Raw genomic sequence first — 69,198 nt, 5'->3', positions numbered from 1 at the left:
TCAGACCGGCCGCCTTGGGAGTTAGGTCCGGGCGATTTCCGGTTCGATCAATCCGTCTTACTCACCCCTCCCTTTTAGGGAAAGAGTAATCTAAGACCATCCATATCAAAACTCAGGTTACCAATAAGTATGGACCCAACAATTACTCAGAGAGGGTTATTGATACTCCGACCTAAGCCCGATGTGTGCAGCGGACCAATACAGTGATCTCGCGAAGGGGACAAGAGATTACGGTGCGAACCGCCGCAGACGATCCGCACCCGAGGCAAGGATGGTACTATTCCACCACTTTTGAGAGAGAGAGACGTCAATGAAATTGAATGGTCCTCCCCAAAATTTGCACCATGATTGAAGGGTGTAGGGGCTGTAAACCTTTGGCTAGGCAGAGCGGGACCCATCCATGTGTGCACATGACATGCTCCGCTCTGCCGTTTCACCAGAGTTCGCGTGCGCGCACGAGCACGGCCACCAAATTGCGCCTTTGCAATCCCCCCTCCGGGTCCCACCACGTCGTGTGTTCCTTCCCTATTTCCACGCGCCCAGCTCATCGCGTGCGCCTTCGCAACCCCCCACTATTAAGAATGGGATAGGTTTTGTCGCAATCTTAGGAACGTGATCGTCGACACGAGTAGAAATTTTTGGGCTTTGTGGTTGAGAAAGCAACTTGGTTTTCATAATTATCTTTGTTGAGATTGACTCTAAAATCATAACCCATCCTGTTAATCCATAGCTTATAGTTGATAATGATGGCCATGTTTTACTTAAAGATATCGGAAGAACGGTGTGCTTTCACTTTGAGTTTAAAGTATAGCATAACTTTTGAGTAGGAAATCGCTTTGCTGACTGGCTTGCTAATTTTGGAATCAATAAGTTCTTTCACTAACTTCTACGGAGCTACTTCATGTTTTATTAGGTGATAAAATAAGAAAAATAATATTTATGACGTCAAATTTTTGTATTAAGCTTTTAGCCTTTTTCATTTTTGAAAAAAGAAAAAAAGACGTGATAAATCGTTTTTTCGCCCTTTATTTCTCAGGGGATCTTTCTAGGAGGGTATCACCTTAGATCCATGCCAAGGTTTAAGGCAAAAAGGAAATAGGATCTATCTTCTTTATCCCCATCCCCTTTTATCTTTGTCGCGCTTATCTTTAGGGAAAAAAAACCGACATGGACCATCCGATATTTCTTTTTTAAGGCTAAGTTTAGCATCGGTGTCGCCAAAGACCATCAGGGCCATTCATTGCGGTGGCAAGGTCAAGACGGCATGACTCAAAGAGGACGGAGGGTAACGGAGACACGGGCTCGATGAGGACGCGACGGACGGGAAAGACTCGATGACACGACGGCATGGTATGAGGGCGTTGGGCGATGAAGCGATGACGCACGGCAACATTGATGGCAGCACTCAAAAGGGTGGTGGTGAAGGCATGTCGTGATTGCAAGGTAGTGGAGATAAGCGTAAGCGGCTCTGGGTTCCTTTCACCTGAAATTTATCAGTTGGAATCGGTTCTCTATTTTTTGTAATTTTAAACCTATCATGCATACCGTAAAACCTGAAACTTACCTCGTCATAAGTTTCGGGGTCAACTTTCATGGTCTACCTAGAGATCCAGGTTTTACATGTATTATTAATTAAACTATCACAATGAATTATCACCTCCAATGAATATCATCTCCTGCTACAATCCAATGAGCATAACTTATATTTAGATACACGAAGACTATGAAACATTAATAAAGTAAAAATCTCAATCATGAATATTGTCGAAAATGGAAGCTCGAAGTAATTGCTCTAGATTACACATTCATCATCAAAAGCCATGGAACACCACATGACCACACGTATAAATAAAACATGAGGAATACAAAAACTTGTTCGAAGTTCCACCTCCTAGATCCCGAAACTTTCCCGTCGGAATCGGTTCTCCAAATTTTAAAATCTAGAACCTACCATGAATATCCAGAACCTATCATGTTTTTACCGGCTTGATTTTTCTATTCTCGATTCTATCTTGAAACCATGCTCGCTCCTAAGGAGAGAGAGAGATTGGAGGGAAAATTAGGCTGGGTGTTTTTAGCAAAAATGATTGTGTATGGTTGGCTGCACGGGCGCACGACGGGAAGCACCAATAAACGAGCGGTGCCTAGCGAGCGACAATTAATTGCTGCTCGAGTAGAGTACTAAGCTGACTCTTGCCCTTTTTATCAGACCGATATGTCTGCTGTTTTAGGAAGATGAATTCAATACTCCAATTCACTCACCCCCCAACAAGGGAAGTTAATGATGTCCCGATGTCCTTAGCTAGGAACTGCGCGTGGCTCATCTTGTAAAACAGAGGTACGAGAACGAGAGAGAGGGTAGCAAAAGGTCCGGGGGGAGACAAGGACATTTAGACATCATTTTCTTTTTCCCTTTCATATTAGGTTGTTCACATGAATTTCGTAGAGAGGCTTTCCGGTATCAGACAGACAACGAGGGGGAGCCCGATTCTAAGGATGGGCGCAAATCACGGGCGCTGACCCTTCCGGCTCCCGTTTCCCCCCTTCCCTCGTGTCCGTGCGTGCAAGCTTTTCTTTTTCATGCGACTCCCCTCCAATGAACGTGTCTTTCGACACCCAATATTCATCCTTTCCTTAGATTATTATTACCTCAAACCGTTTATGCATAAACTGGTTTATGCATAACCCCTTTGGGACAAAAAATCTTTTGGACACTGACTTGTACGTCTCACCCTCGTTTCCCACACTTGTAATGGCTTGATGCTGAGTGATTTTTCCTTGCATGCTTTGCAACTACATCTGTTCTTAAACAGTCGCGGTTGCAGCCCAACACCTCTACGACCCGCCATTAAAGAGAGTCCTGTGATTAGCAGTTGCCCGTCCGCAATGACCGTCCACAAATACGCTTTGTATCTCATTAAAGCAAACGGGGTTTTCGAAGTTGATCGGAGGTTGCATGTGGTTTTGGTAGACGAAATCGCCGTACTTTTGTCCCGTGCGCTTCGTCATCGAGGGGAAAAAAAAAAGGGCATCATGTAAAGTGGTGTTTAAGTGCAAGAGAGATCGAGGGTGAGCTGCAAGGGCTTTCTTTCGTTCTTGTTTGTTTCTCAAGAAAAATTGGTGAAGCAAGATGACGATTAAGATTTTTCACCACTATCTTCTATTCTAATTTAACTCGGTCATGAAGAGAGCAATCTGGGGTGTGAGAGTATGCCGGCCTCTATACATTTGTTTCTCGCGTGGTTTCGGTTGAATATTAATCACATCACAACGCTAGACCGTAACCGGCGGAAAAAACCTATCACAAACTCAACTAGGTTTTACCGGTGTTTTCATACTCAAATATGTGTTTTAATTAACCAAGGTTGCATTTTCGATAAGCTGTAATTTGGCTTAGGACATCATAAATCTTATCAAACCGAGAGTGCAAGATTGAATGCGATATTTAACTAACGAGGAGGCGAACGGTGCTTAAGGTTATTTCAACACTCTATGAATCTTTAAGATTGAGATTTTAAAGTACTTGTACGACAATATCTCGGGTGGACTTTGGAACAGGATTGTCCAGTCGTAATCTCATGTACGATAGATGCATGGGCATTGTCTTCCCCGTGAGTACATATGAAGGTACAAATTTACTTTGGGTTGCTGCAAGTCACTACTTTTCTTGTGTGGCGTCGTTTTTCTTTATTTATTTTTGAAGTTTTCTCTTCCATATTTTGGTATTTGCAATACCATAATTAGAGTAAGTTGGAATGTTTCTATTATTTACGACGATGTCCGCATGATTAGCGAGTTAGCACCATTAGTCTCTTAAAGCTATTAACCATGCACTTGCCATTTATGTATATCATACTTCGGATTGGCTTTCAACTGAAAAATTCATCTAAAACGTTCACAGAAATTCACGTCTTCTATCAAGATAAGATAGCAATCTTATGATACACGCGATGTACGAAATCTTAGTTCAATAAGATCGACGTACACGACTGGCTGCGACACCCCAAATCCCTCATGTATTGATCACAATTTGAGATTCAAATCTTCCTCATCAACAACCGTTTATATCCCTTTGCTGAGATGATCCAAATCTTCACAAAAAAAAAAATTCCCTTTTTGCATACACTTTGACGAATTTCTTGTTTTTCCTCTTACTCTTTTTTGTTCACACCTGTCCGCATTTGCTCTTTGCTGGCGAGTGATGTAAAAAGAAACACCTACCTAGTAAAGAGCGGGCGATAGATCCATGTACTGTAGCTCGTGCCTCCTGTCATTTGAAAATTCAAAGGGCTCGTTGGCGCACTCAATCCGTCCCCGGCCCCATACAACGCACAGATTAAAAGGGGAAAGAGAACAAACTAATCAGAGTTGTATGGTGATTTGGAAACAAATTATTGTAATCCAGCATATGGGGACACCCATTCAAAGCAGTTGACAATCTGGCCCCACTAGTCCACATGAAAGCCAAAATGCCACAAATCATGCAACTCGACAAAGGAGAGAGAAGTAGAGAGAGAGAGCTTGGAAGGTGGAAACTTTTGCCCCATGACCTTATTAATCCCACAATCACTAGGGGAAAATCAATCCGGATTTTGTTAACATAACGGTCTTTGGGTGACTGTGAGAATAACAAGACGTTGTGGGTCATAAATTCTTGAAGGAGTTGACCTAAGAACAATTTTTAATTAATTGTTATTTTTTTTTAGGTCAAAATAAGTTGTTAATATAGTAGTCATCCAAAGACTGTTACATAATCAATTCTCAATCCAAAACTTGTCTCGATAGTAAATAATTGTACGACCATCATAACTTGAATGGCTAACTCAATTAGGATCTTAGGTTTTTCTATATCCGTGGAGTAGAGAGGTGTTGACACATCTCTCAACACAACAGATGGTCGAGGTAACATATTCGCATGTAAACTTTAGTGCAATTTCAATCTTCTGGGTTCTTTCTGCTTGGACAATGAACCACAATAATCTCAAGGTGATTTACACTAGAATATAAAAGCGTTTTAACCGCATTTACATTGAGGGTTCCTTACCAAAAGTGTCCTACAAAAGGGGTACAATAGAGAAATCAAGACAAATGAAAGAAACAATGGAGGGGGGTTGGGGAAAAAGTCCAAATACCCCTCTTTGCGCCAGCAGAAGAAATCTAATTATTGAACGAGATCTGTACTTTGTGCGTGGCTCAAAGGCCGTGCTTTGAAAACCCCCATGTGGTGACCATGTGAGGGAAATTCTTCTCGCCATGTCCAACCCCGATGCCCTAGAATTCCTCTCAATCTGTAGGACCCGTTTGTCCTCTTATCATTACCATGTTTTCCGGATCCTGCCAATTCCCCTCCTCTCAATCAAAACCCGATTGAAATGCCCCATTAGTCCCTAAAAGAGATTGAACAAGACTCACACTCGCAGCTAAAGATTCCACCATGTCCCCCTTTTCCTCTCCATGTTATGTCATCGAAACATCGACCCATGTGTCCATATTGAACCTTTTTATTTCCTTTATTCTTTCTGGGTGTAATTTCTTTTTGGGACTTGATTTTTCCCAACGAGACATGTTTTTCTCCTTTCTTTTCCAATGTTGGGTTTTTGCTCTATTTAAAGGTGGTGCTCTATGCACATGGGGGAGTGAAGATGCAGTGGATGTGGCAGATGGAGATGGAGGTAAAAGAGGGAGTAAGAACAATACCCAGAACAAAATGTAAAGTTCGCTTGTGTATACTGTTTGGGAAAACATAATATATAGGCGATTCAACATTGTTGTCTAATGAATATTATTCAAAAAACTGGCGCAACCTTCACATGGGGTGCAATGGATGTGGCAGATGGATATGGAGGTTAAAAGGCAACCGGAATAATACCAAAAAGAAACATTTGACTTTTGAACTTCTCCACCGTTTTAGGGGAAATTAATATATTGAATAGGGAACGATGTACTTTGTATGATAATGCAGGTGGAGCGATATCATATAATATACGTCGATATGTATTCCGGAATCACCGAATGCTTGACGTGCACTGAGAGAAGTTTCACTTGAATTCCTATTGTTTCATGCGGGGAAAGGAAAGAGATTAGTGCTATCTTTGTTTAACCGGCTTGAAACATTCATAGATGTTGTAAGAATAATATAGGACTATATAACTTAGCAGCTATCAATTACTTATAGCCCACAGGCACAGGTACATGAGAGCACACTACTATGCATATAAGTATCCCTAAAATAATTGGTTTTCGCAAGAATTTCTTTTTTCCTTTCTTTCTTTTCACCCCTAAAGCCGGCGTAATTAGTGGGGGCGTCGAGGGATTCAGAGATCATCTGCTCGAATCATACCAACTGAGTGCAAACTGTTCTAAGTCGAAGCCACCTGCATAAGCCAAAGGCTTAGACTTAACCGGTTCATGGGACTTGCAAAGTGTTTCATGAGCCATAGGGGGGCCAACTCTCCACGCCTGCCCCCAATGAATTATCAATATAACGAGAAGTTTTCTTTCCTCCTACAAAATCTAGTGACTTTTTCTTTTTATCTTGTGCTAGAGTTTGTCTATCAATATTAACTCCAGCAGAAAAGCGCTGCAACATGAGATTGCCAAATCAGGGTGTATGATCACTATCTTGTTGGAAGGATGTGCAAGGCAGATTTTTGGTTCTGTTGGTTACTTGTCATTTCCAAACACATGCATGTTAGAAAAAGAAGATGCTTAGTTTTCAATGGCACACACACATTATGTCAACTCATGACAAGTCAAAGATGGTGAAAATCTTGGTCCAAGCCATTAGTTATGCGAAACCCCACAAGTTTCTGTGCTGAAACAAATAAAAAATAAAAAAGATGTAGGCACTCTCTATTATGCACCTATATTGCCCACTTCCCAACTTCCAAAATAGGGCCAGAAAGCACATTTAGTGAGTTTTGTTTGTATTAGTAATAAGTCACGAATGTTAGGTTTGCATGACAGCAAGGGGACCTTTTTTTCTTCACTACACATAAAATAAAAACCGAGAAGAACTATGTGTATGTCCATGAGGCTGCTGTTCTTTCTTTTTCCTTTTTTTTTTTTGGCTTTCTTTCTTTTGTATAGGGAAGGTTTTAGGTGGCGGGCCATGGTCGCCATGTGCATGCATGTGCTATGTCTTTCTCTGAAAGGCCCACCACTTCTCTCCTTTGAGCAAATAAATGGGGGTTTCTTCACATTCTTCAACTTCTCATTCCCTCTCCTCTCTTTTCAAAAACTCGCCCAAACTCTTCTCAATTTTGTTTTTTTCCTGGGTTTCCGCAACTTCTCTGGATATCTATCTTTCTTGGATCAGGGATCTGTGGCTTGATCCTTGTGGTGGATCATCTCCAGTCATCTTTACTTCTCATGGTCACTTCTCACAACAAGGGAAAAGGTATGTTCCCGTCTGCATACGTCCTACGAGCACGGAGCACTTCTTTTGGCCGTGATTTATCCGAAAGAAATGTTGATGAGGGTTTCAACCTTCTGTGCGTTCACAGTAATCATTTTGAGCTTTTCATAAGGTTGCGCTGATGTTGTTTCACGAACCATTTTGGAAAAAAGCCAAGAAAACGAAGCATACATGTAGCTGGCTCAACAGTTCGCAAATTAGCTGGACAAATTCCTCATGAGATGCATAGAATGTGAACAATAAGCATTTCCCAATCGAATCCAAGAACCTTCCCTTTATGTTGAAGCTAATTTCTTCATTCATCTCTATGTATTGAGAGCCTTACACAATTGTTCCTTGTACATTTTTCTTCAGAATGCACAGTGCTAGCCCAATAAAGCAGAAGTTCCTCAAGAAATGGATAATGGGTCTCCAGCTATGCAATTCCTCAAAGAAGAATATGACGATCACGGAGAGAAGAAAGGCCATCAAGCTCTCAGCAGACCTCGCTTTGGCTTCGGTTCGGAGTTGCACGACACGTTGGAGTCGTGCCCTAATCGCAAGTGCCTCGCAAAATGATGACAACAAAGCCCTCCTTCAACATATCATTGGCTCTGACGCTGCGAAGCTCAAGAAAGCTTCCCTTGATGCTGTAGCAAATTCACCAACTTCCCTTGCCAAGAAGATTGCCAGCAAGAAGATATTGAAAAGGAGCTGGGGCATTAGGAGAGTTAGAAAACTGAGCAATGGTGTTCCAAAAGATCGACCAAATTCTATTGCCAAGAGGTTGGTGAAGAAGAGAACGCAGTTGCTCAAGAACCTTGTACCAGGAGGAGAATCAATGGACGCCATCTCTTTGATCGAAGAAACCCTAGATTATATGGTGTGGCTCCGAGCTCAAGTTGACGTTATGCGTTCTCTTGCCCGAGCGAGTGAGCTCCTAGATGGTAAATGAAAATCATCGTCTATGATGATATAAGTTGATATATAGATTTTGTTTGATCTCCACTTTGCAAGATTAAGTGGGTTGAGGCGAAATGCGATTAAGCTATATATGGTTCAATGCCTGTATATGCAACTCAATGTGACTATAGTTTGAGTCTCTTCCAAAGCTTATTTCTCAACTTCAGTATCCTCGATTCAAATGAGTTCCATATCCATGAAGGAGCGGCTTGAATAATATTGCTTTAGAAGAGGAATTGCACCTCGAGCATAATGACCATTCCAACATGAAAAAAGAAAGATGCTTATACTAACCAAATTAAGTCTTCCTCACATGTTTTTCAGCTCAAAAGATCTTCCTAACGTACCGTTCTCAAGCCCTGATGATTCAAGTTCGAGATGTTCTGTGGTAGTCTGATATAATTTTCAACAAGTTCACAATACATGATCAATAAAGAATTAAAACCCTCATGATGCAGAGGGAGAGATGGACAATGAAGGAGAGATTGAGTGTACTAGACATCTTGAGAGGACAATATGTTGTTTTCGTGCCGCATGTGTTCGGTGCGCATGAGAGAGAGAGAGAGAGAGAGAGGCGCTGCGTTGTATGCCATTCAATGTAGCCATAAATGAGGGATGACTTGTAGACGTATGAAATGCTTTTGTCGAGCTGATTTTGGCCAAGAGCAGCAGAGATGCGTCTTGAATCATGGAGAGAGACGAGTTAGGGAGCAAAGTTGGTACTCGCAGGGCGGGGGAAATTGCTTAACAAAGGAAGGTGTTGGGGGGCCAAATTGCGCGCCCGTGCGCACACCCGTTTGCTTTAAGTCTGTTTCTCTGAGAAGGACAATTGCAAGAGACTGGAGAGAGATGCTTCGGGCCAAAAATCGATTCCAAGCTCATTTAATTGACCATGTGTGCTTGTTGCAACCTATGCTCCTTGATTGGGGTCTCTTCATTGTGCTTTGATCTCGCTCTCATGCTCACTGACAATGAACGATCACACTTGAATTGAATTCTCCCTAACCAAGTCCGTGGCGGACCTGGTCAACTAGAACCGAGGGATTTTGGGCTACCAAAATCCGGTTTGGCAAAAGTGCAATAGATTTACGATTGAATTGGCAAAACTTGGAATCTTATTTAGCAATCCGTGCTTTGTCTACAAATAACCTTTCAAATCTTCCCAAGTTTGTGGTTGCTACGAAGTATAGTTTTAGTAAATGATTAACGATGTTCTTGTAGCTATTCGAGTTTGAAGTTCTGGTATTTCCTTACTTGAACATGTTCTTCTTCTGGAAAACGGTGGAACGGATTTGTCTCGTACTTTTGTTGATTTGAGTACTTACTCGGACTAGTAAACTCGCACGAATTCGATTTTGTTGGAAGAAGACACATTATTTATGTCATTGAGCAAGATGTATTAGCCATTAGGGGTACCTCTCTCCGTCTGTTGGCTGAGATCAAGTGTAGATTATGAATTAGGGTATACGGTGTCAATAATTGGGCTGGACAGCCTTTTCCATTTGGTCCTTCAAAGTTTGGGTTTTATGCAATCGAAAGCCCAAGGAATGGGAGTACTTATGGCCCATTCTCATTCGATATCCCCATGTACAGATACTTTTGACTCAATCTTTCGTTCATCCTACCATTTTTAGCTAACATAACAAGCTAGCCAAATCCTTGTTGGTCATATTCCTCAGAAGAGTGAGACATGAGTCTTTGATTTACATAAAAATGCAGCAATCCAACGAAACTTTGATCTTAAATCATACATCTTTTTTTTCTTTTGCTAATCAAGAAGGAACACGCTCGTAAGACATGGAATTCATGACACGACCAATGTGCTTATACAAGCATCTGTGATTGCACATGCAAACATTCTTTTTCTTGCCTATAACTTCCATTTTAAATGTCAGATCAACTTTGTTAAAGGCATGGGTTGCCATGTATAAACTAAGGAACGATGATACAAAGCATGCTTGCTTTCACATGACTGGAATAAACGCAACTTTTATCAAATCTCGAATGGTTCAGCATGAACTCCATCATGAAAAGAATATTAGCCCCCTTTTGAAAGATGAGCAACTTCATGGAAGCCCCTCAAAACAGCTCTAACCACTGCATTATATAAACCAAGAGCTGTAATTCATCTTCATCATCGACCCAAGTTGTTGATTCACAAGCTTTTGAGGGGACTGCTAAAGAATGTTCAGCTTCAATGATACATGTCTTCTGCTTTTTCATCAATGCTTTTCCATCAATCATCTATGTCTCCCACCTTTTAGCTTTCCACGGCCCAAGTGCATGCTTCCTCATAATGCCTCTCATACTTTACCTCCCTGCATTTTTTTTCCCCTTTTCTATTACATTGTTTGGTTAGGGTTCTTTCCTGGGGTGGCCCTTGAACAGCTCTTGCTTAAAGTTCATTCATTTTTTTTTTATCTTCATATCTGAGACATTCCCAAAGCCTTAGCGTGAAGATGTGGTTTTCATTCAAAGATGCAAAAGACAAGGGGCCTCCCCAATTCTCTGTAGGCAATACCTGCTCTGCCAGTTCCCAACCTTACACTTATCCAACTGCTACATCTAAGATCTGTCCGCTTCATTGGGAGAAACTTTTTGATTTGCATGGAGGAATGGGAAACAACCTGTCATTTACTGTTGAATGTCCCTATTTGTCTTCCACAGATATATACTTGAAAGTTGGGGCAACATTCAGATCTCTAACTAGTTGTATATGGAGGGAGAAAAAGGTACAAGTTGCATATGTTGGTGATAAGCACTTTCAAGTTGAGTTGTGCCTTAGCCATGGAAAAGAGTCCGGCCGTGGCTTGATCATTAATGATATAAAATACATTAATGACACGTAATCATTTCTCCCGTAGAAAATACACGTGTTTGGATCATTAATAATTTTTATCCTTAAGATCTATTTTGACATGTTAAGGTCTATTTGATATGACAGAATTAGGTGCTAAAACAGAAGAAATAACGATAACACTATTAAGTGCTAAAAATTTGAAAATTCAACACTTAACTAAGATTGAACTTCTTTAATAATTCTAATTATTATTGATTTAAAAGACTCAAATTAAGTAAAGAAAAGGCACTTAATCTAGAATATGAGGAAGGCTACTTAATCAGTTAATTAGGAAAAGTGATAAATGGTTACTAGAATCTTGCCAATTATTTTGTTAAAACCTACCAATAAGATCACTGTTCCATGTTTGATAAGACATCAGTCATATTTGTTAGGGAAATCTCGTATGATGTTTGAAATGACAAAATAATCAAATTGTTACTAATGTGTTTATTGGAAAATTTGTCAAAAAAATCCTCAACCTTTCACACTTTTGCCAACTCGGTCATAAACCTTTTAAGTTTGTCGATTTAGTCCTAAACCCTTTCACTTTGTGCCGATTCAGTCCTATTCGCTGGAAATCGCTAACATAGACGCCGGTCGTCCTACGTGGCACCACCGCCGATAATTTTTAATAATTTTTTAAAATTCTTATTTTAAAAAAAATCTATTTTTTTATATATTTTTTTGGTTTACTAGCTTTAAGGCTGGCGACTCCATCCGGTTTAGGGCAGGCGGGGGTCACCGGCCCCTAGGAAAGTATCGGCAGGTGACGCCGGTCCTAATTCGGCTGGGGTCGTTGGCTTTGAAGCCAACAAAGGAAAAAACGAAAATAAAACAAAAAAAATTAGATTTTTTCAAATACAAATATTTTTAAACTATCCACGTCAACACCGGCGGTGTCACATAGGATGACTGGCATCCACTTCAGCGATTTTTGGCAAATAGGACTAAATCGACACAAAGTGAAAAGGTTTAGAACTAAATCGGCAAACTTAAAAGGTTTAGGACTGAATTGGTAAAAGTGTGAAAGGCATAAGACTTTTTTGACAATTTTTCTTGTGTTTACTTGTTGAGAAAAATCAGTTGAAAGATATACAAGCCATTATGAAGATGGTGTTTTAATAGAACATCTCAAGGTTATGAGATTGCGTTTGGCAATCCCGATTTTAGGATAGGTTAACAAAATATCATATCCAATGTTTGGCGTTTTTTGGACCTGATAAACTCGGATATAACTGGATACAATGCCGGATAAGAAATCTAGCATAAAGTGTGGGATAAACTTGGGTCAGATAACTTTTTTTTTTTAAATAACGTAACAATTTTCTTCATACTCTATGCTAAAGCTGGATATCATTAAATTCAGAAATCTGATTCTGGTCATGTATTCGAATTCACGCAACAACATCTGATTAAATACACACGCACACACATAATATATCGCAGCAGTTAGTGATTTGGATTAAATTTCTTTCTTAGAATAGATGAGCTGCCTTCCACAATTAAAAACTCTATTTATGGAAATCTAGATTCGGATTGTATGAGCAACCAAAACCATGGAGATTTTGATTTTATCCCCTCAACGGTTACTCAATTTTCTTTATACAATCTTGTCCAACGGGGTTGATTGAAGATCCTCTAAAGACTATCCAACGAGTAGATTGAAAGTGAACGAGTATAAAAGAAGACCAAGGTGCCGAAGTGCATAAGACAATATCAAGAGTCAAAAATTCCAAAGTTCAAAGAGAGCTTCAATTCTTACACAATTTTGTTCGTGAGCTCCAACGTTGTACTCCTTGAGAGGTTTTGTAAAAAGTGATTGTGTGAGATAATGTGATCTATTGAGAAGCTTCACTCATTGTAATCTCTTATTGATTCAAGTGAAATTGAGATAGTAAGTTGTCTACGTGGAGAGTGAACAAAGCCTGCAATAAGCCGAACCACTATAACATTTATATGCAATTCTCTCTCTACCTTAACCCCTTATTATCTTTGTTGATATATTGCATACAAGTGAATTCGATTATAGCATCGTCTTTCTTCAGACTCTGATTTCAAGTGATATTAAACTTGCATGTTTCAATTCCACCTTAATTTGTCAAGACTGGTCTAAGTCAACTATTTAATCCCCTCTAGGTGATAATGCTAGCAACAACAATATTTAGCCACCAATTTCCATGTTTGTCATACAAATTTTTATTTGTATTTTGAACATTTAAAATTCAGTGCTTAAATAAACGTCAAGACTACTTCTAGAAGATTTGTCTCACCTGGGACATCTGTTAATGAGATTCAAAAATATAACTCAAACTTTAAGTTTCATCCTTAGATAAGAGAGGGGATGTCAAGTATAATAATGGGCTCTATCTTGCCAATCTTTATATGTTTCTTTAAGAAAGAAACACAAAACTTGATCCTGAAACTAAAACGATTCTTCTCATTTCCTTTCTTTTTTTTAAAATTTCTGTAAAATGCTTACAAAATCAATCGCGATCTTCTATAATCAAGGCCTAGGGTTTATAATGATATGCACCACCACCACCACTCTCCAAATGGGCCACAGTGTGATGTCAGAGTTATGCCCCATAATACGAAATTCAGAGATTAATAAAATCCTGATTCAAGGACCATCTATTTAAGCGTACCCCCATGTTCAGAGTTTGCTCATATCTGCTAATCTCGGAGTATTTTATTCTAACTTGTTGCAAAGCAATCACATTCACATGGAGTCCAACTTCGGCTCCGCACCGACTCAAGCTCATCCTGAGACCATGGACTTCCTCTCTCGTGCATGGTGCAATTTCGCGGTCCAAGCTTTTCAGCCTCCATCGCACGATCCTCTTCACCAGTCGATCGTCCTCCTCGATCCCCCGATCGAGAAACTCGAGAAAGAAACGACTTCTCCCAACAATTTCCTGGTGAGTTAAGTAGAGCGGCTTAACTTGTCGGGGAAATCGCGTAACGTGCAAGTTCTATTTTGGTGAGAGGAAATATGATGTTAAGATGTACATATTTGCAGAAGATGGACCATGGTGTGACCATGGATGATGCAGGTTTCGAGTCTTTACCTCCATGGAAATCGAATGACGTCAAGGTATTCATGTATAACATTTGCTTAGTCATAAATCTCTTATTAATGGTACTAATGATAAGCCCTTGTGCCTTACTCTATTCCCCAGTCATGGATATCGATGCAACAGGCCATGCACCCAGAAATAAACTATAACAGCTGTTTCAGGAAAAAATGGGTAAGTGAAACATTTCCAGATGTATAGCAACCTAAAGTTTTGCGCTTGAATTTTCAAATGAATGATGCATTATTCTTTTTGTGATAATATAACTTTTCATATTGGATTTCATGCTCCTCTCGCGCAGGCTCCCTGGAAGATGATATCATTCAAGATCATCTCAATCAAGAAGTGGCTGAAAGAGATGAAACTGAGGAGGAAGGAAGAAGAGAGGCTGCAGAGAACCGAGGTCCACGCGGCGATGTCGGTGGCAGGCGTAGCGGCCGCCCTAGCCGCCGTCACCGCTGAGAGCTCGAGAGGCGGCGAGCCTCTGTCCTCGAACTCGGAGAAGGGAGCGGCGGTGGCGTCCGCAGCGGCCCTTGTGGCGGCACAGTGCGCGCTAGTGGCGGAGGCGATGGGAGCGAAGAGGGAGCAGCTCAGCAATGTGATGAAATCAGCTATGAGCAGCACCAGTGCTGGTGACATCTTGACACTCACTGCCGTAGCTACTTCATGTAAGGCACCCTTTCTTTCAATTTACTTTCTCTTTAATGAAGCTCGCTTTGGCTTATTTAATGGTACGGCAATTTTTGGGTTCAACTCTTAGTTTATTTTGTACGTCCGATCGATAGACACGAACAAACTAACCTACCTACGCAAGTTTCGACACAATCACAAGCATAAATTATATCTCCTAAATCATTCTGAAAAATATCGATCAGAAATTGGTTTGCATGAGAGATAAAGCAATATTTATAACTAATAAAAAAACCCGAAAAACAAGGTTAGCCGCAGCCAGGCGGTGCCCGCTTTGTTGGCCATATCAGGTTTCTCCCCAGACCCAAGTCGTTCCATGATCATGTTTAGAGTCCCTCGCGGTTCCGCCTCCATGCATGTTGAGATGCGTCGGAACGACGAGAAGTCATCGACAAGGGATGCACCCTTGATCTTCACATAAGTTGGAAGCTTACCACGTCCCGCGTTACATTCTATCAATCTTAGAAGCAGTAAGAAAAGAATAAGATTAATTTCATCAGCCAACATCGTTCCTCTCTTCCTATGAGCTGAGCAAATTTCACATGATTACTACGTAATCTTCTCAATTAACTCGATCTGTCATGTGCTTGCTGCTTGATGAATGTTCTCTTCAGCGTTAAGAGGAGCTGCTACCCTCAAGGCAAGGTCCGGCTGCAGGAACAGATTAAACGGGACTTCACCAGTTCTCCCAATCGACCAGGACCAGAACGACCTTGACTTTGACTTTGACTTCGACAGATGTCGTTCCATCTTGGCCAAAGGTGCTGAGCTCAGCATCGAAAACCCAGACGGTTCGTGAACTTTGGGATCCTAATTCATGACAACCACCACTAATCGTGCCATAATCCTCGTCTTATTTGCTAATTGATGCCGTATTATGTTTCTCTAAACCTTATGCTTGTCCACTTCATGAATCGATTCGGACAGGGAGGTACGTGGCGAGAACAGTTTCTTTGTTCCTGAACAACGAAGCCAAGGTGTGTGTCTATTCCTTTTGGGCGATTGTAATTTATGATACGTCGGAGATCAGTTTGTGAATTTTAATGGCCGCCTAGGAACGATGTAATGCTAGAAAGTGTACGATGTAGTGCACGCTTATGTATTTTGAATGGGAGAATCATCCAATCAATCCTAAATATATGTATGACTTTTAATTCAGTCCTAAATTTTAGAATTTGGCCAATATAGTCCTATGCGGAACTCTTTCTATTTTGATCCATGGATGATGGAACTTTTTAAATTGTATATCAAGCAACATGGATGTGCGAGTTATCGCATGAATCGACCCATGGCTCGTTCTTACTTTTCAGGTGATTCTCCAACTCAGGAAGCTCAATCTGTTGAAAAGCAAACAGGAAAGTACGTTCTCTATTCTCCATCTTGGTCTCTAACTCGTCCACCAAATTTCCCTTTTCTGCAATTTTTACATGACGATGGTTCGAATTATAGGCATCGTATTGGACTTGCATGCCGAGTTATACAAGGATGGAGAGGCTGAGGAGACCGAGACATGCTACCTCATCGTATTGACGACGAGCCGCGGGACGATCAAGCTGGACATGGTGGACGATCATCGACGGTACAAGTTATGGACGACCACCATCAATCATTTACTAATGTTGTCCGCTTCATTTACCAACTATGAGCTTCAGTTTTATAGGAAATAAACCCTAATGTTTTGTATCGATGCATGGCGACGTCGTTTTTATGTACATTAATACGACTTTTGTCGAGCAAGTAATTTGTTTATGCCATGGTCACGGCTTAAAAGAACCATTAAGATGGGTGTGGTAGGACCGTGTCCCGAAGTCTTGGACGTTCACCTACTAAGCTTCTCAAAAGGTTCCCAATTGAAGTCCTTAATTTCAAGATAAAGACTATATTGTGGTGTTGCCAAACAAAAGCCAACCTTAAACAACTATGTCAGCATGCAACTGAAGTTCGATTCCGTAGTATCAGGAATTTGAAATGACCGAGCGTGTAAACCTTTGCCTCTGATATCAATTTGAAAGGGAAAATTAGTAAAAAAATCCTAAATCTATTACAATTGTGCCAGTTCAGTCCTAAACCTTTTGCATTTGTATCAATTCAATGCATCCAATTGACGCTAATGAGACAATTTTAATTAATATTTTATTATTTTTTCAAATTTTTTATTTACTTTTATTATTATTTATCTTATTTTTTCCTTTTGGCCAAGCTAGGGCCGTCGTGGCTTGTCATTGCTAGACAAGGCCGAGCTTGCCCAGCCATGGTGAGGTTTGGCCAACCTCGTCGCTTGAGGAAAGAGAAGAAAAGTAAAATAAATAAATAAGAAATAAAATACAAAAATATTATTAAAAATTATCACATCAATGCCGACAAATCAAAATTGGCCGGATGAACTGAATTGGCACAAAAATAAAAAGTTTAGGACTCAATTGGCCAAAAAAAAAATTAGAACTGAATCAACACAATTATAATAAATTTACGACTTTTTTTGTAAAATTTTCCTCAATTTAAAATCGAGTGCACAACCATTCACTCCAAAAGTTGAAATTTTTAGCGTAGAAACATACTGTACAGCTTAGTCAAGCAATGAGGATGTCAGAGGAAGAGCAGACGGTCTAAGGCATTCAAGGGAGAAAAAGGATTTTTTTCTTTTTCTTGTATTGGTAAATTTCCGAAAGAAGTGTTTTTTATGCATTTTGGACAGCCGAAACGGTAACGGATGAGTCTATAACTTGCTTAAAATACCAACAAAAACCAATTTGCAGATTGAGAGGGCTTGAGGACCAATTAGTTTCAGGGGACTGTTCCTTCCATACTTCTTCCTGAAAGAGATCTTCAGTTATACCACTAACATCAAAAGGAGTCCGCAACTCGCAAGGGCAACCGATAGACTAATCCCAATTCCACAGTTTTCAATACTTGAAAAGGCAAACAAATGCTAAAAGTAAAGAATTTGCCAAAGTTCATAACCTAGGAATTGCTAGCGCATTCTAATCGGTGTTTACATGCTAAATAAGCAGTTGAAAATCTTGAGCAAAGTCAAAATGGGACGTGAAAAACAAAAAACAGACTTGCAGAGAACTTGAATGACAAATGCCTGATCACGTATCTGATTGAGCTGTCAAAGCGTGGACAACCACTGATGCTTGGAGGTCGCGGTCCACCTTGAAGTGAGCATGGAAGAATCTCTTGACCTGCAATCATTGATAGCTCGTGTTATCAGGACGAAGCATGAACCAAAAGAACTTGCACGTGGACTAAGTCAGTGGATGCTGAAGTTGAAGTTAGTACTTACCTCTTTGAAAGAATGCATCAGCAAAAATTCCCTCAACGCTCTTTCTTCTGATTCGAACAACACTATGTGACTCGGTAGCAACCATTCATTTGCAAGCTCTTCAGCAAACCCCACAGGATCCATCATAAAACGGTCCGACTCATCTGGAACACCCCTCTCTTCACTGTCAAGCAAAATCAAACGCCAATCCATGACTTAGACCTTAACCAGATAGATCGGTTTTATACAGGCAACAATCAAAGATTACCTTGGGGAGCAGTCCAAGAAACGCATGGGCAGGTCGCGATGAAGGGTTGAATAGTAAGGTGTGGCATGGCAGGGCATAAGGAAAAGGACACTTTTCACTCTATCTTTTGCAGCTTCTCTTGAAAGAAAATTCATCACATCCTCAGATCCTCTCTGTCCAGCAAGTCAAAGAACTCAGAAGTTCAACAAATAAGTTCCAACATACAGTATTGATGAATTACCAAAAAACGCTAGTTAACAGAGCCAATCCAGCATTCCCATGTATTCAAGGTAAAAGGATAAAGAAAAAGTCAAATGAAAGCAGAAGCATCCCAGTTCTTTAATCAAAGGCAGAAAAAAAATATGGAGTACCTGATGAACTAAGCTCATGTATAAGGCCATAGGGACGTTAGTTGCAAGCAAGAAACAGATGGCCCATCGCATTCTTGAGGGGTATTTACTATGATGTTTCAAAGCTTCTGCTGTATGGCGTCTCGATATTGCAGCTAGAGAAAATCCCGAAAACATCAAGGCTATGGGAAGCACAGGTAGAACAAATCTGGGTCCACATTTCTGGTTACAAAGGAGAATAAGCAGGAAATAAAGAAGGAATTGAAAATAGCAAATAAGCAAATACAAAGGGATCGCCTGTACCTGAATTCTTTGTGACCAAGTACACTATAAAGTACTAAAACCCAGGCAATAAGCCCAGAAAGCCTCCAATTTCTGGACATGATGACACCGGCCAAGGAGAATGGCAAAAATGTAAGCAGCATCACTGTGAATCCCTGAGTAAAGTACCAGTGCCACTTGTGTGTTCCATAGTAGTCGCCGCCGGAAGAAAGAAAATTGAACATGAAAAAGTTCAGAGGTACTAAAACCCATGAGCCATACACTAGCCGATCAAGTAAAGTTGCCAGTCCAAGCACCAGCACCCTATACAGTATGTTAGAAAAGCATAAATCAATCACGCAAAATGCATCCACAGTTGCATGCCATCAAATAGCCGCATGAACCAAAAAGGATAGATGCATGATTACCCACCCAACAGGAAGAACCTCCAAAAAAATGAATCTCATTCTATCGCGGGCCAAAGAAAGCTCTAGAAGGCCAACATAGATCCATATAATGGCACTTGTTGGTCGAATTACACAGGCAAATGCTGCCACTACCAAGCCCCATATCCTTGTCGACGAGGCATCGCTTCTGGATGAAACTCTCAAACACGGCCAGTAATATAGCCCCGCGATTGTAAGGACAGTTTCCAAACTATTTGATAATGTCCGCGTAATGCAGAAGAACATAAACCAGTTTGTCAACTCAGAAAATAACTGACAGAAAGTTAAGGTCAATATTGTTGAACTTCAAGCTGAAAAATCCAAAAAACAACAATTTGGTACAAAGTAGTAGCGCAAGGATACTGCCCATCTAGCGACACAATTGCCAAAAAGAAGGCGAGAAAGTTTATATAAGTAGAGATCACCAACTGCAGAAAATGTTGACTGGAGCAGCCTTGGAGCCCTCGTCTGCGAAGCAAAAGAAGCAGCTTCGCATATATTAGATTACAGTAACAATTTTGATCAGCTTTGTAATTCATCAAACTTATAATGTCAAAAGTTCTAGTTTCCAGTATTTACCATGAACCAAGGTTTATCGAGACCAAGTAGTGCGAGAACTTTGTAAAGAACAGCAAATACTATCGGATGCAGATAACTTCGTATACCCTTTCTCCATTCCCATGTTAGGTGTCCATAGCTGGCAATTTATATATCAAACGTTCGACGTCCATCCTCAGTAACAATTTTCTAGCAACAAAATGTATATATAAAAGATGCAGCTATGGAATTAATGGAGGCTACCTTACCCAAATGCAATATGGTGTGCAACTTCCAGAGCTTGCCAGTGCTCATCTGGGTTAAAATATGTCTGTACAAGTAATGAATTCAAAACTCGCACAGCCAGGCAAAGCAAAAACACTCTCTTGTCTGATAAGAAGAGACATGATTCTTCTAATTTTTCTTCAGACCGGTCTTTCAAATCCTGCGATGTTTTTCCACCACCAGCAGTAGCAGAAACAAGATGTCTCTGCCGCATGGTCGCTGCAAATGCATAGATAGTGATCATATGGCACAAAGGTTAGCAAGGGAATGATGATCAGAGTTCAATCAGACATAGTGATGAACGAAAAAAATAAACAAAATGAAAGCGCATCCACCATTCGCGATCAAAGAAAAGATATCCATGCTTTGGCCAAAACTACCATTATATCTCTCTTGGATGGGAAATGGATCGCCTTCCACAACAGTTTCACATCAATAGCCCATAAAAGAAAATTATATATGCACATTATTGGCATCTGCAAATTTATATCCTCTGACCCTCACCATGCTAAAAACTACTTGGTTTCTATTCAGATGAAATTTGGAGAACAATCCCACACATTAGCACAACACAGCTCGTCTTATATAGATATGACAGAAACACCTTCAAGATCATCCACAGTTTGTTCTCTAACTACAACCAGCACCCATTCCAGCATAACTTTTGCTTCCCGTCTCGCTTAACCCAGCTGAGATATGACCCAGTTCAAATTGCAGATTGTTTCAAAAGGTGAACTTTAACCCGCAATGTGGATCCCCCAGATCACGAAATGGGCGCGCCCAAGCGGGCGTCTTTAGAGGAAGGGAAGAGGGCAAATAGGGGAAGAGAAATTACCTGCGACGGAGACCTCAAATTGAGCTAGTGGCAGCTTCACGAGGCGGAACAGAGAGAGAGGATGACAGCGAGGGGTGTAAGGTGTCTTTAATCGGAGTCACACGAGCAGAATCGCCGACAAGCTAAGCATTTAGCACCCGATCGCAGCTACTACTCGGAGGAATCTGCAATCCCCAAATCTTCATTCGCACAACAGATGCTCGAAGCTCCAATTAAGCCAACAAAAGCCTCGAGCACCGGCTCTGATTTCGCATGCGGTTCGCCAGCGCGTCAGCGAGCCCGAGAGGGAGAGAGAGAGAAGGGCTAGGACAGGACGGGCTTGTTTGTCTTGGTGATCTACTACACAATCTTCCACAAGTTTTAATATTCAAATTTAAATCTTTTCCATCCTATAACATTCTCCCTAAGAAAATTATAATTGCAAAATTTTAAATTTTTACATACCTTTATACAATTCCTTTGTAAATTATTTTTCTATCAACGATTTCCTTTCACTATTTGATTAGTTAAAGCCTAAAGTGATTTGGCTTAATCTTTCAAATCTAATTCTTTCTTTTTTTAGCATATATGTACTGCGCGTGATTACTTTATTAAATAAACATATCAAAAATTTCGGTGTACTCCGATTTGCATAAGGATTTTTCAAGAATTGATTATTTTCGTTTCATAAAAGCTGCGATGCCAATGTCTAGCTCGGATAAAAAATATTATGTATTTATCCTTCTTTGAGAAAGTTTCGAGCACAAAATTTACTTATTTCCCATCATTAAAGTCCAAAATAACTAATGACAATTCTTGCGTTCAAGTAAGAAAAGAAGTTGAATCCACCTCATTTTGCAAAATTATAGGCTTATAGAAAGGAAATTGTTTTTCTTTTCTTTTTTCACAAAAAACAACTATATTCAAAAGTATCATATACTATACAGATTTGTTACTGAAAAAAGTAGGGGCGAGAAACTAGCATTTACGAAGAATTTGACTAATGTCTAACCACATCCAATCCTCTCTCGATATAGGTGGATTCTTCCCCCAACTAAAGAAGATATCTCGACGAAATTGCCACATATGAAATTGAGCGAGTTGAACATTTTTAAAATAAAAAAATTGAAAGATTTCATTGAAATTATTCCTTTGAAAATTTCTTGAAAAAGATAATTATAGGTCCTTCTCACCATCGGAACAATAGAGCCATTATGTCAAGGCCCTGTAATTTACGGCCGCTTCTTTATGGTACCCGTTGTTGCTACAAATGAAAAACAAATTTGTCGGTTAGGGAATTTATTTTTGTTAAGCAAATTACAAATTTTCGTTTCCCTACGACCAACGGTCTCAAAAAAGCCATTATCACCTAGAAACCAAGTCAAAACGAAAGTTGTTCCAAGCCCGAGCTCCGTAACCAAGCCTAACGTCCATTTCCATGAAAAACTCGACAACCGATAACAGAATCTATGACATCCACCAAAATTCACTCGCAGGTACACAAAATTTACCGTCTTTTAGTTTTTTAGTGCCTCAACCGCCTTCTTGTCCAAAAATAGAAACTTGAAATGCAGATTCTTGTAGAAAAGAAGAGCTGAACTCCTTCGTTGCCGTGACCCAGGAAGGCCGAAAGAGAGAAAAGACGGCGTTTTCTTGCAGGTTGCTGCGATGGGTTTTGGTCCTTCCTACAGAATCTTTGCTAATGGCACCGTACAGTATACCATATGCCCAGACTTGCCTCCCAGAGTCAATTCAAATGGTATTTGGGGGTTCCTCCGGTCTCGTGTGAACAATCCTCTGGATTACTCGCTGAATCGCCTGAACTTGGAGCTGGTTATGGTGTTCCTCGTCACTGAAGGTTGTCATCTCGTGCTCAAGCGGGTTGGAATGACGAAGCTGGTGTCGCAGATTCTTGTAAGTTCGAATTTCTGACGTCCTGTTACTGCTTGTGTGGCATGAGCAATGAGCTTGTTTCTTAGGGTAGAGCAGGTGGTGGAGGAGAGAATTTCGGTTTTGTTTCTTTGGGGTTCATTTTCATGTAGAGTCTGAAAACAGTTCACAGGTAAAGAATGATTCGTAAATCTTCCCTGGTCTTGATTAGCAGATAGAGGCAAGAACAATGTCCCAGGAAATCTGTTGAAATTGTCTGTATCCTTCAATGGCAGGGATGGAAGCAATGCCTTTTCCACTTATCTATTCTGTTCCGTAAATTAAGCAGAACCTTTTTCTTTCCCTGAAATGATTGAGCAGCTGACGGACGGTGCGGAATTTCTTCATCTTGTTTTTGTGAACCAGGCTGGTATAATCCTCGGCCCTAACCTGTTTGTCTACTTCAGCGGGAGAAATGTGAGGGCTCTCTTCACTATTGAGAGCCAGGAACTGGTCGATATGATTACTCATTTCGGTTACCTGATTTTTCTTCTCTTGACGGGCGTGAAGATCGATGTCAACATGGTTCTGCTGACAGGGAAAAATGGTCTGTACACTGGCGTCGCATCATTGGTGGTGCCATTGCTGCTCGGACTAGCGGGTGTGGTAAGAGTCGGTGCTCAGTGGCGACTTCCTAAAAATAGTAAATTGGCTCTAGTTAACTTCGTCGCTTTGCAGTCTATAACGCCATTTCCCATAGTTGCTTGCCTTCTCGACGACCTCAAAATCTTGAACTCCGAAATCGGCCGGTTAGGACTGTCTTCTGCGCTGGTCAGTGATATACTCAGCATGTTTCTGCAAATCATAACCACCTTGGCTATTGGTGGAGTTGAGGGCGGAAAGCATGCGCAAGCTGTAGTAAAATTCACGGGTGTCCTCTTGTACTTTGCTTTCGTTATCAAAGTTATTCGGCCAGCAATGCATTGGATCATTAGCCGAACTCCGGAAGGCAGGCCGGTCAAAAATGTGTATGTCTATGCCATACTTCTGTACTTCATTGCTTCTACGGTGATGTTCCAATTGGCAGGGATTTCCACTTTCCTCGCACCATTCATTCTGGGTTTAGCCATTCCCGACGGCCCACCATTAGGGGTTTCCTTGGTGGAGAAGTTGGATTGCTTCACTTCGGGTGTGCTTTTGCCTCTTTTCATCACTACAAGGGTGATGAAGGCCAACTTCTTAGAAATCAATTTCAGCAGCGAGTTCCTTCAGGTTAGCAGCATAGTCACTGCGATAGTGATCGTGGCGAAATTCATAGGCTCTATGATTCCTTCGATAGTCTTGAAGCTGCCTAAACGAGACATGTTGGCCCTCGCTTTCATAATGAGCAGCAAAGGCGTCGTCGACCTGGTTGCAGTGAGCTTTGTCAGAGACAATAAGGTACTTCATACAATCAGTGAAAATGCATTGTCAATGTCTCGTCTCATATCCAATTCTCCATGGAACTCTGGATTCTGTGATTTGAAGAGCATGGACTCATTTAGAAACCTCTCCTTTTGGCGTATGATCTCTTCAGAACTTTTCTCAATGAATCAAACGTTCTGGGCATCCACTGAAAAACAAGGAACAATCACCAAAGGAGTTCGTTAGTAGTTCTTTATACTAAATTCTCCTTGCTTTCTCTGTTTCTTCGCATCTCTGCAGATTCTGACCAATGACATCTACTCTTTCATGGTTGTGGTCTTCTTGGCGACCGCAATCATCACCCCATATGGCGTGAAGTACTTCTATGACCCTTCAAGGAAATATGCAGGCTACCAGCGGAGGAACATCTTGCATCTGAAACCCAACGCCGAGCTCCGAATTGTCACCACCATTCATCGACCCGATAATGTTGCAGCGATCCTCAACTTAGTGGACACCATTTGTCCCACCAAAGAACGAACCGTCGCCCTCTACGGCCTCCACCTCATCGAGCTGGTCGGCCGTGCCTCTCCCCTCTTTATTTCTCATAGGATGCACAAGAGGACTCTCATCAAAACCTCGTACTCCGATAACATCATCGCTGCCTTCAGTCACTACGAGCATAACCATTGGGACGCCGTGTCAGCAAACGTCTACACGGCACTCTCACCGCCGAGGTTGATGCATGAGGACATATGCATGTTGGCACTTAACAAACTCGCCTCCCTCATAGTACTACCCTTTCATCGTAAGTGGTCCGAGGACGGGTCGCTGGAATCAGAGGACAAAAAGCTGAGGACCCTGAACAGCAGTGTTCTTGAGAGGGCTCCTTGCTCAGTGGGTATATTAGTGGACCGCGGTCAATTAGGAGGCTCCAATTTGCTAGGGCCGTCAGCTGAGTCACCGCTCCGAGTGGCCATGATCTACATAGGCGGCAAAGACGACAGGGAGGCATTGACACTGGCAAAACGCATGGCAAACGGTACGAATATCACTCTCGATGTCATCCGCATCACCCACCATTCAGACAAAGGCATTTCCGACTGGGAAAAGATGTATGATTCTGAAATCTTAAAGGATATCAAGAACGGTAGCATCGGTAGCAGGAACGTCTCGTACAGAGAAGAGATGGTGGATGACGGACCTAACACTGCACTGCTAATAAGACCCATGGGGAACGAGTATGACCTCATTATAGTGGGGCGGCGCCAGATGGAAACGTCCCCTCAGACATTGGGACTTCATGAATGGAGTGAATTCCCCGAGCTTGGGGTCATTGGAGACCTGCTCGCTACAACAGAAATCACAGGAAGCTTTTCCGTCCTGGTCATACAACAGCAGAAGATCTAGCCTCAAAAGCAAAGGGTGTTTCGTCCATTCAGGGATCCATCTTAGCTACGTTGTTGTTTGTACCTCTCAAATTTTGGACTGAGGACAAGGAGCATAGCTGACATTCTCCAGGCCACGTTTCCTTGTCAGAGTTAATTAGAACATTGGTACTTCCTCCTGAATCGCAACCATTAACAACTACAGAAAATTGGATTATGAAATCTCACCAAGTTGCTGCATATCGAGGTGGGCATGACTCTGCAGAACGATGTGCTTTGTGAAGCTGGTTCACCATTGCAGGATGATACTCGTCAGAACAAATTTTTTTTTTTTTTTTTGGTTCCATTAGCTTGCTCTTGACTTAGTTTGGTTTGCTCTTGGAGCTGATCGAAGCAATCAGGCTCCTGCTGTACAGTCCAGATCTTCGATAGAGTTGTACAAGGCATTCTTATGCATCAAATTTGTGCAAAGGAATTCCTGTGCATCGAATTTATCAAGACTAGTATGATAAAGCGTTCGTATCCTCTTGAAATTTTCTGGAACAATTCAGAAAGCATTCCAATTCAAAATAGACGGAAAGTCAAGCATCAAATGATGAACCTTGTGGCAGGATGTGCGGGATGAAATAACACGTCATGCTTTATGGCAAATCGAACAAGCTTGGCTAGATTGACACTAAATACAATAGATGCTTTAACAGATGAATAGACATTGCTCGAGGAAGAATGTGATGTAATATGTTTCATGCCAGTGGCTGAAATCACTCTTTTCAACAACTTTTGCCGATAGAACAACGTCAAAAAGGTCACCGTGAGAATGAAATTGAATGCCCTTGAATGACTAATCATCAACTACAATATACCTTGACAAGTTTACAGAAAACTTCCCACTGGGAAGTCATAATTCATAGGTGGAAGAGGCAGAGCTGTCCACGAGAAAGACTCTCCGAGGCCGTCCAAGAATCGAGCTTGCAATGCAGGTTCGTCACTTTTCCAAATGAAGTCACCTTCATTGTATAAATTTTCAGCCAGTTCATCATCATCCGCAGCAACATCTAGATCGACAAACTTGGACGAGTTCATCCATTTCGCACCATGCTACAACGAACAGCAAAGAAGAGCCCATAATTCGCAGCTCAACGCCGCATTCTCTTTTACCCTGTTCACCTGCAAAATCAGACTTTCATCGACATCCCCAAAGTTCAACAGCCAACAGGGGAAAAGAATTGAAGCAAACGCAGGGAGTGACTCGCTTGGACGCAATAATCAGAGGGCCTTGAACTGGTAGAAGGATAGGAACACGGAGACAAGTAGTGGCCCAGAGCCCGTTCTCGGAGAATGCTTCACAGCGAGCGAGCGAGCGAGCAAGACTTATCGATTTTGTGGTGTTTTTTGGTCGTGGTTTCTCGGGGGCCGCTGAAACAGGCGTGGACAAAGAGAATGTGAAGGGGCGAGTGAATGATTGATGAGATGTGGTCATGGAAGTTGGCAGAGATGGAGGAGATGAAGAGGAGTACCAGAACATCGAGAGACTCGAACCATCTCACTTATACTGCTTCACATAGATAGATAAAACTTAGCTGCCACCGACATTGACATGCGACAAATGATACGTAATTCAAAAAAATTATATAAAGAATTTCGATAAATTGAGACATCTCGCGTACTAATCTTCTTCTTTTGTTATGAATTCATAATTAAATTTTTTTTTTTGCTGGATTAATTTTGGAGTCGCTGAATATATAACTCAAGTATATATATTTTTTGATAAATTTACATTTTGACCTTAAATTTATTGAAAATGCTTAAAATTGATTCCCGTACGTGTGAAAATGGCATGTCGGGATATTAGACTCGCGTGTCGCTGACGTGCCTGAAGTACTAACTAGATGGCGGAAGTTTTCGGAGAGTGTTGGTGCTTCATAGGATAAAATTGTGTTAAGGTATCATTTTTTTTTTTTCCTTTTGAATGGGGAATCAGCATCGACAACTTTTATTTAGAGGAATTCCATATCGTAGCTTGGGAACATTAATATTTTAGCCCCAAACACTGCTAATTTTGAGCAAGTTTTTGCCACTGCGGCACCATCGAACACCAATTGGAATGGAAGTAGAAGTTATATCGACGCGGCAAACGAATTAGGATTTCCTCAAATCATGGGATGATTGAGGAATTCGAACTTGTGATCGACGGTAGCTCCAAATCACATGGAAGCTAGCATTTAACCAACTCGGCTAATCACTAGAGCGGGTAAAAGTATAGCATTTGTAGAGGTGTCAAAATGGGTTAATAACCCATATATTAATCCATTTTTAAGAGTGTGGGTCATAAATAGGTTGCCTAACAAATTTTAAATGGATCATAAATGGGTCACTTGACAACTTAGTGGGTCTTCAATGGATCCTAAATAGGTTACCTTACTATTTTAAGTGGGTCACAACTCATAATTCATGAGAAGGTTTTCTGATTTTTTTTTTTGTATCAATTTAATTTATTCGATCGATTTTGAAAGATTAAATTTAGGATGTTTTTGATAATTTTCCCGAACTTCCTAAGATCTTAGGTGATTATCACACAAGCTGCAGTAAAAAGCATGCAATTTTGTCATTTTGAGTGCATAAATAATGTTTCAATAACTCCGTCCTATAAAATTTCCACCCAAAAAAAAAAAAAATTCTGTCCTATAAAATGAGGGGGAAAAAAAAACAGAAACTTTCTTAAATGGAAGTAGAAGTTATTTGAGGGAAACAACAGTACCCTCAAATAAGACAAACAATTACTTCTCTGGATACATGAACGTATTTGATTTCGTAAATGATAAAACATAGTGGAAGTCGGCGAGGGTCGGGCAGCCCTCACCGGTCTCAGAAGAGAAAAAGAAAAAATCAGATTGTTTAAAGGACATAAAAAATAAAGTAATTCAGATTAAAAAAACAGATCTTAAAAAAAATAAAAAACAAAATTGAGATTTTCCAAAATATATATTTTCAAAAATTTACAATGAATAAATTTTCTTAAATTTGATTAAAAATAGCAGTGTTTTAGTAATATGGGTCGGGTCGGGTATGGATCAAGAAATTTACACTACGTATGCGTGGGTCATAGAAGGGTTAATGGGTCGATTTGGGTCGGACTATTTGTAACCCAACCCACCCATTTGACAGGTCTAAGCATTTGTAATGAAATTTTTCAAAAGTTATGGCGCTCAAGTGATTGATTAAAAAAATTATCTGTCATTCAAGTGATCGAAAAAGAGTTATTGCACTCAATTAATTGAAAAAAATTAAGTGAGTACCATGCAGAAGTTATATCACTTGTGGTATCATTTTGTGAGGGCAAATGCATCAGTTTCCTTTCACCGAAAGAGAATTTGCAGCATTTGACATCAGAGTGGTACCCTTGACCCCTAAAACTAAGATTGATGGCGAGTCCAAGAAACCTAAAAATGGATTCAATCTGGTCCCACCCGTGTATTTTTTTTGTTGCCCTTCCGTTACTATTTCGGCCCATTCAGTTAATTGGTCCTTCTATGAGAGAACTTGATGCACAGCCAATCTATTTCTGTCCGCGTGAATTTTGAAAGGACAATAATATTCGAGCAATTAAAAAATGAGGGATATGATCTCATATCATGTCAAGAAATCCTTTAAAAAATAAGGTCATGGAGATAACCGGCTTTGCGGCGGTAGACTCTAGCCTAGTATCGGCAGAGAGGCGATCACACTTAATGGTCGCCACCGCCAAAGAGGTAGCTTGACGTGGCGGAAATGCGGCTTGACGCAGCGGAGGCGGTCCAACGTGGAGGAGAGATGGTGGTTGTGAGGAAAATCCAGTTCCCCTCTTATTTGCTCTCTTGAGAATTTCTATCCTGATCTATCCCACCCTCTCCCCTAGCATAGTTTTATCCAGATTATATCTCTTTTATATCCTCATTTATCATGTCCTTGACAGCTACCAAACACATGATAGGATAAAACATATTATATCCTAACGACTCAAACACAACTTAAATTTTCAAAAGTACAATCAAATCCTAGAGCTTGTCACATTTATGCAATCAAGTCTTTCCGTTAATTCTGTCTAATTTAACTAACAAAAAATGCTTACATTACTTTTTTATTAATATTTTATCCCTCTTACGTGGCCTTAGACATTAATTAAAGCATGAAGTATAAAATTAAGACCACGTCATTTGGTCCAATATCCTAATTTTTTTTATCATAAACCTTAGATAAATTAGATTTGAAAAAACCCTAAAAGTCCTCTGAAAAAAAAAAAAAAAAAAAAAAAAAGGCGAGGCGACCCCCACCGGACCTTTCGAGCAACGGTGGTGCGTCCTCACAGCCCCATCCTATCCCTTCGTTACCCACTGGTCTGTGAGCTTTTCTTTTTCTTAGCTTGAGTTCTTTGTTTTTCGAAAAAATAACTTGAGCTTTTATTTGTTTATTTAATCTCATTTAACGAATATTTGGCTTAAAAATCTAGGATTTGGACCAAAATAACATCATTTTACTCTTACCGTTCATGCTTTTGTTAAAGTTAGTGTCGCATAGGAAACAATAAATAAAAAGAAAAAGCCACGCCTGTATTTTTAATTAGGCAAATTAGATAGAGTTAAATGAAGGATTTGATTGTACAAATTTAACAAGTTTTTATGAATTAATTGTATTTTTTGAATTTTGTAGGACTCAGTCGCACCTTCGTAACGTGTTTTAGGTTTTAGTCCCACTATCTCGATATTGGGATAAACTTGTCAATTAGTAACAAGATTCCAAAATTGATATGCAACTCAAAATTCAGGTTGAGGTGTTCGGAGTTAAGATTTGGATTGGCCTTCAATATATTTCTTTAATTCCAGAACGCAAGATCCATCCGATATTTCAGTTAGCGATTAGTAGTAGCATCTTATGGTTGCTAATTAGATACGGATCAACCGGCGTCTGATTTAAATGCAATGTTGTGATGAATGAATTATCTTCTCATGGTATAGTCTTGTCGGGTCAATCCTGTCACTTTAAAACGTGGAGCCTTCTCATAAGTTACTTAAAGCTCATTCATGTCCAATTAACTAAAGAAAAAAGTAGATTTTACTGAGGTAAAGCGTGTTTTGTTAAATAAATTACAGGATTCAAATTAACTGATTATTCTCTTACTAAAGAAACGGGCATCCCAACAAACCCATGACTCCGATTCATATTTGCCTCTGGACAATAACAAGAACCATTATATGTACATATTATTTTTAAAGTTTATGCTTGGTTGTTGCGTGTGTTGTATGAGCTTGATGAACTACTTGACGAAATATCTTGACGGGAGACGGAGCACATGCATTAATTAACTAGAGATGCAAAAAGAAACCGGTCAGGGCTAAGCCAATTTTAAACATTTCCCGACAACTCTCGCCTATTCTTTTGAACCATATAGTTTTCGCATAAATGTAAAGTGATTGAGTACATGCAACCTGGTCGAAACCTATACCTACATTTATAAATAAGTGAATTGCCTCTCACCAAATATGTAATAACATCTAAGGTTTGCGACTATAACTATAGATCCAAGATTTGTGTTTTGATCGTAGGGGCCTAAGGAGAATATGCATGCGCTAGCAAAAATGTGATTTCAGATGTAAACGGAGGTGAAGCTCTAAGACGTAACAATCACAAAAGTAGAGATCGAATTGAACTGCGATTGCTATCTAGTAGCATTGGGTTATAATTGATTTTGTGTATTATAATTTACTAAGCCACACAAGTTTTTCACCGTTTTTAAAAGAGTAAAAGATGATCTTGTAAATGGCCTACCGAATTTAGGCTTTGGGGAAATGGTTGTGTATGTCACAAAAAAAATCGTCTCAAATGAATAGGATTTCGTGCCTAGAATCTCAAAATTGTCTCTGAAACACGATTTGAACACTCGTTTAAGTTTTTATTAGGTCAGCACAGATATAAACTCAGTCATCATAACTCCAGTCCATTCCATCCCTAGCTACCCTCTCCTCTACTCTACATAGCTCAGAAATTCTGAGTCAGAAAACCCATTTGGCGATGCAGCGCGACGAAGGACTTACTTCCCCCACATCATCTGACCATTCCAGCATTTCCATGCCCTCCCTTGTCCGAGCGACATGAATGTCCTTCTCCACACTGCAAAACCCACAGCACGAACACGAGAGTGGATGGGTAAATCCCATTGGATCACCCATTAGCCCCAGCAGGGACCTTTACTTGCTGCGATCATAAAGAAGCAGAAGAAGAAGACGAGGAAACAAAAGAAGGTACAGACAGATGGGGAATAAAAGAGAGGAAGGGAGAGAGAGATGGCGTGAAGCGAGCATGGATTTGTAAGATGGAACAAGAAGCGAGTCCCGCATGCATGCAGAGTGGCATGGATAAAATCTCTGTACAGGAGCTTTCCTTCTTAGGGTTTGGCCTTCTCTGCCGCGTATACCTTCGGGTCTCGGTCTTACGTAGGTTTGCGAGAAAGAGAGAGAGAGAGAGAGAGAGAGAGAGAGAGGATGAATTGACTATGTATTGTCACATCAGGAGGGGTATGACGAGTCTTGTATTCAAGATTATTTAGAGCTGACTCAATAGTGAAGATGCTCCTAGGGCCAGGGCCAGGACCCCAAAATAATTTAGAAAGAAATAGAATAGCGAAGATGCTCCAGCAAAAACATAAGAAACAAAGGAAGAAAGCACCAGCTACAACAAAATCACGGCGTTTTGTCATGAACAAGAAGGCATAATTTGTCTCACGAAAATAATTTTTTAAAAACGTTACATACATCGGTTAAAATAAATAATTAATTAATTTAAATATTTACATAGACGATGAAAACATTTATCATACATTCAGATTTGTAACAAATCATATTTTGAAATTCTTTTCTCAGATTATTTATTTTTCAAAATGTAAACGAAGTTCAAATTTAAAACGTTGGTTTCGAACACAGTAAAAAATCTCAAACTTTCATTATTTTGATAAACGGCTCTTTTCAGCGCTTGTTTAGAGAAGATGATTCGATTTAGTGTTGAGAGGATACCGTAAAATGAAAATTAAGATGGTGGACTATATACCGGGATTGACAAATTTGTTGGCATTAGGCGGGAAGAGTCGGGTGTCCTGACGCCCCGAGAACATAAAAGCAAGAATGGACGAAATATTAGAAGCTGGTGCTATTTTTCTCACAACAATAAAGGTTAAGGGTGAGAGATTTCAAGACCGATCCAAATTTCACTTGGAATTTGAAATCTGAAACATACTCACCAAAATTGTTTTTTCAATTTTTGAAACATTAAACCTACCATGTTATGGTTTATAGAGTCAACCCAAGTTTTATCTATATTCTTAATTGAATGGTTATAGAGAATCATCATCCATAATGACCATTATTTATTTCTAGAATCCATAACCACTACTCCTAATTTGAAACATGAAGAATATGAAATATTAGCAAAGTAAAAGTTTCAATTATGCATATCCTCAAAAATGGAAGTTTAGACTAGTGATTCCGGATTACACATTCATCATCGAATGTCGGGAAATCCCGCAAGATGACATGAAGACATAGAATTAAAAAAACACAAAGATTTATTATAACCTACCCATTGGGACTGGTATCATAATTTTAAAACCTGAAACCTATCATATATCCTAGGACTTGGAACTGGGCTGGTCCGATTCCCACTTCTACCACGGAACTATGCTCGCCACTAATAAATGTTGTGCGGTGTCATTTTAATAAAGGCCGAAAAAAGATGGTCCCCTTTTTAGCACATTTAACCGGTCGCTTTAAAGTTTTTACTGTGATAAAAGATTGTGATCATTTTTCTGCTTTGTATTTGGCCAAGAAAAAGGGTGGATCCAGTGCACTTTTACTTTTGAATAATGATTTCTATTGGCTTGATTTAAGCCGGTTGAACGTCAATTAGGACTACCGTTCTTTCGGGAGTGAAATAAGGATAGTGCCGAAAGACGACCCTCATTTGCGAGCAAAACAACAGAAAAAGCCACGCCTTTTTAAAGTAGTATATATGATGGTGTACCACTTGATGCCATGAGATCATTTATGGTTAAAACAATTATATACAATGGAGGAAACTAATTGATACTCAAATAGTTTTCTGGAATCCATTAGAATTTGATGGGCTTGAACATGTTAGTTTCTATATATAGCCGACTTTTTCAGTTGTTTCGATGTTTTATTTCACATCAAGTTTAGGATAAGGACGAAGCTAATCGAATGGGATATATGTGCGTATTTTGAATTAAATATTTAAGCATACTAGGACAACCCGTCTTGGTAATTTGTGGAAAAATTGAATCTTTTATATCGAATTGTTTCACGAAAAATTGGTGATTATCCAAATAATGAGAAATCTTTAGCAAAAAAGATGATTCCCAATTTTTATGGAAGTGGTATTTTATGGTGATTTTGGATAGGGCAAGTGTTTAGCCTGTTTAATGGAAAAAATGAAATACAAGGATTTTATAAGTAAACTATGAACACTGGAAATGTAAAGTACGGAAATTAATGGATTTATTAAAGAGATTAGATTATATAACTTTTTTTGGATGATTGTTATGCTAGTAGTTTATTTTGGGCCACAAAAAATATATAATTAAAATTGAAAAATATTATGGGATCTACTTTTTTAAGAACTTATAGAGTTATAGTTCACAATATATGATTATTCTTGCCGTCACCAAAAAACTGTTATGCTAGCAAAATCCTTCATTAAACATACGGGCAACTTGTGTTTGAAGTAATGATTGTACTGTTACGATGGATAATTATAGCCCATTAATAGTGATTACAGCACGAGGTTACTACTCTTAATGTAGTTACCGGTGTGGATTTTTCGAAATCCTCGGCGTGCTTTAATAATCATTATTCACAAGAAGTTATAGCTTCCAAGGCCACTAGGACGCTCAATCGTCGCTCACTATTGCCACCTCCATTCGGCATCTCGTGTACTCTTCTCATCTCTAACACTTAGTCAAGTTTTAAGATAGCTAATCACTCGTGTTCTGTCAATGTATCATGATATTTGCTTAACATCTCTCTATTATATCGATGAAGGCATCATATGTCTGCTAATGTTCATGTCACATGATTGTTTGATTTTTCTGTGATCTGACTAATCGATCGATTTTCCCGTGATCCGATTAATCGATCAAACATTTGTAGCTGTCGATTATAAAGAGTTTTTTTTTTTTTTTGTGCAAACACAAATATATATGCTACAAATTTGAACACCGACTCTTCTTTCTAACCTAATTTTCAAATTCGAGTATTCATGTATATGCGATGATCACCTTGACAACTTACGTTTGGCTTATATATATAAGTTGCACTGAGTACAAAGCCCAGAAAGAAGCAAGACGGCTTAATAATTTGTTCACTGATTACCGGCGATTTAAACTTAGGGGTCTCAATTCTCAAATCATGCCTGGAATTTTCGCCGTGCAAATACTATCATGACAAAATCAGATAAAAAAGAAAGGTTAAAAAAAAAATGAAAATCACAGAAACCAATTACAACAGAGAAATCATCACAAGAAAGTGAGGAAAAGTTACTCCAACACTCAAAAACTGAACCGACGAATGATCGTCAGCACCGTATCACTATTAAACCCTAGCTTCCTGTTTCACACGGTCAGAGAAAGAGCGGTGGCCAAAAAAGTTCAAAAAGAAACAAAAACGAAGATAATACGTGCGGTCAAGAAAATAACAGGGAGTGATTTGTCTCGATCCGGCCAGCTTTCTTGAAAAAGCTGAATTATGTGTGCTTTCTCTTCTCACTTCTGAAATTTTCAAGAGATCTTCTTTGCCAGTCTATCCAACCTCAAACACTGTGTCGAACAGTGTTTAAGACACAAACCCATTTCGTAATTATTCGGACAAAAAGATGTCCTTTTTTTTTGGGGGGGGTTTTCCTTTCTAGTTTTTAGATCTTTCATGGAAGAAGCTGCTTTCTTTAGCTGTATCTGCGCATTCGCTTCTCCCTGCTTCTGTTCATGGATTTGGAGCTTTGCATACTTAGTGGGCGCATTTGGTATGGGGTATGACCGTATGAGTACGTGCGTGCATGGTCAAATCAAATATTTTTCATTCCATTTACTCCATCCGTTGCAAATACAAACGAAACGAGAACTTTTCGATTGAAATTAAATTGTTCATGATAGTATTGTCGGGGAAATATTTTTCTAACAATACAGAACATCTTTCCCATAACAAGCTAAACTTTAATAATAACAAGAGCATAAATAAGTAGGGAAATTTTTTATTTGAATTCATACAGAATTGGAGGGGTGAGATTAAGAAGCCACGTCCCTATCCCTTGCCCCTCGGAACAAGAATTCCCTCACCATCCATTCGGGATGGATTCAGCGATAACATCTTGTCGGCCCTAATGCCAACCCAATGACTTCGAGACGAGAGACGATATGAAGTCCGATGGTGTGGGTCGAAAAACGAGTCCGAACGCTCGTCCCTAATGCCCGCCGAACCGAACGACATCGAGAGTACGGATGAAATAGAATCGAGAGGTTTTCTGTCCATGTCAAGAGAGTCGGAATAGTTTCGAAACAGACTTTCCCTTCAAGAATACACTGATGACTGAGGCGAAGACTGATTTGCCCAAGAGGTCAAGGAACTAGAGAGTCAAACAAAAGAAGATTAGATCCACATTCGAGTATATAAGCGAAAGGGACAGCAGCAAAGGATTGCATCTTGACTCTCCTTCATCGTCATCTTCTTCAGATACCCGTATTCATTACAAACCCCATCTCCCATGCTAGGGTTGAAAGTTCGCAGCTTCTTTCCTCCGCCTCAAAATTCTTAAAAAAGATCCGAGTCCCTGCGACTTTTTTAATTGTGCCTTCCGAACTAACGTGACTGACAAGGTAAAAGATGTGAAGATAGTTATGTCACATTGCTACTGTCACTGCCATTTCTGTACTTCCCCAGTTTTACCTTCTCTCACATCACCTCCCTCCTTTCCTTTCCTTTCCTTTCTCTCTGCTTAGAACTGATAAAATCCCAGACATGCAGAGCGCGAGAGTGGGTGTGTTTTCGTCTTTTCCTTTTTCTTTTTCTTCCGATTTTTTTTTTCTTCGTCTTGCAACATGGCGGAGCTATACACGTATATGGGAATGTCAGTGATCTCCGTTCATCATTTACTTCCTCTTCCTCATTTCTTTCCTTCTCTATATAACGGGCTCCCTTGGGTCTCCTCGTGAAGCATATCTCTTTCCCATTTCCATCACTTCAACCCTTTGGCATGAGACTACATGAGGACCCATTTGATCCTCTCCTTGTCCATATCTGTCTCATCTTCCATCTGTTTTTGGCCATCACTGAGAAAACTTGGCATCATGAGAAAGAACTCCTGTTCTTGCTCGGTGAAGAGGAAGAAATGGAGGACAGGTCTTAGGTTAAGTTTTTGGTGGTGCTATCCTTCTTGAGCTGAAAAATATGGTGATTTTTTTCTTTTTAATATTTTTCTTGACCTTGCAAGACTTTTGCATAACAAGATTTTTATAGTTATTTTTAGATGTTTGTGACCGTATTATATGTCGTTTTTCATTTTTCATTTAAATTATTAATAAGTTTTCGATAAAATTTTTAATTTTATTTTATGTTGTCTATTCTTTTTTAGCTTTGATCTCGTGAATCTTGTAGCTTTTGCATCACTGTGCAGAGATCACTTCTTATGTGAAGACAACTTTCATATGATTTCATTGTTCTTCTTTTGGCCATCTCTATTTTGTTAAAGTAATTTAGAAAGCAAATGAATGTTCGTGAGGAGCACAAGATCTTTAGGAGGTCTTCCCGAAGTTGCTTGTTACGTTTATCGATACTTCTCTCTGAATAAAGGGCGAGAGAGCGACTACACAGAAGGGTTCATTCAAGTGAATTGTATCGTTCTCATGCTTGAAAATGAATAAACTGAGCTCAACGAAGAAGATGAAGTTCGTGTTCGTAGCCGATACGCAGTACCATATATAGCGAGTTAGGGTTTTTGCTTTCCTTTTTTCCCCGTTTTACCTTAAAGTCAAGCCATTTGAGTGCAGATTTCACGGCAGAACTTGAGAATATACGCGTTCTTGAATCAGTTCTTGCCTTTTGTCCCCTCAGGTTTAAAGGAAAATACATACTTAAATCAAGCTGAACGAGTTTTGAAAAGTGCTTTATCGCATGGCTCGTTAAATCGGGAAGCTTCGTATGATTTTGCTCAGCGTTTATGATATTGTGCAAATCAGCCACATTCGAGTAGACCATGCAAACGCATGCAGCGCAGGAAACAACTTACAGAGAATGCACGTTAATTTAACACCAAAGGTTTTGGGAAATATCATTAATTTATAGGTGAATTATCGATCGCCCAGATAAGGAAAACCAAGAAAGTTACTGCAATCTGGAAACTCCCATTCAAGAAGTCGAGGAATTTACGGAAGATTTGTGTGCGTCACATGTTCATGTTTCACCATTCCAATGTTGTACGAATGGCTCAATCCCATAAGAACTAACACTTGGTCTGGGCATATTGATTATGGATGATTGTCGAATGCGCAAAGATGTTGGTTCGGATTGATTTGTGCTGACTTTGTTCAGCTCATCGTGGCAAACTAAAGCTGGATATTTAACTACGCGATTTACATTCTAGCACTCGATACAAGTCTTTGGACTAAAATAAAGTAGATAGCCGGCTGATCTTAGTATCATGTCTCTAGCATGGTTTAATTCTGATTCTTAATAGCCATGGAAAGATAAAAACTGCCTGAAATCTTGGTTTATCCGGGACACAATGTCAATGTCGCTGTGGTGAGTGTTGTATTTGTTGAAGGAAGATTTAGGGAGAGGGCGGATTAATCATGGGTTACCAAGAGAGATAGGCAAAGCTAAAAAAAAAAAAAGTAAGGGCCTTCATCAACAATGATGGCAAATAACATTGATTTTGGGCAAACACGACTACCTGTACTAAACTACTAGTCATAGGGTCAACTTGTATACCACTAGATGGATCTACAAGTGTTAAAAGGTTTTGTTTAGAAGATGCACAAACAGCAAATGAGATGTTTCTGTTGATAAAGACAGTAAAAACTGGCAATACAGCAATCAGAACTTTGACATTAGGTATTTGCAGTGTTTATCACTTTTGTCTCTATAGTATCTCAAGCAAAATGTGATTTACAGGCAAAGAAATTAAGAAGACTTATTTACTGGGGACTCTTTATGTGCTTTACTGTAATTGGAAATCAGAAAGATTGCCCTTGAACTTCCAGCATCCGCTATTCTGTAGCTGCTACACACTGATTGAATGCTGAAAACCATGTTCCTCGGCTCACCGATCGATAACCTGATCGTCTCAAGGCCGATCTCCAGCACCTACTTAGGTGATTCTGCAGTTTCCTATCAACAGAGAACGGGTCTAGAGGACTTGTGCTTGGAGCTCCCAAGCAAAGTCTAGGGTCTATTTTCATCGTATATAGTTTGCGAAAGCTCAAGGCACGGAAAGATGATCTCAGCAGCGAGATTAGCATGCCATGGGAAATCGGCTTGCGATATCGGTTTTCCAAGTAAGTTTTCTCGGGCCCAGCTCCATAGCATGTGCAGAAGGCAAGAGATGGGCTCGCATTCACAATCTCCCTATCGACCGGCCTTGTCCCCGGAAGCTTAACGAACGAGACAATGCCGTGCCGGCAGAGGGGACATGCAATAGAGCCCGGAGGACCGTGAACAATGACGGAACTGCTGGTAGTAGAACACAAGTACAGGGCACACCTAGTGCAGAACTGATGACCACAACCTGCATTGGTAGCATGTACCATTCATTGCGATCGTCGGCATATTCTGGTAACAACGAAATACTGCCGATCCTAGCTAATTGACAAGAAAAATTACATGTAACATCAGCATTTCCATGTTCTGGGCTTTTAGCATATAAAGTACTCGACCTACTTCTTAAATGGCCTTTTCTTTCCCTCCGGTCACTACCAGAAACTTCATGTTAAAATTCCTAATTCTGTTTCTTCAGATAGCTGAAAATGGGAACACATTTTCCTGCTGGAAGATTGAATGATTGAACTTCAAAATCCCTATTAAGCAAAAAATAAACAGCAGAATCCGTTGGATTCTGTGAACGAGAAACCTGCGCTCCTCAGTTTTATGCTCAATGAAAGAGCTCATACTCTAAACAGAGATGAAATGTAAATTAGTCTCACAACTATTTAAATAGCCAGACTGCATTCACTAACAAGCGAGAGAGAGAGAAATCCTGAGAACAGTTCTATTTCTTAGTGTACCTTCTGCAGCCACAGAGCACTTCCTCTCTAGGCAAACCACGCAGGTTTCTTGGTATGTTGCGTGCAAATTGCTGCTTTTCCATCCACATTCTCTGGAAATGATCAAAAGGGGGGAAACATTGGGTTTCTTGCTTGCCACTTGAAAATCATTCGCCACCCAGGCATGTAACCGAGCATAATCATAAACTGCCATTAGATCACGGCAATATGCAAGGTTTTCGCTTTCTGCCTAGTGTTGATGCTATAACATTCCTGCATAATACCAAAGTGACCTTTTTGGCCGGAGACTACCACAGTGACTTGACATGGTTTTTCACCACCTCAGCTAAATAATTCATTTAAGGTTTTAGGAAACCATTAACTGCTAACACCATCTATAGTCAACGTTCAGTGAAAGAGCCAATAGCAAAGATTGATGCTAAGTGAGTACACAGAAAATAAGCAAAATCAGAGGATTCATACGTATGTGGTGCAGAGTACACAGGTTTGAGAAGATATGGCATCTATGGTGCAGAGAAAAGAAATATGCAATGTATTGATGTTATGTGGCTAGTTACCTCCTTCCCAGTGGAAACAGGAACCGGGAAGGAAAGAACATTCCTTTGCTCAGGATTGGTTTAGAATCCTGCATATTCTGGACTTCAGTTGGGCCAGAAAATTAGCACAATGCATGAAATAAGAATCGTTAAGTGTTCTTCTTCTTTTTTTTCCAGAGATATAAGAAGAAAACCAACAACTTGCTCGACGCTTCTTCCATGCATGACATTAAAGCACATCAAAAAGTTCAGATCCTACTCACCTCGCAATGTTGACAATGCTCATCAGAGGAAGAGATATGTAAGGCGAAGGAGGAGTTTCCAGCAGACCATCTGGTTGTCTGCTGAGGATTTCCGTAAGCCAATTTTTGTGCCATGAGCGAGCAATCATCAAAGGGGTCCAACTGTGAAAAAGGAAGAATCGTTGAGATAAGTTTTTAGTGCTCTGCTGATGGTGCCAAACAAACCAAACAAAATACACCAAATCAGGATGTGAAAAGAGATGAAAAGCTAATTGTCCGTGACGAAATCATACACCACTCAAATGGCATAGTATATGAAACCATGTGATACTGATGCGTACCCGTTACTGTTTACAGCAGTAAGACTTGCACCATGGCCTATCAGGATCTGAAAAATAATGAGACAATTTTGGTCCTTCAACACGTCCTCTCGAGGAATCGACCATTCTAATTGATGCTTCTGTTTTTTGCTTTTGCATATTTTCATTAGAAGGTACCTGACAACATCGTTCACTTCCGCCGCATGCAGCATAATGAAGTGGAGTACTTCCAGCACCTGCGTAGTGATGAAGCAGTTTTCAGCGTAAAAGCATGCAACATTTGAGAAGGAGGCAAGGTAATCTGAAATCAATGTCGCCGACGCAGGAAAAGAATGAAGAGAAGCCAATTGAACATTCATTTTGATGGAGCCACTAGCCACCACTGACACCCAACATTCTGGATAACAAAAACAACTTCTGAATCTCTCATTTAACTAGTTCAGATCATGAATGAAAGAAGGGGCAATATAACAAGTGCTTATCGCTCTGTAACTATACATTCTCATGTTGTGCAGGCAGCAAAGCAATAAACATATCGAATTGGCTTCTGCTCTGTAAGAGGAGAAACAGGGAATAGTTCCATCAGCTATAACATATCAGTTAAAATTAATCACCTATAATGTCCATGGTAGTTCCATCATCCTCAGTAACTACAGAATGAGAAGCTCCGAAGTCCAAGAGAAGTTGCACGCTTTCAAAATTTCCGTTAAGTGAAGCCATATGCAGAGCAGTTATGCCTCCATCAGCAGCTCTGTTGACCACTTCACAAAGGGCACTACAGCAAGCAATACAGAGTAGCATAAGCAAGTAAGACACGGGTAAAAGCAAAAGAAAATCTTCGGGTGAAAAAGACTTAAAAAAGGAAATTACCCTTGATCAAACTCCGTAATAGACTCCAAGTTTTCTGATTTTCCCCTCATGGCATTGAAGAGATCTTGCGTGCTTGGTATGTAGTCTACAAGGAGGAGGCGGATGCACAGAGAATGGCCATTTAATGCAGCCAAGTGCAGTGCAGTGCCTCCGTTGATATAGTCCGCTCTGTGAATCTGTATTCAAGAGCCAAGCAATCTAGACAGTCTATGTGAGCTAAAGGACCTGTGGATACATGAAAGGAGTTGCAGACTCTTACATCTGCTCTAGAAAGAACTAGAATCTGAACAACTTCCCAGTGACCATGCTGGCAAGCTTGCATCAAAGCTGTCTGTTCAATGCATAAGAGAAGTCAAACAAAACCGTAATCGATTTCGATCACAAAAACATCTAATTCTACAGGCCAGACAAATGATCAAATTTCCTATGAACCTGAACAAAAGACAAATGGAGTCAAAACGTAGAATTTCCAGGGGAAGAGAAGATCAACTTTACCTGGATCCTGGATCATAAAAAAAGAAAAGAAAAACATTACCTGACCACTCTTTACCCAAAAAAAAAAACATTACCTGACCACGGTAATTCCTCAGATTAATATCCACCCCGGACTCGAGCAACAGAGAAACAATCTAAACAAATAGAACAAGAAAGCACCATCAGGAAGCAATTCGAAGAAACCGTAATTACGAGAAACGAGAGACCGATCATTTGACAAATCAAGATGGGATAGATCATTAGATTACCTCATGGTGGCCCTGAGCAGCAGCATAATGGAGAGGGGAGTTGTGAACGCCGAGAGTGGAGTACCGGACGAGGCGCGGATTGCATTCCAGCAAAGCCTTAGCTTCCGGGAGGTCGCCATCTCTTGCAGCCGAGACTAACCGTTCTCCATACACCGAGCATCGAAAGGAGTTGCTCACGAGGTCTGGGAGTCTCATTGGCACTTCCCAAAAGGCCTCAAATTTTTCAGAGGGAAGCACGACATAAAACAGAGCTATTTAGGATCTCCAAAACATCAGACAACGTGAAACCCTTCATTCATACGAAAATGTTCGGTTCAGACTGGCTTTGTGGCTATATCGCTACAGACAAAAACTTGGTAGTTGCTTTTGTCTGTGTGGCTTTGGTAAAGCCTAGGCCGAGGGTCTTTTTGGGATATTGGTGACTTTTTAACTTAACTACAACAATTTGTGGGAGTACTTACTATTTATTGCATCTCAACCTCTGACTCATTTTTTTTTGGCCAAAAACCACACTCAGACCAGCCATACTGTGGTCCTGGCAAGCCTTTTGACCGATCATTTTGTAAGGGAAAATGTATTTGTTTGACCAAAGTAAGTATCTAAAACATTTTGACGCTATACAGATTTTGTCTTTAAATTGTTTTACTCCATTTGCTTATTGTTTAAGTACAATAGAATTCTAGTTGCTATGTGCACGCATACTCCATGTAAATACTTTTCTATGTCTAGGAGGAAGTGTCAAATCCAGAGTTTCTATGACGGAGAAGGTCGGATTGCCTTATACGAGGATAGATCATTGCGCAAGCTCTTTGAAGAAATTCTGGCTGAAGTAGTAAAATTGAAGACATCTGTAGAGGTGCGGTTAGTAGTACAAAACATTTTGTGCCCAGCTTATTGTTTCGAGATCAAAGTGATAAAGCTGAGATCTAGTAATTTATAAGCGGGCCAGATTATGACAAGATATTATCAAACTTGGAATTTTCATCTTCGAATCTGCAACAAGGTGAGTATTCTATTAACTCTGATCAATCGTGCATTGACTCATTTAATTCTACTACTCATGATTATTCTCATGAGGACAATATTGATGGAGGTGAATCACAAGTTCACCAAAATCATGTTGAAATTGGTGACTCATCTGGTGCTCCACTCAATTTTTCATGCAACTTGGCAAGTATGGTTCCTACGAATGTTGCCGAACACTACTAATTCTACACAAAATTTCTCTGTGGATATCCTTGATGATTCTTCATTAGCATGTTTGTCCACTCAAATCATCCAATGATTACTCAAGCACATGCTGACGTTATGAAGTCTAATCCAAAATATGCTAATTTACATGTAGTGGGTTCTATTATGAAGGAATCGAATAGTGTGCAATATGCCTTAAAGCGTCCAGGGTGGTCAGCCGCAATGAAAGAGAAACTCAAGGCACTGCATCAGAATAAAACTTGGACTCTTGTTCAACATCCTCTACGTACTTATGTTGTGTGTCGTAGATAAGTCTTCAAATCGAAGTTGAAGGCCGATGGTACATTAGAAAGACTAAAACAAAAATTAGTTGCTAAGGATATTCCCAGGTAGTAGGGGTGGATTTCAGTGAGACTTCTCGTTAGTTGTTCGACCAGAATGTATAAGGATAGTTCTCACCATTGATACCATTGGAGGTTGGCCATAAAATAATTAGATGTTGATAATGTCTTTTTGCATGGCTTTTTGTTACAGCCTGTTTATATGGAGCAACCATCCGATTTCAAGGACGAAAAACATCAATCTTATGTTTGCAAACGAGATAGAGCTTTGCATGGCTTCAAGAGCATGGGTTGATCAGCTAGTTTCTTTTGTAGCACTATGGATCCTTCATTATTCATTCAGAAATCATATTATGACATTTTAGCTCTACTTTCATACGTCAATGACATGATTGTCACCAATGATGATCCAAAATTGTTTGATGGATTCATTTCCACATTGGATATTTTAGTAATTTTGAAATATTCTTTTATAATAGTTTTGATAAAATTTTGACCGCAATGATTAGCCATCATTATTTCTAACAATTGGTTTTCTAATGTTCGTATAACAGTTTTCTTATGACGAGCTTAGATGTTGGGAAGCCCAGAGGCGAGTTCGGACATTGGCGAGCTTGGATGTTTGTGAGCTCGAGAGGCGACCAGCTTAGACTCTTAAAAGAGTCTCAGAAGCAACGTTCTCTATCCTCCATTAATATATAACAGTTCTATAATGGTTTTGCAACGGTCACGTAACGATTTCTTAACGGCTTTATAACGACTATGTAAATGTTGATTTATTTCTTCATAAACCCTCCACTATTTTACAACGGCTTTATAATGATTTCTTAATGGCTCTATTTTTCTTGAATATAAATTGAATTTCAAGAAAAAATCTTCTAAGGACTTTTGCATCACATAAGAGAGTTTTTCCCTTCTTTCATTTTTTTCTTTGCTGAGTTATGCACATATGTTGTTCTTGTTCTGTCTAATATTCGGTGCGGAATATAAAAGAAAGTCCGTTGTATCTTGGGAGAATAGCTGGTAAAGTCTTATGTACCGAGTATTGTACTATAAGGAGCGAAATTATCCTTAAGGACGGTGCTTGCACGCCTCAAATAATTATTCTTATTTTTTCGTCTTTTCTAAATAGATTTCTAATGATTCTTGTTTTTCATGTTATTTAATATTTGGTAGCAACTGTTATTTGGAGAACAAAAATCAAATTGCTCGATTTGCACTAAATCGAAGTAATTTTATTACTTTTATATTTTATATGTTCTTATATATTCTTATTCTTTACTTTTTGCTTTTTCCTCGGCCTGTGGCCCACGACTAGCCACAAGCGAGGACGAGCTCGTCCAAGGCCGGCAAGGCTTGGCTTTGGTGAGCTCTAGCGAGGACAAACTTGCCCGAGGTCGGCTCATTTCGACTCACCGAAATAGAAAAAAAGAATAGAAAAGAAAAAATAAAATAAAATAAACCAAAAGGTAAGAATTTATTTAAAGATTTGTTTGCCTCGGATAAAGCCATAACATTGAAACCGCCTTCTCAATGAGATCCAATCACCAAAAAACGTTTTCGACCGCATATCACCACCTAATTTCCCGAAAAATAATTTTTCGAAAAGTATTTCCCTTTATTATGAAGTTTTACTTCAACCAAAGGCACTCTAAAAAGGAAAAAAAACAATGGTAAAGGTGAGAACTTGATGGATGGAAGTAAATGGACATAGGGTTAATTTTGCTTTAGATCATTCCTAAGAAAAAAAAAACTAAAACGATGCCAATCTTTTGCTGACCTCATTTAATCAAAAGTCAAAGGGAGCAAAACTCAAGAAACCCGTGAAGCATCTCATGAAGCCTTTGAAAATGGCCCAGACAATGACAAGAAATATTAAACAACACAAAGTTGTAGTTCCCGAGGAAGCTCGCATGTTGAACGAGATTTTTGGATCTCGAAAGCGATTAGGAAAAAGACTTTTTAAGAGGCTTCTATTCTTGCGCTCACCTACTTTTACATGCAACAAAAGCCCCCCACCCCACAAGGCTTCCATTCTCGCGACCTAGAGCTTCGTTCTTGTCTGGTTCGGGGACATGATCCACTACACACTACAATCTGAGCTGGCTAGCAAAGTGCAACATGCCCAAAGGCAAAAAAAAAAAACAAAAAACAATCACTCTATATAGAAAAATATGTTCAAAACCAAGTCATTAATACTTTGTTAATCTTCTTGTCATTTCATGAGGAAACCAGTTTTTCTATGTTTCTCTAAAAAGGTGAATACCAACTTTTAAAGTTGAAGATGGACACGAGAAGACACATGACTTAATACTTTTTCTGAACCCCACAATACGGATGTATGTATCATCCCTAGATTGTTAGGATAGGAGTGTCGCTACCATAACAGGTTGATAGAAAATGGTTCACGATTTGTGCCTCAAGTTGCATTTTGTCCGGATCCGTCGGCCGGGCTTGGTTCTTGGTTGCTCAGAAAGTTGAAAAAAGAGGTGGAAAAAGAGAAAAGGAGTATCACAACCAATTTGTGACTTTGATTGTTTCTGCCTTCATTTGTGAGTTTGAGTGGATCAAGCATGGAAATTTGCAGAAGAACAAGCAAAGGAAACATTTGGACTTAGAGCCTCGGGAGATTTACTCATGCACTGTTGTACTTTTGCAATCTCTTTTCTTCTTCTTCTTCTTCTTCTTCTTCTTCTTTTTTTTGAACCTTGAGCGCATGAATGATTGCAAATTTGACCAGTTTTAACAATAATGAACATGATTGATAGGATCCCTGAGCTAATGCCATTTATTTCCTGCTGTGCCATTCATCCTAATTTATAATTTTTGCAGCGCAATGAGCAATCTACTCTGACCTCCTCTTCAAGTAGACGAAGCTGCCCTTTCTAGCTCTGTCACGTTAATCTCTACCCTTCATTACTCTCCCTTAAACTCTCTATCACTCTCTTGGTCCCCTCCCACCTTGCAGTTTTATATATCACGACCAGTATGTCTATTAATACCCTGCAGGAAATTGATGGTTGCACTACACAGAAACAGAGGTTTTGGAAATTAGAGCAAGTTTGGGTGTTCTTTTCTCACTCTTGGTCTACTTGGATTATGTTTGCATGAAGCGAGAATGGAGAACAATCTTCTGTCACCCCCGCCGGTTGTTCACTCCGGTGTCTTCACTCTGATCAACAAGGTAAGCCCAACCACACTGCTCATCATCATCATCCTGTCCATCGTCTTCTTTGTCTCTGGTCTGCTTCACCTCCTCATAAGAATCCTCCTGAGACCTCCCCACAGAGAAGTTGAGGAAGCGGAGAGCGTGACCCCATTTCAAGGTCAGTTGCAGCAGCTCTTCCACCTCCATGACTGTGGGCTCGACCAGTCCGTCATAGACAACCTCCCTGTTTTCCACTACAAGGCCATCATAGGGCTAAAGGTCGACCCTTTTGACTGTGCAGTGTGTCTGTGCGAGTTTGGGCCTGAGGACAAGCTCAGGCTCTTGCCCAAGTGCAGCCATGCCTTCCACATGGAGTGCATAGACACTTGGCTCTTGTCTCACTCCACTTGCCCTCTGTGTAGAGATAGCCTGTGGCCTGATTATGATTTCACTCCGAACAATGCCTGCTCTCAGTCCTTTTTGCTTGTTCTTGAGTCTGGAAGTGAGAGCTCGAGAGAGATTGTCGCTGCTGACAGAAGCTGTGACTTAGCCAGGACCAGTTTGGCGGCGAGATCAGATTCCCATTTTAGTTTTGATGGAGAGACGAAATTCGGGTCGTCCCTTGTCGATTTGTTGAGCAAGTCCCGTGAATTCGGCGCAAGAGATGCCGCGACGCAGACCGAAGTGGTAGATTCAGGGGAGAGGGTGGTGTCCATTAGGCTAGGGAAATTTAGGAATGTGGATGGTGGTGAATCTAGTAGTACTAGTGCTACTAATAACACTCTGGGTTCAAGAAGATGCTTCTCTATGGGGTCTTATGAGTATGTGACAGATGAATCTTCCACATTGCTAGTGGCAGTCAGGACCCCATCGAAGAAGCAGCCGAGCAGGAAACCCGCATTACCACTGAGGCCTGGTCACCGCCTGGCAATGTCCGTGTGTAGTTGTGAATCTAGGAGACACTTTGATGGCTTCGATGCGACAAAAAGCGGTGAATTTGGCGATAGCAGGAGGGATACTGCTACTGGGAGGAACAAGAGAGAGAGCTTTTCGATATCGAGAATCTGGGCGAGGGGAAAGAAGGAGAAGCCGAACTCGAGGGGAGAGACATCGGCCCAGCCAGCTTCTCTCCAGATTCCAAATAACCGGGCCATCATGAGCGGAGAGGCCAAAGGCAAGCTGAATGGAGACAATTGTAGTAGAGCTTCGACGGAACTCGAACTCGGTTGCTCGGGGAATTTAGGAAGCGAGTTCGGGTGTGATCAGGATAGCAAGAGGATGAGTCTGGATGCTCAAACAAATCTGCCTTCTTTCACCAGGAGGACCCTGCTTTGGCTTGTTGGGCTCGGAGCGCCACAGAGCAAGGTTGTGCATGCATCTTCCTCACCCCAAGTCTAGGCCTTTCTTCGAATTTCAGGAACAAGATAAATCTCTTAGTGCAGTTCAACTCTTTTTTACTGGCAAGGTGGAAAGCTCTAGCCGCTGCATTGAGATTATTCAGGGTTTCTGGAAACTTAATCTGGTCCACAGCCATAGTGTCATTTCTTGCCATGCTCATGTAATGAATACGAATGTATCAGATTGTTCAAGAAAATTGCAAAATCTTTCAGACACACTGTGTTCATCGAGCCTTAGTCAAGTAGATTCTGAAGTCTTGATCTTGCTCCTTCCCCGTCAAATTACTAATTACGGTGTTTGCGCGGATCGACATTAGTGGTTCGATTTACTCACGTGAAAGGTGGTAATCAGACAGGAAATGTTATTGCCGGGATTTGAATGTGGAGAAGTTCTTGGCATCTAAATGAGGAAAACAGAAGAAAATTATTCACCTACTCAATGTATTGAGGGTAGATTATTTCATTTGCTAGGCCATGGAGTTAATGATCAATTGCCTGCAACTTTTTCTCCATCGTTTTGAGCAAGAGACATGGTTATGAGCTGTTGGGGATGCAGCATTTAATGGAGTCATGCTGACTCCGATTTGAATTTAGGTTGCTGGGCTGAGCTGCTGGACATTAATGGCGGATGCTACTCATTTCACCTATAAAGTGTCCGGAGAGTATTATATGTGGCTGTTCTTCATGTCATGTGATCGCTTGTAATAAGAAATGCACTCCATCGCCCTTTCACTTTCCTGCATTTATTATCTTGACGTTGACTTCTAGCCAGTCAAAAACCATTCCAAAACGCAGTATTGATACAACACATACATATTTTCATTCTAAACCAGATCGGAGATTAGCATCACGTTATTTAAGTAGTCTTCGAACACGCAAAGTCGACATTATTTTCGTGATCGTCCCCGGACTTTAGGCAATTCCTTCGAGAAAAGGGTTTCGAGGTCCTTCCTTAGGAGTATTCCACCCAGATTTTGCCGGCCTTGAGGTCGGCGATCGTCTCGAAGGCGTCGCGGGAGAGGTTGATGACCCCGTTGCACGGTTGCCGGCAGTAGTCCACGACTTTGACCGTGATGACGCCGCCCTTGCAGGGGTGCGGAAATTCGTTGGCGGCTTTGGTGCAGCTGACCCTCAGGATCCGCCCGCAGGCCCTCCCGTTGTCCCACAATTCGTCCCTCACTCCGGCGATCATCACTCCGCTGTTCTCCTTATTGAACCCTGCACAAGCCGCGGCTGCCAAAAAGAGCAGAAGGACAGGAGGACACAACATTTGAGAAGTTACATCACCCATTTTTCCAACGCGATTGGAAGAAGAAATGGAATTCTCAGACTACCCATTTCACAAGAAAATTAGACGCAAACATTTGCATCCAAACACACGGACGCGAACATTACATTAATAACCTCTAGTTAAGTCAGGTGAAATTACGCGACACTCACGGTAGTATTCGGGATGGGGATTGTAGTAAACCGCAAGACCCTGCTCTGCAGATGCAGCAGAAAATAGGGACAAAGCCATGGCCAACATCACCAGCACTTGCAATTTCACCTCCATTGTTGTTACCTTGTTATGCCTTGGGGCATCTTCAATCCCCGTGTGTCTCTATATATATACACGGAGGATTTGATCCACCGTGAAGATTGGGTCGAGCCTCTGTGTTTAGTCATGGTCCTTCAGCCTTCAATGGAAAGACTTGGAAGTCAGGGAGCGAACCTTCTTTGCATGTGGTCGCTTGTGGACTAAAGTTACGTGGCCACACTGAACTGTGAGAAGTCAATTCCTCTTCAGCGCCGTCCACAGCGGGACTAGGTGGTACTTCCCGGCGTCGGGGCCCTTAAACACGACGGGTCTTGACGAGAAGCATTGGCCGTCGGATGGTGAGCAAATGAGATGACCCCGCATGATATGTTCAGACAGTATGTGCAATCCGTAAACTTTTCAGTGGTCCGTCCGTTCTATCGAGTCGAGAGTATAACTTAATCATGCAAAAATAGTGTCTAGTACATGTATAACACGGTGGCGGACACATTCATGTGGGCAGAGGGCTTCCTTAATTATGATGTCATATCGCCAAATGTAGCATTATATGGCGTATAATCTCACAATAAAGTAGAGGAGTTCCATTAGTGATCTGGTTAATCTTATTGTTAATTAATTAATATCCACTCGCCTGTATACAGAAACGATTATTGCAGGTCTCTCCTCAAACCCTGAAAAGGCAAACTATATAAGATCAGGCATCATCAGCGGTGCAAATTACCAACCATAGGAAATCTCACATTCTCTAAATCTTCGAATCGTTACAGAAGCGATTCTCTTCAGGCCGTCCTTATGGGGAATAGTAAGGAAAAGTACCAAAAAAGTTTGGGAAAAAGCCACCAAAAACCCTAAATTATACTCGTTGTGACACATTTATCCCAAACTTTTCTTTGTGACACAAAAAATCCTAAACTTGTATGCATGTGACACATTTACCCCAAACTTGTGCTCGTGTGACACATTTACCTCAAACTTTTTATTGTGACACTAAAAACTCCAAACTTATAGGCATGTGACACATTTATCCCAAATTTTGAGGTAAATGTGTCACATTGATATAAGTTTAAGATTTTTGATGTCACAAAAAAATATTTTGAGATAAATATATCACACGGGTATAAGTTTAGGGTTTTCGATGTCACAAGAAAAAGTTTAGGGTAAATGTGTCACATGAGTAAAAGTTTGGGGTTTTTGGTGTCACAAAAAAAAGTTTGGGATAAATGTGTCACGATTGACATAGTTCGGGATTTTTGGTGGTTTTTTCCCAAAAAGTTTTAAATTTTTTACCTTGATTAATTTAGTCCTATACCTTTTTGCATTTATTCCAATTGAGTCTATTAGGCCAATTCTAACCGGAAATCACTGAAGTGAATGTTTTTTAATAAAAATTTTTTAGTGTTCTTTTGATTTTTTTTGTTGAGGGGCCGTTAAGGGTCGTCGAAACGTTCGCCACCCACAGGTGAGGGTCGGTGACCCTCACCCGCACTAGGTCGCCCCGATGCCCTCACCAGCCAAAGCGAGGGCGGGCAACCCCTAGCCGGCTTTATGGCCCTCATCCATGGTCGGCGAGGGTGTTCCAACCCTCCCTTGTGGCCAGTGAGGGTCAACTAGCGGCCCTTGCCGTCCATCAGTAAGAAAATGAACTAAAGAAATGAAAATAATAAACGAGACCGAGGTCATCATATGATAGGAGATACAATCATGGAAAAAATGTAATACACAAGCAACACAATTTATCACTTAATATTTCTCAGAACAACCCTTACATGGATTACAAAAAGTCTTGTCAACTTAGTGAGGACTTGAAGAAAATACTCAGGGTAATAAGGAGGGTTATAGAAAACTGTGTTAGGTCCAAATAAGCAATTAAGAGAAGGGGTGAATTGATTTTTTCAATAAAAACACAAATTAATTTTGAAGAACCAATCCAAATAAATGTTGGGTTGTGATTCATACTCCTCATAAGGCACGTGGGTTTCATTGCCGCGATATATGCTCTTTTTTGCTTGTAATTGAGTGATGTAATGAGAGATGCGAGCTGCTAATTATAGTGAAATCATTTACTGGACGTAAGTCTAGTTTAAGGGTGGACCATGATAAACCTAATCTCGAATGCTCTTTCTCACTTTAAGTTTTACTTTATTATAGTTGTGCGTGGAATCTTAACAATAAAGATATTGTTTCTGTGCACTAAGTGAACTATCAATAAAAGTGGCAGTTAATAACGAGTTTGGGGAAAGAGAAATTGCAAACGAGATTTATGGAGATTCGAGTTAGGTATGTCTACTCTTCTCTTCCAGGTTTAACAATCTAAAATAGGTTGAATTTTACCAGCTATGACAAAGGGTAGAAATATCGCCTTGCTACAAGTAGAATCTGCTGCTATGCAGAACCTAACTTCTTTCTACGAAAATGCCGTTATAGACACCCAATAGTTCTCACACTTTGTACACATAGCACAATAAATCCTCTCCCCAAACTGTAACGAGTAACACTATTTCTCTCGGTGTTTTCACACTAAAGTACCACCATTTCTCCAGGTCATTGGGCGAGGGCCACCACCCTTGCCTCGGCCGACGAGGGCTCACAGGCCGGCCCTAACCCCTCCAAAAAAAGGGGGAAAAAAAAAAGCAAACAAAATTTAAAACTTAAAAATATTAAAATATTATTAAAAATTATTTATATTAGCATCGACCGGCCAAATGGATTGACTTGGCTCAATCGTAAAAAGTTTACAACTCAAGTGGAAAAAAAAAAGTTTATGACTGAATTCGCATAATTGCGATAGGTTTAGAACTTTTTTTATAATCATCCCTAATATGGTCCATTGCCACAGTATCATTTCTTGCTAACCTCATGTGACATATCATATTTTTCAAGGAAATTGCAAGATCTTTGAGACGTTTTGTGTTCATCGAGCCTTAGTCAAGTAGATTCTGAGGTCTCGATCTTGCCCCCTTCCCTGTTGAATTGCTAATTGTGGGTGTTCGCGTGGATCACATTAAATTGTCCGATTTACGTGAAAGATGGTAATCAGACAGGAAATGTTATTGCGGGGATTTGAATGTGGAGAAAGCCTAGGCATCTAAATACAGAAGAAAATTATTCACCTGTACTCAATTCATGAGGGTAAGATTATTTCATTTTTAGGCCATGGAGTTAACGACCAATTTGCCTGCAACTTTTTCTTCATCATTTTTTAGCAAGAGACGTGATTACGAGCTGTTGAAGATGCGTCATTTAATGTTGTCGTGCCGACTCCGGTTTGAATTTAGGTTGCCGTGACTGAGCTACTTACTGGACAATAATGGCGGGTGCTAATCATTTCACCGACAAAGTGTCCTTTATGCAGACTTCGTGACAGTCAAAAACCACTCCGAAAGCGCAGCATAAATATACCAATACGTGATTTTTATTCAAGCCGGATCGGAGATTAAGAGTCACGTTATTTAAGTAGTCTTCGGACCTGGCGATGCCAAATCGTAAAAGCAGACATTATTCTCGTGGTCAGTCCCCGAACTTCATGTTTTTCCTTAGGAATAGTCCACCCAGACTTTGCCGGCGTCGAGGTTAGCGATCCTCGCGAAGGCGTCGCGGGAGAGGTTGATGACCCCGTTGCACGGTTGCCGGCAGAAGTCCACGACTTTGACCGTGATGACGCCGCCCTTACAAGGGTTTGGAAACAGGTTGGCGGGTTTGGTGCATCTGACCCTCAGCATCCGCCCGCAGGCCCTCCCGCCGTTCCACAATTCTTCCCTCACTCCGGCGATCATCACTCCGCTGTTCTCCATATTGAACCCTGCACAAGCCGCGGCTGCCAAAAAGAGCAGAAGGACAGGAGGACACAACATTTAAGAAGCTACATCACCCATTTTTCCCACGGAATTGGAAGAAGAAATGGAATTCTCCGACAACCCTTTTCACAAGAAAAGTAGACACAAACATTTGCATCCAAACACATGGACACGAACATTAATACCCTCTAGTTAAGTTAGGTGAAATTGCGCGACACTCACGGTAGTATTTGGGATCGTGGTAAACCGCAAGACCCGGCTCTGCAGATGCAGCAGAAAATAGGGACAAAGCCATGGCCAACATCACCAGCACTTGCAATTTCACCTCCATTGCTGCTCCCTAGTTATGGCTTTAGGGCTTCTTCAATCCCAAGTACATATACACGGAGGATTTGATCCAACATGAAGACCGGGTCGTCCCACTGGGTATTCATCATTGCTCTTCGGTGGCAAGACTTGGAAGTCAATGGGTCAACGTCCTTTCGCACTAAAATTTAAGTGGGACGCGCTGTTAAAAATCAAATCTCCCTTCAGTCCCGTCCACGTCAGGACTAGGTTGGTTCTCCGGTGTCAGTCGTGCTCTTAAACCCGACAGGTCGTGACGAGAGGCGTGGGCCGTCGATTCGAGTTAGGAGAATCGTCAGCCGTCGGCTGGTGAGCAGATGAGATGACACCGCATGATATTTTATTGCGAAGCAGGATTGAACCGTATGAACACTTGCTCGCAAATCAGGAATATTTATAGTCAAGATTACAAACGTGGGAAATATTCTATCGTTTGTCGGAGCCGAGGAAATATCGCGCAGGTTTCATTCAGTCAAAGGAGCTATTCTATCGCTGTTCTTCATGTGAATATGTATGAATCGATTATATTCTCCAACTTTGAATTTGGTTACGGTGCGCAAATTAGTGGAAACTTCTATGTAAGGTGAAAAGTAAGATAATAACAACAATATAGTTGTTGAGTGTTGAGACGGTATTTGCAGTCTGTAAAATTTTCGATTGCCCGTCCATTATATCTGTTTGGGAAATATAGTGTACGAATGTGAACAACATGAATGAGACTACGAGACGTGGTAACACTCTCTTTAAGAAATTATTTATCCCATGATGTTGCTAATGGTTACCAGTAAAGTTTCTCGGGGATACAACAGAGTCTCAACGAGAATATTAAATAGTAATTCGAATATTTTTCCAAGAACTCTCTAGGGAAACAATGCGAAATAACTCTCTAGGTAAACAATTCTCTTGTTTGAAAGAAACGAAAATTGGAAGTAGAAGAAGTAAAAGAATGAATATTGAATAGAATTGCTAAATGTATATCAGGGAAATGAACACAAGCTTTTATGCTCTTCCGAACAAAACGCAATTTTTCGTATATGAAAATAAGCGTAATTCGGACATAACTCTTTATGTCCAAAAAAAGTTATTTCCGACACAACTCTCCATGTCCGAAACTCACAACTCTAGACACAACTCTTCATGTTCCAAAATTGCTATGTTTGAAAAGTTGCAACCATTGAACATAATTATTTAGTTAAAAATCCAAAATTAAAATTAATAAAAATAACTACAACTCATATGTGAACAGTCACACCATTTCGTTAGGACACAATAGTTAATTTATCACTATAATTTCCAAAAAAAAATAATATAATAATTATTGAATAGTGCCGATTTTTATTGACAACCGCACAAGAGTGCAAAGTGCACCTAATAATTGAGACTATAATAGCCTTTTCCTTGAGAAGTTCCATCAGTGATCTGCTTAATCTTATTCTTAGTTAATATCCACTCGCTTTCTGGGTCTCACTTCAAGCCCCGTAAAGGCAAACCATATAGATCAGATCGGAAAATATTTCCTATATGTCGGGAATTTTTTTTTTTTTTTGTCTAGTTTTATTCTATCATATTCTACTACATAAGTCATATTATGTGCGTTATTTGCAGATTGCGAAACCCTATTTTCTCCTCACATGTCCCCACCCGACTCTCTCCGAAAGTGAGAATTCGAACCCCCCCACCTCCCTCCTCACGTGTCCCCACCCTGCTTTCTCCTCTCGCGCCCTATGACCAGCCACTTTTCCAAACAGTTACGCCATGCATGCGCTCAAAAAGATGACCTCCATTTTTGGCAAAAACGAAATGAAAAAATTACAAGTCGAAATGACCCAATACACAGAAATTAAGTTGAAGATAGGTTCTTCAGCACCCAAGATACATAAATTTAGTACTTTCGTTCAATGGACTTTTATAGAAAAAACTTCGACAAAGGTCCGCTTCGACGCCCACGATGTTTTGATGTTCAAGTCGTTTCTTTTTGCAACCAAGAATCACACATGGCGATGAATTTTTCTGTGGGGCATTGCCGATGTTTTTCTTTAAGTGTCGGCGTTTGTTTTATTTGAATCGATATTCGAAAAGTTAAACCAACTTATGGTGAATTTCATATGGATCTCTAGTACCACAAAAAAAAAAAAAAAAAAATCCCCCTCAAGATTGATTTAAAAAGAAAAAATTGAAAAGAACGAGAAAGCACCCCCACGTAACATAATTGAAATCAAATGGGTGGGTAGGGTTGGATAAAAAATAGTCCGACCCACATAGACTCATTTAATCTTGTTATTTCCATTCAATGCAAATTTAGCAACCCATACTCGAGCCGATCTAACCCATACACATCCAAATTCATACCCAACCTATACCCGACTCGTTTCATATTCCTTAAATACTTCCATATTTAACCCAATCTAAGAAAAACTTATATCCAAACTGAGGTAAGAGTGTAGAGAGAGTGAACACGAGATCGAGTGATGGTGAGAGAGAATGAAAAAAGAGTTATAGAAATATATTGGGTCTACTTGAGTTGTAAACTCATTTATGACCTATTCACGGCATAGTTATGATCCATTTAATACTTATATTATGCTCAAACCCATTTATTAAATATAAATAACCCATGTAATAAATCAACTCATCATATATGGATTAAGAAATGTGTTTATGACCTATTTTAACGGATCTAACGTCGGTATATGCATAATCTGGGCACGATCTTAAAAGGCTAGTGTTTTATACGTTGCCTCCGGTTCGTTACCTTCTGTAAATAGTCATCGTAAGCTCCTCGTCTTAAGCCATCGAGCCAATGACCGATGTTTATGGCATCACCAACACCAACTCAATCGAGCTCTCTCTATTCCCGATACATACATTTTTACTCAACTTCCCACATGTATTTCACATTTGATGCGCCCTCTAACCAGCCACTTTTCCAAACTGTTACGCCATGCATGCGCTCGAAAAGATGACCTTCACTTTTGGCCAAAGGAAATGAAAAAATTACAAGTTGAAATGACCCCATATGCAGAAATTAAGTTAAAGCTGTGCATAATCGCCGAATTAATGGTTCTGGCGAAGTCTTGGGCCCGAGCTCAGCGAAATGGAGGCCCACTACGACCAACCACGAAAGTAGAAGCCTTGCCTTCATTTCGTGCTATGATTATAGGATAATTTATCATACAGACAGACTGAAGTTGAAGATAGGTTCTTCAGCACCCAAGATACATAAATTGACAAATTTTTAATATTTTTTTGTGCGAAAAAAGCCACCAAAAACTTCAAAATTATGACCATTATGACACATCTAACTTGAATTTCTTTGCGACACTAAAAAATTACAAACTATATTCACTATGACAAATTTAACATAATTTTTTTTTCCCGTGACATCAAAAACTCCCCAATTTGTACCCGTGTGATATATTTATCCATTATCAAGATTCTATCATATATCTTCAGCCAAAACAAAGTCGTTTTTATTTCATTTAAGCCACATAGGCGCCGTGTCAATACCGTTTGTCTTTTGTCGTTCATATAAGAAGATGTTTCACTATGCTCATCGACGAAATCTCGACGAAAGATAAAATTGTCATACTATAAAGTTTAGGATAAATATGTCGTATTTGACGTAACTTAAAATACTTTATAACATTTTTTTTTCAATTTTTTTTTTTTGGTGTTAGTAAAGTAGGTGGGTGATGGAAGATAAAGAAAGCCAAAGGCACGAGCCTGAGCAATGGGGCGGCGGATGGAGAAGTCAAAGACTGCGTGCTTGGCCCCTTGTTTTCCTCTGATCTTTTTTTTTTTTTTTTTGGGTCAAACTTTGGTTTCCTCTGATTATACGGACATCTTCTCACTTCCCACGGTTAAAGCGGATGACTCAACACTAAGCTTCACGAAACCATAGCTTAGTGTCCTATTTTATTTGATCAGACATCTGCACCTCAGTTTGGTGGGGATCAAACGATGATAAGAAGCCATATTTAAGCATGAAAAAGCTGGATATAGATCACTAAACATATGGTCTAGTGTAGCAATGATTTGAGACCAACTTGTAACGTACGCAAAATTGCAAAAGGAAGTTTCATTCCCACCGTTCGTTTTACACCACGTATCTCTTAACATAATATTATTTTTCGTACCTGATTGTCTGAATTAATTACGAAAGGAATTTCGTATCCTCAGAAAATATCACATGTTTTGGCATTTTATCGCGCTTGAGATTCTGTATATTGCTACGATATTAAGGGAAGTGCCTAATTGGAATTTACGTGCCGTTTTTGCCGGCGATTAAGGATTGAGAAAGACTTTTGATAGCGAAAAGATGGGATGAGGACCTCCCACCACCTAATTATATTTGAGTAGCGTTGAGACTTGAGAGGACAAGATTCAGCCACATAAATTAATTTATGAATTTCAACGAGACAAGAGTTTAAAGCAGTATATAAGATGCTTGGAAAGAAAGACATGTAAGAGTGAAGAGTGCGACGACAAGCCATGGTCATTCTAGGTAATTTATTCATTTTTTTTTTCACGGATCGGAGGAAAAATTGTCCAAAAAGCCCTCGCACTTTGGATGATCAGTTCTAAACATTTTCAATTTTGTCAATTTATAGTTCGAAATATTTAGTTATTTTGACAATCGAGTTTATCCGGTTAATTTTAATTGGAAATCGCCGACTTGGACACCATTAGTATCATGTAGGGCCGGTGGGGCTAACATAGACCATTTTTTATAAATTTTTTTAATTTTTTTTTTTAATCAAGTCCGGCGAGGGTCGTCGGACCCTCATTGGCCATTAGGCGGCGACGACGACTGGCATGGGCTTTGCGGCCGTAGCTTAGTGGCCAGCAAGGGTTGGCCAACTCTCACCTGTGATCGATGGAGGTTGTCCAACCACCCTCTCTAGGCTTGGCAGAAAAAAGTAAAAGAGATAAAAAAAATAAAATGAAGAAGAAAAATCGTAAAATATATATATGTGTAATGAAAAGCCGCAAAGAGAGATCCTCATCTAAACCGACATACCTACGGTCCTCCACCCAATGATATCAAAATCCTATGATGTCTTTTGCGTCAGACCCATAAATTTATTTCTTTTTATTTTCTCATCCTTCAAATAGATAAGTGGAAAGTAAAATTTGAAACCATCTTCGCCGAAATATCTCTCCGTCGAAATTGCAACTTCTCTCTCTCTCTCTCTCTCTCTCTCTACATGCCTCCCCATCATGACACCTTTCACGGCGGCGAACCCGCCTCCGGCCACCAGAATAACGGCGCTTCGACGCTGCCGCCGCCGAAGCAGAACCCGAAGCTGCTCTCCCTCCTCCTGAAGGCCATAATAATGACCCTGATAACCACCCTCTTCTTCCTCTTCCTCGGCCTGGCCGCCATCATCCTCCTCCACCTCTGCCTCGCCGGCGGCCTCCTCCACCGCCGCCGCCAGATCGACCTCCCGCCTCCCCTCGGCCGGGCGTTGCCCCCGCGCGACCTCAAGAGGCTCCCCAAATTCAGGTACCCGAAGAGGGGGGCTCAGGGTCAGGGTCAGGGCCAACACAATCAAGGCTTTACCGATTGCGCGGTCTGTTTGGAGGAGTTCAGTCAAGGCCAGTGGTGCAGGAAGCTGGTCGGGTGCGGTCACGTGTTCCATAAGAGCTGCGTGGACACTTGGCTCGTCAAAGTTGCTGCTTGCCCGGTTTGCCGGTCGCAGGTCCGAGCCCAGGTGGGGTCTACGAGGCCTGGAATCGACGGACGAGATTGCAAGCAGCTTTGGGCTTTCGGTAGAGAGACGCCCGTCTGAGGGATTCGGTGGATGGGACTTGTGGAAGTCCGTGAAAAGTGGTTAGATTGTGGTCATGCGTTGAAAAATTCAATCTTTTCTTTGGGCAATGAAATATGATCTCCTGGATCATCAACTGCAGCAATTTCGTTCTTTCCTACTTTAGTTGCTCAAGTTGTTATGGGATCAGTTTGGTTATGTTTGGTTAGCTAGAACTGAGAAGTCCCAGTGCGGTTGCAGTTTTGGTTGTGAATGAATTGCTGTCCTAGTTTAATGTTCTGTTTTGTTGTTAGGAGGCGTGGAGCTTAGCTTTTCGTGCTTTTGTAGATTCTCTTCATATTTTTTGGTTCATAATCTTGTACAGTGCTTGTTTTGGTTTTGTTGCACATTGTTGCAGCTGAAATAGGAAGTTTCCTAGGATGACTGATGTGCCTCAGAATAATTGGAATTGAACCAACATTTGCAAAGGATCAGAGAGGCAATGCTAAGTGACTAGCTTTATGCCAAAGTTGTACTCTAGTATGTGAAACAATGCAAGTAGAACGTTCGTCATCTTTGGGATTTCAGTAGCCAAGGATCGAGTTTAACTGTTACTCTTACCAACTATCTGATTTACGGATTGGTGGTCAGACTTAAACTTGGTATGTTACATTGGCGTGAACTTCCTAGAAATGTCTTCTGCTTGAGAATTAAGACGCATAAGAATATAATTCATATTGGACTATGCGGGATCCGCATTGATTTTCTGATTTCATTACTGCCCTAATGATGATTCAAGGGCCATAATACAAGGCACCGCCTCTGACTTCTCAGAGTTGCCACTGGAGAACGATTGATTCATGGTAATGGGTAATGGCAACTAGGTTGTATACCACTGTGGGGGTTTTGATTAGGCGATTTATTTGGAGTGGCTGGTGATTGAATGCCTGATGAGGTATGCAGCCGTGTACCGGATTAGGGATAAGAGTGGAGCCATTCTGATGATTTACACTGTCAATCTGTTGGACTGTTTATCCATCATTGATTTTTTTTTTTTTTGGGTCAAATCCATCATTGATTAAAAGCTTGCAACTTTTATGTGGAATTTGGTGGGTAGACTAAGCTTTTGGAATTCTTGAAATACAATGGAGAATTACTCATGATTGAAAGATGAAAGTAGTCTGCCAACTACAGCTTCAGGAAACATTTTATTTGTCTTTTCTACTGATTAAGGCCTTGTGCAGCCCTTGTGTTGTGCAATATTCTGTCGCACAACATCATTCTATCTGCGGCCCTCCAAAGAGCAATATCGTCAAGTTGGATTGTTATCTTGAATTACATTGCTCGCAGTTCACTTTCAATATATGATCTGCTGGATGACATCTTATAAGTTGTGCATCTGCTTTGGAAGAAAAAAGGTGTTGGAAGCGTCCTCAAGCAATTAGGTCATGTTCAAATATTGTTTGGTTAAGTTTAATTTGAGGATGATACAGCTAAAGTTACTGGCAGAATGCCTAATTCATTTAGAAATATGATCCCCTCAACTTAAGATGAATTGTGTGTGGAGTTTTTTCCTTTGTTGCAAAACCCTTGGCTTGGATCTGGTATATTGTGAAGGCATCGGCACCTTTGTGCAGTTGTCCTCTGTATATATTCTGATATTCTGGATTTATATGAGGGATATCTAACTGCAGGAATCTTGAATATACCGGCAGTGTAGTTATGAACACTCAGTCATATATTAAGTTTCTTGCCAGACCTGATTCATAGTTCACTGGACAAGGCAAGTAGATGGCCGGCGCCTGACAAATTTAATACTTGTTTGGCGTTTGGACGTGAATTGGCTCGAGTAAACAGGTTTGTGGGATGCGTTTTTCATTTATGTTGGATCCTCATTACCTTGCATTTGGATCAGGAGATAAGACAATGAATGTGAGCAATGTGCGGACCATTTCATATGCAGGCACATGAAATTCTGGGTATCTTAGATGGCAAGAGATATGAACATTCTGGGCATGCCAATGTTTGAAATTCCTACTGTTGTTATTGTTGTTGTTGTGAACCTTCAGCAGAAGGCTAGATACTTTCGAGATATAACAAAGGGGTAAGTGCATTTTTCATTTTTTTGGTCAGAGGGATAAGTGCATTGGAAGCCTTAAAACCGATCGGAAATTGTAATCGAATTTTAAAACCTTCAATCCATTTATTACTATAACAAATCAATACCTAGAGGTGGGGCTCTCTCGCCTCACACGAACTCATGCGCGCATCTCAATAAACAAAGCACTTATGCAGTGACTATTTCGAATACCTTGTCTCGGTGTATGTGTGTATCGTGTCTTGAGGGAAATAAAAGGTCGGGTAGCAAGACAAAAATTTTATTGGATGGATTATATGAAGCTTTGTAATTCGTAAGAATCATATAAAGGGATGTGATGGCTTATATATGTCATAGGCTACCAAAAAAAAAGGATAATTCCTTCATGATTGGTCTATACACACACTGTACTCACAAATTTTATATCAGACTTTGCAAGAATTTGAGAATCAAGCTTGTTAATTTACAAGATGATTGAAAATTCGTCATCGAAAGTCAATTCACTTTTCTGTTATGCAACAAGACAAAAGCATCATTTTTGCTTCATCGTGCTAATTGTCATAACAACATAAAAAAGACTCTTGAGAGAGATCGAATCTGAATTCATTAAAAAGAATGCAACTTTGAAAGTGTCGGTCCGGCCGGACAGCCTATTCTATTCTCTGTATTTTATATCCTATTCTTAGATCTCTCTCCTCCACGAGGGGCAGGCTCTGTAATTTCACACAAACAAACCCAAATCCCCAACCCCAGCCCCAAAATCGACCTCTGAGCGACCCTCCGTCTTCGGCTTCTCCTTGCGAGGAGAGAGACAAAAAGATGTCGGAGAGGGACGACGCCGTCACCCTCCGCCACAGGTGCCTCGCCGCCTTCTCTCCCGTCAAGACCCTCCTCGACTCCCTCGCTGTCTTCCTCCGCAACAAGCGCCTCTTCCTCTCCCTCTTCGCCTCCGCCGCCCTCCCCCTCTCCCTCCTCCTCTTCTCCCTCGCCGTCTCCTCCCACCCCCTCCAGTCCCGCGTCCTCAGCCTCGAGTCCCTCGCCCGCCTCGCCCCAACCCGCTTCGAGGCCCGCCAGGTCCTCAAGGAGTCCCGCTCCGTCGCCCTCTCCCTCCTCCGCCTCCGCGCCTCGTACTCCCTCCCCTCCCTCGCCCTCTCCCTCGCCGCCGCCGTCTCCGCCGTCAGCTCCTCCCACTCCTCCCTCTCCGGCAAGCGCCCCACCCTCCGCTCCTCCCTCTCCCCCTTCCGGGAGAAGTTCCCCCGCGCCTTCGCCACCGCGATCTGCGTCTACGCCTCCATGTGGATCTACCTCAGCATACCCGCGACGCTGGTCGCCGTGACCGATTCGCGGGGCGCGAGGTTCCTGATCGTGGCCACCGGGTTCGCGGCGGAGATCTACCTGGCGGCGGTCCTAGGGCTGGGGATGGTGGTGTCGGTGGTGGAGCAGAGGTTCGGTTGGGACGCGATCCGGGCCGGTTGGGGCCTGATGGAGGAGGGGGGGAGGAGGTGGAGCGGGTGGGCCCTGTCGGGCTTCTTCGCGGCGCTGACCGGGTGGATCTGGCGGGGGGCGGAGGCGAGGATGGACGGGCAGGACTGGACGTCGGTGGAGGGGATGGTGAGGTGGACGGTGGGTATAAAATGGCGGGCGTGGCTGATCCCGGCGTACGGAGGGGTGGTGCTGTGGAGCTACGTGGCGGCCACGGTGTTGTACTGCGAGTGCAACAAGAGAAGGCTCGCCGGCATTGGCAATAGCAATAGCAGTACCAATCGGGGAGGAGATGGCGAGATGATCCCGCTCGCAATCTCCCACCACACCAACCTGTAATGTAATGTAATTTGAGGATGTCCCCTGGCATTCTTTCTCCCCTTCTTTTTCTATACAATGCGAACTTAGGATTTCTCCTAGCTCTGTCGAATTATGGAAAGCACAGATTTGTATGTATGAATTCCTGCGAAATCCCTTGCAATTATGGATAATTTGCGCCCCCCTAAATCACGACCATTTGATGATGGGCATTGGTAAAAAAAGGCAAACAAAAATGTCATTTAATATGGCCTACAGAAGCCTATATGATGTCATAATTTCCCAACACGAGAACCAACAACGTAGAGTAGACCCGCACGGGACAGTGTGCGCTTAGATTGTACAAAGGCGTAGGCAATGGACCAATTGCACCAATTGGACCAAAAGTGTCTGTCTGGTTTTCATTATAGAAAGTGATTAGATAGCTTTGGGGGACTAGGTCAAAAGTTGACCCGTAATCATCATCATCGTCATCATAGGCCAAGCCATCTTATTGACGATGGAAGTCCTACTCAACTACTGCCATTATTTATATTAATTGAAAACTCGTATCTTTAATGGTGCTAAAGTCATCGTTTACCGTCACCCTTTGGTGGAAGCCGGCTAGGGTTTTCAAAGTCTTCTCCTAACTCGAAGCTACTTGATGATTTTATGAAAAGTCCTCGGCTTTACTCGTCCCGCCGTTGAACTTTTCTCCGGCTAGCCTAGTTCTGCTCTCTCCCCTGATTCCGGCATCATGTGAAGTGCGCCTCTCAATCGAATCGACAGAAAGTGATCCGACTTGATAAATGCCAAGCTAACCCCAATGTAATGGTAAGTGATATAAATGTCACCAATGGGCAATTGTTGTATATTCTTAGGGGTGATCGGGTGACTTCTACGGCACATATATTCGTAGGATAGATGAACCTAGGCATGGCCAAATGGAACCGGCCCGTTGATTGGGTCCACGGTTTCGACCCGTTTTATATATAAAAAAAAAAAGGAGAGGGGGAGGGGAGGCTGGGGAGAAAGAGCCGTTGAGTCCGAGAACCGGCGATTCCGAATCGGAATCGAAACCGACGGTCCGAACGGATCGGCCACATCTAAATGAACATATTCTGGATGAGCAACTCGTCCCGATCTGTATGATCAAGTTTGGACTTGTCTCCGAGAGGAATCAAACGGAAATGCACCAAAAAAGTCATAAACTTATTGTGTTGTACTAATCTAGTCTAAACCTTTCAATTTGATTAGTTCAACCTTAAACCTTTTGCATTGGTATCAATTCGAGTTAATTAAACCAATTTTGGTAGAAAATCACTAACGTGGACTTCCATCTTCCTATGTGGCACCGCTAGCTCTAATGTTGATATTTCTTAATAACTTTTTTAAAAAATCTTATTTTAAAATATATTTTTTAGTTATTTTTTTCATTCTTTTTTTTTTCTTTTCACTTTGGCTAGTGAGGGTTTCCGGCAACATTGTTGGCCACTAGGCAAGGGCTAGCCAGCCCTCATCAGCCCCGACAAGGGCCTTCGTGATCGTGGGCAAGGGCTACCTTGCCCAGATCTAGTGCCAACCAGCCTTTATTAGCGATTGATGAGGGTTGCTGGCGACCCTCGCCGGCCAAAGTGAAAGAAACAAAAAAGAATGAAAAAAAAGGAAAAATAATTAAATCAAAATAAAAAATTATTTAAAAATATCCATGTCGGTGTCATCCACGCCACATAGAACGAAAGACGTCCACGTTAGCGATTTATGCCCAAAATTGGCCAAATAGACTAAATTGGTACAAATGCAAAAAAGTTTAAGATTGAATTCGTATCAATATAATAAATTTAGCACTATTTTAATAGGAAACTGCTAACCTAACAATCGACAATACTTGTCAGTTATTTCTAACAATACTTTTCCCCGAACCCCTTATCTTTCGTTATGTTTCAGTGGTTTGCACGCTTGATGACTTTTCTTAAGGTGGCTATTAGCATTAATATGGCCACCTATATATTGTCTCCGTGTTGACCCACTGAACTATTTTATATTGAAATCGTACGAACTGAACTTAAAGAGGCTTCTTCCACAGCGCAACTTTAGACTGGACGCAGTCAAATCAGCATGTCTTGACCGGGCTCACGTACACCGCGCAAACCTAAATAAATATCCATGGCTCTTGATTCTGGATCTCCAACGCAAAACCGACAGATTCATCACCAATGGAACTTGCCGTGCTTCTGAGTTTTGTCCAAACTCTGGTCGAAGCCCAAAAAATCTTCCTCAGAAATGGGAGGCTCATGATCTCCATCGCCGCCTCCACCGTCTTGCTCTACTCTCTGCTGCTCCTCACCAACATCTTCTCCGTCCGGCCCGCGGTCGGCCACCTCATCGCCAACCAAAGCATGTTGCTCATCACCAGCCCCACCAGCACCGAGTACTCCTACCTCCTCATGTCCGTCCAGAAGAACATAGGCTTGTTCTTCGGCCTTGAGTGGGTCTTCGTCTTGCTCTACTCCGCCTGCTCGATCCTCTTCTCGACCGTGACCATTTACGCCTCCGCCACCACGCATGGTGGCAAGAATCCGTCCGCCTCGGACTTGGCTATCGCGGTGGCTCAGTCCTGGACAAGGCCCTTCATCACTTTCTTCTACATCACCCTCTTCGGCATCGGTTACCTATTTCTTGTCCTAGCTCTGATGGTCCCTCTCGCTCTGCCTAGGGCAAGTATTGCTACCGTCATCCTATCCATCTTGGCCGCTTTGCTCTACGCTCATCTGGCCGTCGTTTGGACCCTCGGGCTCGTCGTGTCCGTGTTGGAAGAGGACAAGAGTGGACTCGAGGCGCTCGCGAAGGCGGGGCGGCTAGTGAAGGGAAGGGAAGTACATGGGTTCGCGTTGAGCCTCGTGATCGTGGTATTATCGATCCTAATGAGTCAGATAGTGAGGTTCGTCTCGATTCGACAATCCAATGGGGCATACGTTGGGATAGGCTTGTTGATGCTGAACTCGCTGTGGTCGGTGAGGATGTTTGGATTGATGGCGTACACCGTTTTTTACTACGAGTGCAAGAAGTTTCATGGAGAAGAGAGTAACGAATCCATGGTTAGCTTGGAATATTCGAAGATACCTGCTAATACGCCTCTCATTACAGAAAGCCTTCCTTAGGGTTTGGACGATGGAATTTATCAATATCTGTCCTTTGCTGAAAGTTGACACTATGGCCAAGTATGGAGCGAGTTTATAACTCGCCCAGACTTCTCTGTTTTCTTGCGGGGTCATATGTTAAAAGGAACAAACACCTTCTCTAGCTCGCATGACTTATCTCCATATACTAGTTACTTGTCCCATCAGAATGTGTTAATGAAGTATTTCACTTGCTCAATCTGATCTAAAGACAATACAAGAAGCCAATAACTAATAATTGGGAGCGGATTGACCCGACTCGATCAGCATCGGAGTAGCCATGAGACTGTAAGTCTGAATGTTCTGAAAATTTTGAACTATGGAGCAAAGTGCCCTTGACACCGCGAATAAGGTGCAGGAGAGCATCATAATGCTGATAATGATAACATTTAGCACTTTCGAACCAATTTGCGATAATCATGTCGCCCATAAAGTAAGACGAAGAGGAGACGCCCTCTTGGATTTCCAAACAGATAGAGAAGAATCATACGCGCTGGGTTTTGAACCCAGGCGAAAAACGGTGGCACTGAACTTAGAAAACCGAGCACAAGGAGCTTGTTTAAGGCCATACGAAACTACGGTCATGGGCCAGGCCTAATGGCAACCCCCGATCAATTGAATAAGAACAAATTGGAAGCGGAAGCCCAAGTAGAAAAGACCAGATTCGGCAAGGACAGAACTTGGGCCAAAATCAAAATAGAAGGCCCGTAGTCATTGGGCAGGCCTTTGTATTTCCAAAAATCCAATATCATTCAAGTAATACACCTACACGTTTGCCGAATGACGAAGCAAACTCCGTTCACGATTAACCTCGGCGACAAGAAGTTAAAACGAAAGTATATGCAGAGCTCTAGACGTTGATAATCGACAGACTAGTCAAGCTCGAAGCGCTTGGACCACCATTAATTATGAACCTGAGTTTTATCGACGTGTGAAGAGGTGCATATCTCGGGCCTAATACATTTTCAATGAACATTACCATATTTAAACATAGTTTAAGAAACGATAAGATCCCACTTCACACTGTATGGAGGGAAAGAGACACATTTTCCCTATATATATATAAACCTCGGATTCTTAGGTTCCATATCGTCGTACTGGTGTCTTTGATGGGGCTTGACTTGGCCAATGTCAAAATTTCCATGCTCGCCAATCCATATGTTGTCGGACGCGTGGTTGCTTACCAAGTCCCAGAGACTCCTAATCTTCCGCTCTTCGCGCAAAGAACGACGTGAATATGACTAATGCAATTTAAGAGCGCACGGATTTCGAGAGTAACGAGCTTTAAATAACACGGCTGGGGTTTTGGCGTTGACACGTATATAGTTTTGTTTTTTTTTTCCGTTTAGGTAAATGAATTCATCCCATTATCGTAAATGAAAAATTTTTCATCTCGTGATTACCCGTCGTGAAAAAGATCGTACACTCACGATGTGCATTGTAAGAATCCTCGATAGTTGAGGGTTACGCGTGTTTCCAAATCTCTATATCATAGGGCGGTCAATGAAGGCGGCTAGGACTAAGCCGGCTCGATCGGGGTGCCCCCGACAATGGTCGCTTGGCAGCAAAGCTCAGAATTTAGCACGTTGAAACCGTGTAAGCAGAGAACAGTGAATGGATAGTTGTTGCGAGGGAAGAACGTTTGGTATAGGATACTTGGAGGGCATTATGGTGGTTAATAACTTAATAGGGTTATATTGGTAGCCAGTTGATTTTTTGCTCCAAGTCTTGCCCTACAGTGAATGATCAAGCGGTGCCACGGTTTCAACATCAAGTAAAGATA

The 69,198-nt window shown here is 41.0% G+C and overlaps 10 protein-coding genes across 12 annotated transcripts; 6 read left to right on the top strand and 4 right to left on the bottom strand.

Annotated features, from left to right (window-relative positions):
* The first annotated feature begins 7,169 nt into the window (after positions 1–7,169).
* On the top strand, positions 7,170–8,505 carry LOC115744637 (transcription factor IBH1-like 1). The gene is made up of 2 exons (XM_030679911.2): positions 7,170–7,399; positions 7,772–8,505. Exons 1-2 carry the CDS (start codon positions 7,185–7,187, stop codon positions 8,349–8,351), a joined length of 795 nt encoding a protein of 264 aa, XP_030535771.1. The 5' UTR covers positions 7,170–7,184; the 3' UTR covers positions 8,352–8,505.
* Positions 8,506–13,896: 5,391 nt separating this feature from the next.
* Positions 13,897–16,736, top strand: LOC115744567 (VAN3-binding protein). The gene is made up of 8 exons (XM_030679807.2): positions 13,897–14,119; positions 14,221–14,295; positions 14,381–14,449; positions 14,577–14,943; positions 15,580–15,756; positions 15,893–15,942; positions 16,276–16,324; positions 16,415–16,736. Exons 1-8 carry the CDS (start codon positions 13,925–13,927, stop codon positions 16,630–16,632), a joined length of 1,200 nt encoding a protein of 399 aa, XP_030535667.1. The 5' UTR covers positions 13,897–13,924; the 3' UTR covers positions 16,633–16,736.
* Positions 16,737–17,809: 1,073 nt separating this feature from the next.
* LOC115744593 (mannosyltransferase APTG1) lies at positions 17,810–21,488 on the bottom strand. Of its 2 annotated transcripts, none has more exons than XM_030679843.2 (10): positions 20,961–21,488; positions 20,341–20,575; positions 20,114–20,231; positions 19,898–20,002; positions 19,521–19,807; positions 19,131–19,412; positions 18,849–19,035; positions 18,499–18,650; positions 18,252–18,414; positions 17,810–18,150 (listed from the first exon to the last, which is right to left on the bottom strand). In XM_030679843.2, exons 1-10 carry the CDS (start codon positions 21,013–21,015, stop codon positions 18,058–18,060), a joined length of 1,677 nt encoding a protein of 558 aa, XP_030535703.1. In that variant the 5' UTR covers positions 21,016–21,488; the 3' UTR covers positions 17,810–18,057. The 2 variants fall into 2 exon arrangements, with proteins under 2 accessions (XP_030535703.1, XP_030535704.1); XM_030679844.2 differs by having other exon boundaries at positions 20,336–20,575; positions 21,192–21,488.
* A 1,289-nt stretch (positions 21,489–22,777) lies between these two features.
* On the top strand, positions 22,778–25,853 carry LOC115744491 (cation/H(+) antiporter 4-like). Its single transcript, XM_030679708.2, has 3 exons — positions 22,778–23,084; positions 23,466–24,479; positions 24,744–25,853. The coding sequence occupies exons 1-3, from the start codon at positions 22,839–22,841 to the stop codon at positions 25,851–25,853; spliced, it is 2,370 nt and encodes a 789-aa protein (XP_030535568.1). The 5' UTR covers positions 22,778–22,838.
* A 13,113-nt stretch (positions 25,854–38,966) lies between these two features.
* LOC115744573 (probable E3 ubiquitin-protein ligase XBOS32) lies at positions 38,967–43,235 on the bottom strand. The gene is made up of 10 exons (XM_030679815.2): positions 42,854–43,235; positions 42,680–42,739; positions 42,370–42,441; positions 42,111–42,286; positions 41,855–42,015; positions 41,418–41,476; positions 41,262–41,308; positions 40,942–41,082; positions 40,143–40,234; positions 38,967–39,646 (listed from the first exon to the last, which is right to left on the bottom strand). The coding sequence occupies exons 1-10, from the start codon at positions 43,046–43,048 to the stop codon at positions 39,129–39,131; spliced, it is 1,521 nt and encodes a 506-aa protein (XP_030535675.1). The 5' UTR covers positions 43,049–43,235; the 3' UTR covers positions 38,967–39,128.
* Positions 43,236–47,262: 4,027 nt separating this feature from the next.
* Positions 47,263–49,192, top strand: LOC115744574 (RING-H2 finger protein ATL13). Of its 2 annotated transcripts, XM_030679817.2 has the most exons (2): positions 47,263–47,711; positions 47,835–49,192. In XM_030679817.2, exons 1-2 carry the CDS (start codon positions 47,504–47,506, stop codon positions 48,929–48,931), a joined length of 1,305 nt encoding a protein of 434 aa, XP_030535677.1. In that variant the 5' UTR covers positions 47,263–47,503; the 3' UTR covers positions 48,932–49,192. The 2 variants fall into 2 exon arrangements, with proteins under 2 accessions (XP_030535677.1, XP_030535676.1); XM_030679816.2 differs by having other exon boundaries at positions 47,265–49,192.
* Positions 49,193–49,730: 538 nt separating this feature from the next.
* On the bottom strand, positions 49,731–50,528 carry LOC115744578 (EG45-like domain containing protein 2). Its single transcript, XM_030679820.2, has 2 exons — positions 50,371–50,528; positions 49,731–50,163 (listed from the first exon to the last, which is right to left on the bottom strand). The coding sequence occupies exons 1-2, from the start codon at positions 50,483–50,485 to the stop codon at positions 49,883–49,885; spliced, it is 396 nt and encodes a 131-aa protein (XP_030535680.1). The 5' UTR covers positions 50,486–50,528; the 3' UTR covers positions 49,731–49,882.
* A 3,334-nt stretch (positions 50,529–53,862) lies between these two features.
* Positions 53,863–54,642, bottom strand: LOC115744579 (EG45-like domain containing protein 2). The gene is made up of 2 exons (XM_030679822.2): positions 54,487–54,642; positions 53,863–54,284 (listed from the first exon to the last, which is right to left on the bottom strand). Exons 1-2 carry the CDS (start codon positions 54,593–54,595, stop codon positions 54,004–54,006), a joined length of 390 nt encoding a protein of 129 aa, XP_030535682.1. The 5' UTR covers positions 54,596–54,642; the 3' UTR covers positions 53,863–54,003.
* A 5,120-nt stretch (positions 54,643–59,762) lies between these two features.
* LOC115744577 (RING-H2 finger protein ATL56-like) lies at positions 59,763–60,702 on the top strand. Its single transcript, XM_048277162.1, has one exon. The coding sequence runs from the start codon at positions 59,817–59,819 to the stop codon at positions 60,399–60,401; it is 585 nt and encodes a 194-aa protein (XP_048133119.1). The 5' UTR covers positions 59,763–59,816; the 3' UTR covers positions 60,402–60,702.
* A 5,750-nt stretch (positions 60,703–66,452) lies between these two features.
* LOC115744492 lies at positions 66,453–67,397 on the top strand. The gene has a single exon (XM_030679709.1). It carries the CDS (start codon positions 66,453–66,455, stop codon positions 67,395–67,397), a length of 945 nt encoding a protein of 314 aa, XP_030535569.1.
* The last annotated feature ends 1,801 nt before the right edge of the window (positions 67,398–69,198 follow it).

The sequence above is a fragment of the Rhodamnia argentea genome, chromosome 4 (genome assembly GCF_020921035.1).
Source record: "Rhodamnia argentea isolate NSW1041297 chromosome 4, ASM2092103v1, whole genome shotgun sequence".
NCBI classification, from domain to species: domain Eukaryota; kingdom Viridiplantae; phylum Streptophyta; class Magnoliopsida; order Myrtales; family Myrtaceae; genus Rhodamnia; species Rhodamnia argentea.
This window is presented reverse-complemented; position numbering and strand designations above follow the sequence as displayed.

Coding starts and splice junctions, on each gene's coding strand:
- LOC115744574 (XM_030679816.2), top strand. CDS start 47,504: ATGGAGAACAATCTTCTGTCACCCCCGCCGGTTGTTCACTCCGGTGTC.
- LOC115744492 (XM_030679709.1), top strand. CDS start 66,453: ATGGAACTTGCCGTGCTTCTGAGTTTTGTCCAAACTCTGGTCGAAGCC.
- LOC115744593 (XM_030679843.2), bottom strand. CDS start 21,015: ATGCTGGAATGGGTGCTGGTTGTAGTTAGAGAACAAACTGTGGATGAT. Junction 20,232..20,340: donor GCACACCATATTGCATTTGG/GTAAGGTAGCCT, acceptor ATAAATTGCCAG/CTATGGACACCTAACATGGG. Junction 19,808..19,897: donor ATTGTGTCGCTAGATGGGCA/GTATCCTTGCGC, acceptor ACTTTCTGTCAG/TTATTTTCTGAGTTGACAAA.
- LOC115744567 (XM_030679807.2), top strand. CDS start 13,925: ATGGAGTCCAACTTCGGCTCCGCACCGACTCAAGCTCATCCTGAGACC. Junction 14,450..14,576: donor GCTGTTTCAGGAAAAAATGG/GTAAGTGAAACA, acceptor CCTCTCGCGCAG/GCTCCCTGGAAGATGATATC. Junction 16,325..16,414: donor GTTGAAAAGCAAACAGGAAA/GTACGTTCTCTA, acceptor TTCGAATTATAG/GCATCGTATTGGACTTGCAT.
- LOC115744573 (XM_030679815.2), bottom strand. CDS start 43,048: ATGAGACTCCCAGACCTCGTGAGCAACTCCTTTCGATGCTCGGTGTAT. Junction 42,740..42,853: donor CTGCTCAGGGCCACCATGAG/GTAATCTAATGA, acceptor CTATTTGTTTAG/ATTGTTTCTCTGTTGCTCGA. Junction 39,647..40,142: donor GTGCTCTGTGGCTGCAGAAG/GTACACTAAGAA, acceptor CTACCAATGCAG/GTTGTGGTCATCAGTTCTGC.
- LOC115744491 (XM_030679708.2), top strand. CDS start 22,839: ATGGGTTTTGGTCCTTCCTACAGAATCTTTGCTAATGGCACCGTACAG. Junction 23,085..23,465: donor AGCTGGTGTCGCAGATTCTT/GTAAGTTCGAAT, acceptor TTTGTGAACCAG/GCTGGTATAATCCTCGGCCC. Junction 24,480..24,743: donor GCTTTGTCAGAGACAATAAG/GTACTTCATACA, acceptor GCATCTCTGCAG/ATTCTGACCAATGACATCTA.
- LOC115744578 (XM_030679820.2), bottom strand. CDS start 50,485: ATGGAGGTGAAATTGCAAGTGCTGGTGATGTTGGCCATGGCTTTGTCC. Junction 50,164..50,370: donor TCCCCATCCCGAATACTACC/GTGAGTGTCGCG, acceptor TCTTTTTGGCAG/CCGCGGCTTGTGCAGGGTTC.
- LOC115744637 (XM_030679911.2), top strand. CDS start 7,185: ATGGGGGTTTCTTCACATTCTTCAACTTCTCATTCCCTCTCCTCTCTT. Junction 7,400..7,771: donor TTCTCACAACAAGGGAAAAG/GTATGTTCCCGT, acceptor ATTTTTCTTCAG/AATGCACAGTGCTAGCCCAA.
- LOC115744577 (XM_048277162.1), top strand. CDS start 59,817: ATGCCTCCCCATCATGACACCTTTCACGGCGGCGAACCCGCCTCCGGC.
- LOC115744579 (XM_030679822.2), bottom strand. CDS start 54,595: ATGGAGGTGAAATTGCAAGTGCTGGTGATGTTGGCCATGGCTTTGTCC. Junction 54,285..54,486: donor CCACGATCCCAAATACTACC/GTGAGTGTCGCG, acceptor TCTTTTTGGCAG/CCGCGGCTTGTGCAGGGTTC.